General features: G+C 35.5%; 1 long non-coding RNA gene and 1 pseudogene across 1 annotated transcript; one reads left to right on the top strand and one right to left on the bottom strand.

Moving 5' to 3' along the window:
• Positions 1-40096: 40096 nt before the first annotated feature.
• Positions 40097-64730, bottom strand: LOC139031101 (uncharacterized). Its single transcript, XR_011483528.1, has 3 exons — positions 64622-64730; positions 59594-59706; positions 40097-40275 (listed from the first exon to the last, which is right to left on the bottom strand). It is a non-coding gene; the product is annotated as an uncharacterized lncRNA (long non-coding RNA).
• Positions 62103-62186, top strand: LOC139031134 (U4 spliceosomal RNA; annotated as a pseudogene).
• Positions 64731-72089: the final 7359 nt, after the last annotated feature.

Here is a 72089-nt window from a genome sequence, read left to right as displayed (position 1 = left end):
AAATGTTGAACTATTCTGCATGTGAAAAGCTAAGCACTGGAAACTGGATAGGGGGTCACACAAAAATAATGCCATAAGATGAGATCCTGTCTCCATGTTTAAATTGTACCTTTAGGTATTATGGATAATTCATATTATCTTTTAGTGTAACAATGGAAGACTTTACATTTTATTAATGCCTTGAGGATAACTTTAATTGCTATGTGCATATTTCAGAAAACATTAGATTTTAGGTCCAGAAATTTAAAATGAGTTTTTCTCTATTAGATACTATTTAGTAATCTTAAACATATCTTCTTAGTTTTTTTAAATCTCTATGCCAATAATATCATCTGTTTTTAACTGTATCAAGATAGTGTCCAGAATTTTCAATTAAGAAAATAAATGTGAAAAGTTTTGGAAAGTGCTATGTAACATTTAAAAAACTAATATTGAGATACCCATTAATAATGTCATCAGTCTGGATAAAATTTTATTTTCCTATTTTTTAAAATGAGCTTCAATGATCTCCTGTTGAACTGCTTTATTAATGATTCCTTAAATTAATAGAGCATACAAATTTTTTCAGGTCATTTAACTTTTCTCTTTTCTTTTTCAGTAGAGCATGAAAAACAGTTGCCAGACTACTACTAAGGACTGAATGGCTTTCACTGATTATAGGATCAAAATAAATAATTGATATTTGGCTATCCATTAATATTATCCCAATAAATAAGAAAAGCTTGTAAGACATGGATAAATTATTACTGGTGATCACAAGGCAACTGTGGTAGACATAGGAAAATATATCCAGGCTTGCCTTTATAGTCAGATTTGAACAGTCATCAAAATGTAAAAGTAGTAAATAAATGAGCTTGGTAAGACCTATAGTAGTTCTACAAATAGATATGAAAGTGAAAGTGAAGTTGCTCAGTCGTGTCCGACTCTTTGTGACCCCATGGATTGTAGCCTACCAGGCTCCTCTATCCATGGAATTTTCTAGGCAAGGTATAGTGCATTGATATTTCTCCCTCTGATCTAATTACTATTGTGAAAAGGAACTGGAGACATAATGGAACCAAAAGGAATTTTAAAACTTTCAGGGAGTCTTTGAGTGTACTTGGTCATTTGCAGATAAATTTGTATTAAATCATTTTAATCTAAGAGAGAAACAAAAAAACTAAACACACACACACACAAAATAGAAGTAGCTATAACGTATATGGGAATATAGGTTATAATATATGTAATTAACCTGTATGGGAAAATAATCTGAAAAAGAACGAATATATGTATATGTATTACTTAATCACTTCTAATGACCTGAAATTTACACAATACTGTAAATCAACAATATTCCAATATTCTTTTAAAAGAACTAAGTTGATATGTTTCTAATTAAAGATCAGTTAAAAAAAATTAAGTAATGTTTACTTTTATGGAGAACAATTTCCCCTAGGCTATTTACTAAATTGAAGGAAGAAATCTAACATTTTTTTCCCTTTTATTTCACTGTGGCAATAGGAACCTAAAATTTAAAGCTGTTGTGGGTTGCTATTGAAATTCAAAATAATTCACATGTATTGCTTTGCTTATTAAGAATGTTAAGAGGCAAATGCTTTTGTATTAGATAATATTTTTATATTGCTGGAACTATAATAATTAACTCTCTCTCTTTACATATATTCTTTAGAGAACAGTTTCTCAGAGACATTCATGTTTGGGCAAACTACTATAATAACACTGAAATTAAGAACAAAAGCAACAGAGATATTTTCCTGACATCTTTCTCCTCCATATATATTCATTTAATTCAGTTAAGATTTTTCAAATGCAAAAGTCCTAACTTAATCAAATTTGATTTTATTATTGAAACCAAATTTTAATCAATGATGATTTATCAAGACTGAAACTTACACATTTTGATTAAAAAGAGTAAAATGTATTTGAAAAAATTTTACTGGGGACCCGTGAAAGTAATGTCTATCAAGGAGAACACCTGAGAAAATATTCTAACTTTGTTTAACACACACACACATACACACATACTCCTACCCCAAAAGTGAGATTTCCCCTTTTAGTTAAGATTCATAAGGATGTACTCTTGAAGGATTTTTTTTTTCATTTATTTTTATTAGTTGGAGGCTAATTACTTTACAATATTGTAGTGGTTTTTGCCATACATTGATATGAATCAGCCATGGATTTACATGTGTTCCCCATCCTGAATCCCCCTCCCACCTCCCTCCCCATCCCATCCCTCTGGGTCATTAAGGATATTTTAAAATAAATATAAATTGAATATGGAGCTCAACACTTTTAAGTCTGTCATCAGATTCAGTAAGCAGCCCACTCATTTTTCAATTAGTTGAGGTTACACAGTTTCATTTATTATTCAAATTATTGTTTAATTAAAGTAAGAAATTCAGACTTAAATGTGCTCAAAGGGGTAGAAAAATTAATTGCAATTTAGAATGTAGCATTAAAAAATATGCCTTCTAACAGCCTGGAACTTAAAAATATTTGGGCTAAAATTTGAAAAGTTATCCATTTGAAGTTCAAGAAGTAAGTCAACTTTACAAATATTAAGTAAACAGTATTTTGTTCATGCAAAGTTAATATATTAATTAATAATTTCATAATTTATTTGTTTTCAAAGTGAATGGCATGGTAATAATAACTAAAAATTTAAGCAATTAAGTATTATAGAACTGTAAAACACTTTTCAAAAAGAAATAATAATTTGCTTTTATCTAGAAGTTTCAATAACTTGATAAAGTATGTATTATTGTTTCTTTTTTTAATGGTATAATGATATGATAAAACATTATTTGGATAATATTTTTACATTGTAAAGTATGTTTGCCTTTCTTATTTAACATTAACAGCAGCCTCAGAGAGGTCACACAGTGCAATAGGCCACATTGCACTAGTTTTGGAGATCTGCAGTCTAGTATTGAGAAAATTAAAGTGACTTCCTCGTGTATCAAACTGTCTAAAGTTCAAAGTCTAGGTTTATAATTCTCATTATCCTGATTTTATTAACAACTCAGCCACATTTAGAGTAGTCACATTTACTAGTTATTATTAGTGGTGATTATTAGTTAAAAAAAATGTCAGTGTCTGCTAAAGGGTAGTAAGTTTATTACTAATTATCATTTATTTATTATTTATTAACATACTTCATTGTGTTCTCACATTCAAACTAATATCTACTTCAGTCTATTTTTGAGTGATAGATGGATTATTTTTACAAATATTTTGCTAAGCCCTTATATTTGCTTTGGGGTAACAGATTGCCTCTTATATACATATTTCTTCACCTATTAATTTCTCAAGAATTGGAAGGTATTGTACAACCAATGTATTTATTTATAATTGGTTTACTGTCAGCATTATCTTCTTCACACTTCATGTTAATAGAGCTAGTGAAAACTATTATCAAGTCAATGATATTTCTTATAAACTGTAACTTCTTAAAATATGAAATAATTCTTATAAATAGTGTTTTGCCTTTTGTTAGTTTTCTATTGGCTGGATTCATGCCCTATATAAATTATTTAACAATCTGTCAATTAATGGCTATCCACTTCTTGTCTTCTGTAATAAAAATATTACATTAATCACATAGTGTAAGCTGAGGCAAATGTGGCAATTTTTTCCCAATGACCGTGAAAACAAAATATATATTTCACATATATATAGAGAGATTAAAGTCTCCTTTATAATACACCCATGTGATTATACTCAGAAAATACCCTTTGCATTGGTAAATGTCTCTATAATTTGCCTTGACTCTCATGCATAATTCTGAGAAAAAATTATATTGGGTTATTGGCATATTGTCATTTAAGTGAAATTTAGAGGGAGTAATCGGGTTGCAATATAACAGGAGGGTGTAAACCTGAGTTTGCCAAGCAGTTTATGAACTACTGAAAGTTATTTTCAATGGTTCTCATCAAGAATCTTTGTTATCATTTATAGGTGGACTCTAAAAAGTAAAACAAATGCCCCATATATAACAAAACAGACACGGACTCACAGATATAGAGAGCAAGCTAGTGGTTACTAGTGGGGAGAAAGGAGGGGAGAAAGGGGAGAGGAGGATATGGAATTAAGAAACACTAACTACTGGAAGTTAAGACTCTCTGCTTCTGGTGCAGGGAGGACAAATTCCTTCACTAGTCAGGGAAGTTCAACGTGCTGCATGGTGGGGCCCCCCAAAAAGAGAGGGAGAGCTACAAACTAATATGTATGAAATAAATAAGCAACAAGGAAATATTGCACAGCACAGGGAAATAAGGGCTTTCCTTGTGGCTCAGCTGGTAAAGAATCCGCCTGCAATGCAGGAGACCTGCGTTCGATCCCTGGGTTGGGAAGATCCCTTGGAGAAAGGAAAGGCTACCCACTCCAGTATTCTTGCCTGGAGAATTCCATGGACCGTATAGTCCATGGGGTTGCAAAGAGTTGGGCACAACTGAGCGACTTTCCCTTCACTTGGTAATAACTTTAAACGGAGTATAATCTATAAAAATAATCACTATGCTGTACTCCTGAGACTAATAAAATATTGTAAATCAACTTCTTGTGCTCGGTTGCTCAGTCATGTCTGACTCTTGACTCTTTGCAACCCCATGGATTGTAGCCTGCCAGGCTTCTCCGTCCATGGAATTTTCCAGGCAAGAATACTGGAATGGGTTGCCATTCCTGCTTCAGGGGATCTTCCGGACCCAGGAATCGAACTTGGTCTCTTCGGCCTCTTGCATTGGCAGGTAAGTTCTTTAAATTATAAAAAAAAATAGAATGGAAGTGGAGCTACTTAATTTGGGAAGAAGTTGACAAGACTCCTTTGCATCTCAAATACACTGTTGGGATTGTACTGTCACAGATTTTGGTATATGTGGGTTCGGTTCAGTTCAGTTCAGTCACTCAATCGTGTCCAGTTGTTTGCAACCCTATGGACTGCTGCACACCAGGCCTCCCTGTCCATCACCAACTCCCAGAATTTACTCAAGAATTCCGAAAAAAAAAGAGTGGTTTTGATAAAAATAAACCTGGCCTGTGCATTCAGAAAGAAACAGTAATGCTATTTTCAGTATGGATAGATAAAGAATATTCATATTTCAGAGTAAATAAGACCATATTTTCTCTCAGTATTTTGGGAGGAAACAAATGGGAAACTGCAAAACTGAACAAGAGATGAAGAAATCCAAAGAGATAAGGAGAAGAGATTTGTGAACATATGTTCTAGAATTGTACGGCAGGACATTCCCGGTCCAGATCTATCTTATTTATCTTATAAAAATAGCTGCTGTTTAATATTTTTTTCCTCTAAGCCAGTAGAAGAAGGAATATCTTATCAAAATCTGTAATTTTCTTCTCCATTTCAATGTCCCATTGTCTGAATACATGGAATTGAAGTTCTTGTGCTTTGGTTTTTTCATTTGCACGGTAAAAATGCACGAATTAATATATGTAAATTATTTGAACTATCAAATACCCATTTGATTGTTTTGAAACCAAAACAATGAATTATATTATTTGAATCAAATAATGAGTTGATTGATTCATTGAATTTCAAATCAATCAGTTGTATTATATGTTTTGCACTGTCCACTTATGACTTTTGTCCAGTTTTAATTTATTCAAGACAATCAAATTACACTTATTTCTATAGGTCAACATATCTCAATTTATCATTTAAGTTTTATTGCCTTTATTGACAACAGAATTTATTACTTTCATTATAGTAAAAGAGCAATATTTCCTTTAAGTATTTTACCTGTGTTATTTTTCTCAGAAAAATTTCACCCATCCTAAATTATGCATGCCGCTACTGCTGCTGTGCTAACTTGTGTCAGACTCTTTACGACCCCCTGGACTGTAGCCAACCAGGCTCTTCTGTCCATGGCATTTTCCAGGAAATATTAGAGCTAGAGTGGGTTGCTATTTCCTACTCCAGGGGATCTTCCTAGCCCAGAGATCAAACCTGCATCGCTTGTGTCTTCTTCATTGGCAGAAGGATTCTTTACCACTGTGCCACCTGGAAAACCCATATTATGCATATTCTCCTTTAATTTGATATTTTAAGGATTCTTTGATAATTATATATTCAATCCATTTGGAATATATTTTGATACTACGTTAAGGAAATTAACCAAGTCCATTTTACATTTTAATAAGTCATTTTTCTTAAATAATTTATTAATCCATCCTTTTGTTTGTTGATTTGAGGCACCACCTCCTTATAATTTCCACTAGTAATAATCTTATATGCTATATTAATTTTCTTTCTTAATTAAAAAGGAATCTTTGTGCCATTAGGTTTTTCCCTTACTGGACATGTAAGGTTATTCTTTAAATATACTGTTGAATTTAAATAATAAAAACATGATTTATAGGATATTCATAAAATAAAGTACTTGGACTTCTCTCTATATATTTAATTGAATGTTTTCTCCTTTTAAAATGGTCAAGACTTCATGTAAAATTAGAATATATTCTTTGAGTGAAATGTTAAAAGAAAATCTCCACACCAACAAATTGAATACTTATGTATGTTATTTTTTTCACCAGTTTTTCCATAGGTTCAATCCTATTTTGCAGAATGTTTCATAACATATTTTTATATACACTACCCATTTCACCCACCTTGCAAATGCATGTAAAATCTGCAATATAGGTAAGATTTTAAGTCAGAGGAACTCTGTTACCCACAGACTTTTCTTTTGGTGTGTTTGCATTGGCTGTCCAGATGCTTTTTCTGCACCAATAATGATGTTGATCACCAAGACAAAATGACTGCTCTTCACTGGGCTCCTTTCTTTCACATGGATCAACTTTATCTTCTAAATTGTATCCCTCCAAATTAAGGGTTTTTGTGACAATTTTGCCAGGATATATTCTCCCTGCCTTCTCTGGATGGCATTTCTGTATGGGATGCTTTTTTCAACCAAATTTCATCTACTTTCCCCCCCCCCCCCCCATGGGGAAGTTTTTCAAAACTGATGTCATGAATTTGGCTTCCTCCCATCATTTCAGGGCCGATGTGCATGTGATGTTGTCCCCTCATGTATATTCATCTTTATCGATTTTGCCAAATATTTGAGGGAGATGATGGAATTTTAAATTTATGATACAATACTTTTGGAAGATGTTTTAGTAATGTATAAAAATGATGTTGAATGCAAAGGTTATTCATGCATAGAGTAAGTTATAAACGGTCATTAATGAATAAAATTAAAGTTCAAGAGGCTGTCTTATTTTTCATAGCTTATATATTTAAGAATTTTTCCTTATTTAAATATAGGTGTTCACTTGATACATGTTTTTATTTTAGTTGTAGGTGGCACAGGGAAAAGAATCTGCCTGCCAATGCAGGAGACACAAGAGATACGGGGTTTGATTACTGGATTGGGAAGATCCCCTGGAGTAGGAAATGGCAATTTACTTCGGTATTCCGGTTGGAATATTCCATAGGCAGAGAGAAGAGCCTGGCAGGTCCATGGGGTCACAGGGTCAGACACGACTGAGCTCTGAGACGTTGAGATATGCAGTTTGAGCAAGCTCCAGGAGTTGGTGATGGACAGAGAATCCTGGCATGCTGCGGCCTGTGGGGTCACAAAGAGTCAGACACGACTGAGTGACTGAACTGAAAACGTTACACGTTATAAGGATCTGGAATATAAAATTGGGATTGAATAATCATTTTATTTACAAACTACTTTTTAGTGAAATGTAAAAGAATACATATTGATTGGATTTCATGGATCAAAATTATTTTCTGAATATGCTGTCTATGCATTTTAAATTATTAAATATTAGAATATTACCTTATAGAAGTTATTTTATATTATTCTAGTATGTATATCCAGTTTTGTTCATGATTTAAAATGTTCTTTCCATTCAATGATATTTGCAGAAAACAACTATCAAGTGCACTTACTCTAGTAATTAAATAATTACTGTTTAACACTGACCTGTCTTCTTTTCATTAAACACCTACTCATTTTCTTAGTGTAAATAGCATCATGGAAATTAAAAATGAAAGCTTCCTAAAGGATTAATGTACTGGAGAGATAAATTAAGACTAAATAAAACAGCATCACTAATATGTCTTGCTAAATTCTCAGCAAATGATTTTTTTCCTAAGTCATAAAATTTAGAATAAGCCATGTTTTCAAATTCCACCCTTCTTTTAATTAATATATTATTTTTTCCTTACATATTAATGAAGAAGTAATTAAATAATAAGTCAAATTTCATTTGAGAAGTAAATGAAATATATACTGAGTAAATAGAAATATATATGATATCCTTTATTTTCTATAACTGAACATATCCCATGAATCTTTAACACATTTGTTTGTCTAATACTAGTAGTTTTCTAGGGGGAACCAAAATAATTTGGATCAGAGAGTTTCTCCTGTTCTCTTTTAATGGATATATGCTTTGAGCATACTTTGATTAAAAGGAATGGTTTATATAATGGCAATGCAAGCTTTTGTAATACCTAAGAGCCTATTATAACCAAACTATTTCTGCATGTTACATAGCCATCTAATTTATAATTCTTGTGTTATGCATAATGAAAGCTAATGCATAGAGACTTGGAGCTCATGCTTAATTTTGAATATGACATTATGATATTCTATTAACAGTTTACTTTTTATTTTCCATATAAATGTATGTACATACAGACACACAAAACATACATATTAATACATGCTTTACAGTCATTCCAGAGACAGTATTTCATCTCTGAATTTTTTTTTTCTTTAAATCTGTATTCTAGTTGCTGTTAGTGACCTTGCAAGATCTGTACTTTACAAAGCCTCTGACCTTTTAGTCCAATCACACTGGGCAGGCTTCCACATTCATTAGGACAGCAAGAAGATGAATTTGATCATGCTTCTAAAGTGACCATTATATTTATCAGCCAATTTCCATCTTCCCCAACATTTCCAGCTTGCTTAGGAATATTATTAGAATGAATAATACAGGAAATCTTTTGTACTCAAACACTAGCAATGTTAAACAGTTGCAATATCCCCTTCAATATAAAAAGAACTGTGATCAAACATAAATTGTAAATAACTATTTGCACTGCAAATAGCTACACTGTGAGCAATTCATATTTCATATGTGCATGCACACTAGAAAAACACTTGTGGTTTTATATAAACAACAATGATTTGTCTAAGGTAAAAAAACATGTCTTATTTAGGACTAACATGAAATAGAATATAGACAACAGCAACAATAAAAAATTGAGGTTCAGATATTTGTTTCTGACTACATGTTAATTGGCACACACAGAAACTACATTTTTTATTTAAATATATATTTCCATATAAAGATTATAAAGCACTTCATAATGTTTCTGAAGTATAGCATATTTTTGAAAGTATTATCTTACTAATTATTATTACTGAGTGAAAATTCTGTGGGCCTATACAGGTGATACTGGGGAAAGAACAAATATTTGTGAGTACTATAGGAATATTCTGTGGATCACATGGACCAATGTTCCTGTCACATTTTAAATAATAAGCAACATATTTAAAAATTATAGGTGATTATTATTTTTCTTTCAAAAACATGTACAATTCATTAGAATAAATGTAACAATGGTTTGAACAGGGAAAATATTTCTGCACTCTGTAAATAAAATTATTCAAAATAAATGTTTATATGCATATATGTGACTTCTCTATGCAAGAGAATATATTCAAAAGGAGAATAAGAGATAATTTTTTTCTCTTTTAAATCTATAATAGTAGAAACAATGTTTCCTCATAAATTAATAAAGCTTGACTGCCTCAAAGTCTCTCTCCTAATTTCATAAATATTTCTGTTTTACTAACATTTCTCTTTTTTTAACTCATCAATTGAGAACTATTTACAAAATGTTGTATCAGAAAGCTCACTTTCCCCCAAATTTTCAGCAAATGGCAACAATTGCAAATCAACTTTTTTTATTGTTTTGGATTTTAAAAGATTATTGGAGTATATAGTTGATTTATAATGTTGTTAGTTTCAAGTGTACAACAAAATGAATCAGTTATACATAAATGCACTCTTTTTCTTATATATTTTCCCCATATAGGTCATTACAGAGTACTGAGTAGAGTTCCTTGTGCTATATAGTAGGTCCTTACTAGTTACATATTTTAACTAGATAAAATGGATAAAATAATAATGGATAAAGAAGTCATGCATATATTCAATGAAATATTACTCAGCCACAAAAAGGAATGAAATAATTCCATTTGTAGCATGGAATTGTGCTTCCAACATTGATGGACCAAGAGATTGTCATGCTGAGTGAAGTTAAGTCAGGTAGAGAAAGACAAATATCATATGATATTGCTTATATGTGAAACCTAAAAAAAAAAATAATAAAAATGAACTTATTTACAAAGCAAAAACAGTCACAGGTGTGGAAAACAATATCAATATGCTATTGAGTTAACTATTGTAAATATGGAAATTGACAAATGTTATAAAACTGATTCTGTGTATCAAGGCTATGGTTTTTCCAGTGGTCATGTATGGATGTGAGAGTTGGACTATAAAGAAAGCTGAGTGCCGAAAAATGGATGCTTTTGAACCGTGTTGTTAAAGAAGACTCTTGAGAGTCCCTTGGACTTCAAGGAGATCCAGCCAGTCCATCCTAAAGGAAATCAGTCCTGGGTGTTCATTGGAAGGACTGCCGCTGAAGCTGAAACTCCAATACTTTGGCCACCTGATGTGAAGAGTTGACTCAATGGAAAAGACCCTGATGCTGGGAGGGATTGGAGGTAGGAGGAGAAGGGGCTGACAGAGGATGAGATGGCTGGATGGCATCACCGACTCCATGGACATGAGTTTGACTAAACTCTGGGAGTCGGTGATGGACAGGGAGGTCTTGTGTGCTGCGGTTCATGGGGTTGCAAAGAATCGGACAAGACTGAGTGACTGAATTGAACTGAACTAAATATGGAAATTGACAAATGTCATAAAACTGATTCCATGTATCAAAGAGAGTAAACTGTTAGAACAAAAATTAAAAGGCAAGGTTTTTAAGAAAATTTATCACTATAAGAAAATATATGATGACCTAAAAGTGGACATAATATTGTTGTGTCAAAATGTGCAATCCCAGAGCTTCTGTCATTAGAAAATTTTTCTTATCCTCTTCTTAGATGTTTATATACCTATTTATAAAAACTGATTCTGCTTTTGCTTCTGGCAAAAGAAAATAGCAAAGTCTAGCCACTGGATATGCTAAATAGGGTTGATAGAGTGTTGAGTACTAAGAAAAGGCCCATAACTCCAGTGTTTCTCTGAACAAAATATATGTCCATAATTCAGGATTTCTCCTAATTGTGGTGGCACAAATAATGGAGATGTATGTTAATAGGTAGTATTTGGTGGAGTAGAGCAGAATTTAAAGTAATGTTTTGTTGATGTTCCTGTTTTTGAAGTAAACTGAAGAGAAATTGTAAGTCTGGTAGACAGAGTCTTCACAGTTATTTATTAAATAAAAGAAATTTGATTAAAAAAACAGTTGTTTAAATATTCATAGAATTAAAAGAGGAACACCACAGAGTCATTACAAGAATAATCCTTGGAAAGAAATATGTAAGTTTAAATCCAAGATCTTTCACTTACCAAGAACTTGGTCTGAAGTAATTTGATTAGTGCCTTGAGCCTGTTTTCTATTGTGTCTACTGGAAAAAAAACAGACAAAAAACAACCTTAAATCATAAGGTAGCTAGGATAATTAAATAAAATAATACATATGAAATAACATCTATACAATATTTAACTGAAGATTGTTATCTAACAGGTATTTACTAATGATTTTAATATAAAATACATAAATTTCAGTATTATGACAAAATAATTAAAATATTGATTTATGAAAACATATTCAATGAACACATAAGTATAATTTTATTAGTTGTTTTATTTTAGCTGACTAAATTTTGAAAGATCTTCATCATACAGAATTACCCATTACATGCAAAAATAATATAAGAAAGTTAAGGAAAATTAAATTTAGACCAAACTCACCCTGAAGTCTCTCTTGCCTTCTTACTGGCCCTTGAGAAACAAGTTGCTCTTTTGTGAACTGTTTATGGTGGATATTGCATGGTAGGAAATGGGGGATGAGCCCAGGAACTGAGGCCCTACCTGGGTCAACAGCCTGCAAAAAAACCCTAAATTTTTCAATTATTTGAATGTCTCTGGAGGTGGATTCTTCTCTTGCTAAGTCCACAGGTGAGAATGCAGCCCAGTTAACTGACAAGTTTCCTGCAGCCTGCTCTTGGAGCAAAGAACCACCCTAAGTCATAACTGATTTGTGATCCACAGAAACAGTGAGACCTGTGGTATATTAAGCCACTTGTTGTTCAGTCACAAAGTCATTTCCAACTCTTTGTGACCCATAGACTGCAGCACACCAGGCTCCCCTGTACTCCACTATCTTCTAGAGTTTGCTCAAATTCATGTCTATTGACTGGGTTATGCTATCTAACCATCTCATCCTCTGCCACGCCCTTCTCCTTTTGCCTTCAATTTTCCCAGCACCAGGGTCTTTTCCAATGAGTTGACCCTTCACATCAAGTGGTGAAGGTATCAGAGCTTCAACTTCAGCATCAGTTCTTCCAATGAATATGCAGATTTGCTTTCCTTTAAGATTGACGGGTTTAATCTCATTGCAGTCCAGGAGATTCTCAAGTGTCTTCTCCAGCATCATAATTCAAAAACATCAGTTCTTCAGCAATAGAAAACTAATAAACATCCCTTCATTGTCCACTTATTTTGACCAAATTCTTTTTTATATTCTTGGTGTCTCCTCACAGCAAGTGTTTTGGCATCTCTTCTTTGAATATTTGCTCTCTTTTCTGTTGAAGGGTACTCCTACACAATTCTGTGGTTAAGTTTCCTCTGATCTTTTGTTAAAGTCTAATTTAAAAGTATAGATCAAGAGCGTACTTTTTTCAACCACTCCTATTGGTATCTCAAGAGAGAGATGAAAAATCTGTTTGATCTATCATTTTAAGTGAGACACTCCTTAATACTTAACCAGCAATTTACATTTGGAATCCTTTTCAGTAAACTAACAAATCTACATTCTATGGGACACAAAGTGTTTTCTTTTATTAATGGTTCACTGTCTGACTAAATGCAATATTACCATAGATTTAATAATTATAAGTGACTGGCAAGAATTTAAATTAAATTTAATTTAAAGAACACTATTTAAAGGAGACTCAAAGTAGAATTTCTGAAAACAGTAAATATTTACTTAGTAGTTTTGAAAAACATATTAATCACAAAGTAGATAAAATCACATCATCTTAATATGACTTTAATGTTTGTAGAATATACCAATTTATTTTTATTTGACTTTCACAGCTGAAAGATGATTTTATCAGTACCTATTTTTACAAGAAGAAAGATTCAGAAGGATTAAGTACATACCCAAAATTAAACAGCTAATTAAAAATGGGCTGAAACTATAATTCAAATGTAGCTATGTCTATGCTTTCTTCACTAAGTCAGTGATTTTTAATCTCTGTTACCTAGATTCTCTAAATGCTAATCCTCATCATTCTATACCCATACCAACATTAGCAACATGAAATCTTCTGACAAATATATTCTTATCAGTTTTATATATTTTGATTATCAATATATATAACTCTTAAATGTTTTTTGCTTTTAAATATCTTACAATTATTTTTCATTTATCATTGATTTCATCATTTGATGATGATCTTGCAAAAATTTTCTATAACAAATTTTTAAAAATTTACCCACACTAAATTGCAAGGGGTAATGTTGGAGTTGAATAAATTTACAATAAAAGAAACAAAACATGAGAGAAATAGATTTCCTTTCTTTGTCCAGCTGTTATCTGAACCCATAAACTCATTGACCTTAAGCTTTATATCTTTGAACCAAAAGCTAGACTGTATATGAATGCTAGAGCGAACCATGACTGTTAAGTTTAATTAACCATTTTATTTGCATGTGAGCTTAAAGTCAATACTGAGAGAGATTCGTTAAGTCATACTTAATTGAAGAAATGACTAGGAGAAAAAATTTGATATTTTAGCTTCAGTATTCTTTCGATATTGCTGCTGCAATATTCAGTTGTGTCCGACTGTGCAACACCATAGGCAGCAGCCCACCAGGCTCCCCTGTCCCTGGGATTTTCCAGGTAAGAATACTGAAGTGGGTTGCCATTTCCTTCTCCAATGCATGAAAGTGAAAAGTGAAAATGAAGTCACTCAGTTGTGTCTGACTCCTAGAAACCCCATGGACTGCAGCCTACCAGGCTCCTCTGTCCATGGGATTTTCCAGGCAAGAGTACTGGAGTGGGTTGCCATTGCCTTCTCCGTTACAATATTGACTAACTACACAATCACATTTTTCAATGCAAAAGTCCCTAGAGACTCTTGGTCAATATAGGATAACTTGATTACAGAAAGACAAAGTGATTCAACATCAAACAGAAATAAATCTTGGTTTGAAAAAATAATTATAATTCAGAATATAATTAAAGAAAAAAGCTTGACTCTATCATCGGGAGACTGTATCTTAGGTACAAATGATGCCAGACAATGTCTGCAAGAGCTGAGGTTCAATAAAAGAAACAGAAATAAGTCTTGGTTGTTTTAGGCAGAAAAGTGCTTACTACAGATCATAAGCTTCTTATATCATTAACAGACTGGAAGGAATTAGTCTGTGGACTAATGTGTGACTATTAATTTCAAGATAAATCTAATGTAGCTGAATTCCAAAGGTCAAAAAGCATCTGTCATTATTTTTACAACCACTTATCTCACCCTCAGCTGCCTAATAACTAGGAAGCATATCCACTAATAGGGAGACTGGCAGCCACAACTAGACCATTCCAGCTTTCACAGCCATGGGAAGATGGCCTCTACATCGCTTTCACTTTTCATAATTCATATGCATGCTTTTTATTTTCAAAACTTAGCTTTTACTCATAGCTACATAGGGATATAACAAATGTGTGTATGTGTGTTTTTTAAATATACTTTTCCTGTTATAGAGAAGGAATATAAAAGGTAGTGTGAAGAGATGGTAAATATCCATAAACCACATTCATCTCTGTCTCAATATGGAGTATAAATACTGAAATCATAAAATATAGGGAATGCTTAAAACTTTAAAAAGACTAGATAAATAGAATTAACATTTTATTCTGTGTTTTTACTTATCTAATTTAACAAACTAAACAAAAATGTCTTTTTCATTCACATAAATGGGAAATTGTGAAAATATACAGAAAAAATTTACAATAACATAGCTACTAAACTTCATTATTATACTTTATAGTAGTAGAATGTTAATTTACATGAGGCATAATTAAGAATGACTACAGAAAAGCTTATATATGCAATTTAAAATAAAAATGAATATATAAATGTTTTCAACTCTATGATGACATGTAGGTAAAAAGATAATACAAATGCCTTAGCAAAATTAAAAATAATAAGGATAAAAATAGGGGGGAAAAGAGCAAATCAAAGCTAATGCAGGCATTCTAATGACTGAGGAAGACATTATTAGGCAGAGATACAATCTCACATATTCCTAATAATATTTTTATATATTTATTTATTTGGCTGTGCCAAGAGTTAGTTGTGGCATGCCAGATCTTCAATTTTCTGTGGCATGCAGGATCTTTTAAAAAATATTTTAGTTGTGGCATGCAGAATCTTTAGTTGCAGCATGTGAACTCTTAGTTGCAGTGGGTGGCATCTAGTTACCTGACCAGGGATCAAACCAGGGACCCCTGCATTGGGAGTGTGGCATCTTAGCCATTGGACCACCAGGGAAGTCCCAATCTTACAGTCTGAGTGATTTCTCCCCCCCATATTCTCTTGGATAAATGTTACTTTATCAATGAAATGCTATTCTTTGGTTTTAAAAAATTCCTGGCTTATTTTTGTTCTATTGTTGCATCTTATTTTGTTAGTCACTAAGCTGTATTTAACTGCAACTCCACAGACTGTAGCCCGCCAAGCTCCTCTGTCCACAGGGTTCTCCCAGCAAGAATACTGGAGTGGGTTGCCATTTCCTTCTTCACTATATCTTATACTATATGACTAAACATGTTTCCATGTTTGTCACAGCAATGCATTGCCTAACTTTACCTATATCAGTTTCACTTTAGAAATATATTTTTACAATACTTTAAAAAATATGTAATAAGTACATAATGAAAAATTTTCCTTACAAATGTGTTGAAATATTTTCTAGTCCCAGGATGGAGTCCCTGCTACCCAGGGGACATGTCAGCAAATTTAGATAACTTTCCTGTCCATATAAATGCTCTGCACTTTCACTTTCTTCACTTAAATGCTCTACTTGAGCAGAAATGCAGTATATCCATTCAGCTAATTCCCAAACCACAAGCCATCTCTGGACCCTATATTTATTTCCTTTTCCTTTTTCATGGCCAATAAGATTGACAATGTGGCCTCAGCCAATCAAATATTTCATATTTTTCTCTTCCTTGGTATTTATTCTTTATCCTAAAAAATACTTCCTGCTTTCTGCCCCATTTTGCAGTTCTCCCAAAGGACACTGTCACCTTTGTGACATATTAGTTTGCTTGTATAACCTAAATTGTTTTCTTTAATAATTAGTTTAGCAACAATAATTTCAAAAAATAAATTAATATTGTTATTTAAATAAGTTTTGTGAAATTGTGGTTTAACTTATCTCTCATTTTCAATAGAAAATCTGTGTCTAAAGTCATTCTGACGCTAAAAATATGACATCAGCAGTAATATAAATTTTTGTCTTACATCAAACATATTTTGTCCCACAGATTTTTTACAAAAACATTTTTTGTTAAGTATTTTAGTATTTAATATTATTAAATGACCCCCAAACTTGAAAGTTTATTATATAGTATATGTTATTGATGGAGAAGGCAATGGCACCCCACTCCAGTACTCTTGCCTGGAAAATCCCATGGACAGAGGAGCCTGGTAGGCTGCAGTCCATGGGGTTGCTACGAGTCAGACACGACTGAGTGACTTCATTTTCACTTTTCACTTTCATGCATTGGAGAAGGAAATGGCAACCCACTCCAGTGTACTTGCCTGGAGAATCCCAGGGACGGGGGAGCCTGGCGGGCTGCCATCTATGGGGTCGCACAGAGTCGGACACAACTGAAGCGACTTAGCAGCAGCAGCAGCAGCATATGTTTTTGAAATACTACTGCACTATATGCATTTTTTAAGAAACATTATTTTTAAACTTATATTAGTAAATTCTAGACTTACACTACCTCAGTAGTTATTCATTTTAGAAAAGTATACAGCATATAGGATAAAACCCAAATAAATGATCCAACAGATATTTACTAATCATCTATTATATCCCAAATAATGTCAGTTCCTAATAAATAGAAACTATAAATTTTCTCATAAATATCCTAAAATCTAGCTATGAAAATAAAATCTGAATAAATAAAAAGTTATATGAAGTGTGAACAAATTTAACTTTCATAGAAATATTACAAACAGATGCTTTAAAAAGGAGTTTACCTAATGGTAGTTAATGGACTTTAATGAAGTAGCGATAAACTAAAACATCAAAAATTGGGCATTTGTGTTTAATAAAAAATACAAACAAATGAAGCCAACTGCATAATTCTTGGGATCAATTGTTCATTATTATACATCATTCTGATTTTGATTTATGAAATGACAGAAATTCTGTTTAATATTTTGTACTATTATTGCTGGATTATTTTTTTTATTCTGATTCATTCCTACTGTGCAATATGCAAATGTTCAAGGCTCCCAGAGATTCAACACAGTATGGGAAACAAGTACTTAAGAGTTTTACCTGACACTTAACTAGAGGAAGTCTCTGGTGGGACTTTCCATCTCCACTGTCACCCAAGCCTAAAACTTCTTTCCATGGACAAGGGTGCACAAAACACCAAGTAGGTAGAACCTGACCCCATTTGAATGTAATTCCTGAATGGTGCTCCTCCTGATTACCTATCCAAGCAAGCTTTCCTCAATTTTTTCAATAAAATGGAAACAATGAGAACCCAAATTTAAACTAAACCAATACTTTCTTCTACACTTATCATGACATCTCCTCAGTACATAATTTGCAATTTTCCAGGGGACAACACTGCGCTTTCTTTTAAGTAAATGAAATACAACTTCTACTCTGGAGGTTGAGTGTAGCAATATGAAGAATTTCATCTGAAAATTACTTCATGAATAAAGCCCCTCCTACAGTTGAAGATAATTTAACATATATCTAATCAATAACATGCTCCTCAACATCAGGTATTAAATTTGTCATATATTTGATTAAACTGAATTTGAAATGTTCAGGATTCTGTTAGGTCTAATTTTAGAAAGGTGTTTTTATCTGTAAACTTTTTCCTCAATAAATCTGCAGAAGATTTTATGCAATTTATATTTTACATGTTGGAGGGTTGCATCCTCTTCTGCTATTATTATTTTAAATCATTTTTTAAAGTGACTATTACCATGGAGACAGTGATTTTTGGCAATATCAGCCAAAATATTTTTAAAGTTAGAAATGTGTCCTATACTATCTGTAAAGTTATTAAATATAAACAGTTTTACTAGTAACTTCCTACTCCTTGGATTTTCCTTTGATGATGAAATACAGGGTGTGATTTCATTGAAATACGGTAGTTCCAATATGCTCTTACCTGATAAACATGACATGCTATAAATTTCTGTAGAGTTGGAAAATTTCTGCACTTTATCTCATTATTTTTTTTCTTGTAGCCACTCTACTGAGATAAAACCTTCACTTTTCATAAGTACATCACATATTTCTATCAGTCAAAATCAATTTAAAACTGTAAATCTTTTGTGCTTTTTTGTGTTTAATGAAAATTCAGAAGCAGCTTACAATTAGACAGGCTTGAATAAAATATTTTTAAGCATTTAATTATTAAATGTAGTGCTTAAAAATGTTTAACTCAATCCTGTCTAGTATATTTCACACACACATATAAGAACTTAAAGTTATTTTAGACTAACATCTTATAAAATGAATTATGCTAAGTATACAGGTAAACTAAACAAAAGTTAATCATCTATGTCTTAGAGTAATCACATAATTACATTGGGTGTGATTTTCCTATGAAATGCTTTGGAATTTAATATTACAAATATTATTGAGAATAAAAGTTTTAAAAATTCTTCCTCATACTAATATAACATTTATGCTTCTCTCTGTAAGAATTAAAATGTATTTATTTTACAGAAACTCATGATTCATATTTTAAGAATATCTTCTTTAAAATGTTTATTTATTTGTTTGTTTTACTTCTTTTTTTCTTTTCAAGAATATCTTCTTAAGTAAGGAGGAAAATATTTGGTAAGGGAGGAAAAGTGGTGGTGATCGGCTAGTCCCAATGTTTCCTCCATTTTATTACAGCCTTCAAAGGAGATTTTTTAAAAGCTTTTTTTCAATTTCAGAACTTGAGTATATAGCATAGAAACCTCCGACATTGGAGTAAAAGGACAATAAAGACTACAACATATACACATACACAAAAAGATAGTCAAATGAGACCTCGAAGGGCACATCAAATGGTAAACTGCTAGTTATTATGAAATACTTTGTTTGCTTGTTGTGGCTTCTTATTATGCACATGTTAACTTTTAAAAAATAAATGTCATTTTAACAACCTTAAATAAAAGGATATTCAAGAACTGTACTACAGCTATGAAGCATATAATGCAAATTATAATACATCCAGACAATGGAATATTATTCAGCTCTAAAAAGAAATGAACTTAAACTATGAAAAACCACTCAAGCTCATATTACTAAGTAAAATAAACCAATCTAAAAAGATTACATACTGTATGATTTCAACTATATCTCATTCAGTAAAAAGCAAAATTATGGACACACTAAACTTATGGTTGCCAGAGGTGGGGAAGGAAAGGATGAATTAATGGAGAACAAGGAATTTTAAGGAAATGGAAATGCTCTGTATGATACAATAATAAGGGATATATACCATTACAAATTTGTCCAAACCCACTGAATGTACAACATTAAGAGCAGAACCTAATTTAATCTGTGATCTTTGGATGATATTGGTGTTTCAATATAGGTTCATTAATTGTAACAAAAATCACTCTAGTGGGGAACATTAACAGTTAAGGAAGGTTATGCATATTTGGAAACAAGGTAGGTATATGGAATATTTCTGTAACTACCAAACAAAAAATTACTTTTAAAACAAAATAAAAATATTTTCTGAACTAATTCAGGTTCAGACATCAGTTCTGGGGAAGTTGAAGGCTCATCACTCTTCCAACTATGATTCTGAGAGTCATGTTTCTATATGAGTACAAAAGGAAATAGTTCATTGGCTGCAAAGTGAGAAACTGTCTTAGGTAGGAAACATTTTAAAATGGAGATTTGTATGCAGGAAGTTACTAGGGGGAGCACTCTCTGTTGGGGCGGGTGGGTAGTGTAGGGGATTGATGGAACAGGAATTAGGAAGAGACAATGACTAAATTGCTATAGTTGCAACTGAGGGTTCATAAAACTCTCTTGGGGGTCACTGCAGAATTGCACCAATTGGAGTAAGAGAGTCAGAGCTGTGTCTCTGAATTCTGATATCACCACACTTTGAATACTGGCTGCCTGAGGTGAGGAGTGTAAGAGTGGGTGAGGCAGCTGTTTTCCTCCATGTGCAATGTCACATTCTTTTGGTCTCTGATGTTTCTGTATAGTTGATGAGGCTGTCCAAGTGGCTCAGTGGTAAAGAACCCACCTGCCAATGTAGGAGACACAGGAGTCATGGGTTTGATCCCTGGATAGGGAAGATTCCCTGGAGGAGGAAATGGCAACCTACTCCAGTATTCTTGCTGGGAAATCCTACGGACAAAGGAGCCTGGTGGGCTACAGTCCATGGAGTGGCAAAGAGTTGGACATGATTGAGTGACTGAATGTGACTGATACATTGGAGAATAACACACTAATTCTTCTTTGTTCCTGACTATCTTTGCAGGTGTTTCTGAAAGTGAACCCTTGGAAGATTGAAATAGTATGTCCCTCTGGAGTAAAATAATGCTTACTGTCCAGTAGAAGATAATGTCTCTATCTAGAACCAAGGCCAGGCATGTTACAGTGTATTAGAAAAGATAAACTTCACTTTGTTAAGGACCCCTTTGTATTATGCTGCTTAACACGTACACATCATCATTTTCTCTTTATGCTCTGTTTTGGGAAATGGTGCTGATATGCTGATTACTACAATTGCATTGAGTAACAAAGTATCCTCTGTATCTGAATCAGGAGTTTTTTTTATCTTCTAATAGTATGCACGATACTTCAATAGGCTAACTTAGTAGCTTGCAAGTAGAGTAAAATCTTAGATCCATCATAGTTCTTGATAGTCATTAGCAGCAAGGACACTTTCAGTAGCTGGAAGGAGTACCTTGATCCTGAAAGGAGAACCTAGGTAGTGCATCTTAACACCCATCCAAGAAGCATATGGGAATCTGCAAGTAAATGTTTAGGGAAGAGTAAATATTTGGGATTCAGTCTGATGTTACCAAAAAAAAAAAAAAAAAAAAAAACACAAATAGAGAGAGAGAGGAAGAGAGACTGAGAGAGAGTGCAATAATGTAAAAAAAAAAAAAAAAAAACAACGGTACAGGGGAAGCGGTCCTAAGATGGTGGAGGAATAGGATGGGAAGACCATTTTCTCCCCCACAAATTCATCAAAAGATCCTTTGAAAGTTGAGAAAATTCCACAAAACAACTGAACGCTGGTAGAGGACACCAGGCACCCAGAAAGGCAGCCCATTCTCGTTGAAAGGAGGTAGGACAAAATATAAAAGACAAAAAGAGAGACAAAAGAGTTACCGACAGAGATCCATTCTAGGGAGGGGGTCAAGAAGAAATTTCCAAACAGCAGGAAACCCTCTCACCAGAGGGTCTGTGGGGAGTCTTGGACTCTCAGAGGGCAACATAACCAGGAGGAAAACAAATAAAAACCCCCACAGAATATGCACCTAACTGCAACTCTCAGTGGAAAAGTAGCCCAGACCCTTGCATCACCCCCAGTGAGCAGGACTGGACAGTGAGGCACAGGCTGCATTGCTTAGGGTAAGGACTGGGCCCGAATGCCCTGAAGACAATCTGAGGGAGCTAACGTGAGATAGCAACCCAAACTGTGGGATAGCCAGAGAGAGGAAAAAAAGAGAGAGACAGAGAGAACTTTCCCAGGAAATGTTCTAACCTAAGGCACAGCCTGCCTGCTCACAGAGCAAAAGATTGAGTGATTACCAAAGAAGAGCTAGCTGGCTGCAGACCTGCCCCTCCCACCACTGGAGGCAGAGAGGCAGGCAGGAGACAGCCAAAGCCAGAAGCAAGGGGCAATCTCAGCCCGAGTCGGGATCCTCCACCAAACTGTGAGCAGGCACCCAGCTGGTAACCACGTCTTCCTGGGATCCTGGACAATTGACATCTTCCAGGAGGGTCGCAGCCTGAGATCAGCTCCCCAGAGGAGACACATGTCACACCTGAGATGGCACACACCCAGGAAACCGAACAACTAGGACCAGGGAGGAGATGAAGACACATAGTCCACATGGAACAGTGCCCTTGCCAAGCACCTGGTCACCTGAGCTTCTTGGACCTGGGAAGGGCACAAAACGCAGGCCCAACCAAGTTTGTACCTTTGTGGAGAACCTGAGAAACTGAAGCTGACAGCTGAGACCTGGGAAGTGCATGAAACCCAGGACCCACTTTGCACAGTACCCCTACAGAGCAACTTGGAACCTGAGCAGTGTAGACCAGGAAAGCACACGCCCCTGTGAGCTGGGACGACCCAGTGTGGTCCATACACTGCGAGCACTCCCCACACATGTCAGTAGTATTTGTTTGAAGTGTCCCTCCTTCCCCACAACACAAGTGAACCTAAACAAGTGACCACCTTCACCCTCTTGTGTCAGGGTGGAAATTAGACACTGAAGAGCCTTGCAAACAGAGGAAACCAAAATAAACAAAGAAGAGGGAACCGCTCTGGAAGTGACAGGTGCAACAGATTAAAGCCCTGTCATTAACACTGACTAAGCATTGGAAGGGGCCTTTAGACCTTGAGAAGAAGTATAAGCTGGAACAAGGAACTATCTGGAACTGAACTGACCCCACACTGCCCTCAACAGCTCCAGAGAAATTCCTAGACATATTTTTACTATTATCATTTTTTATGAACATTTTTAATGTTCAAATGTTCAAGTTTTTTATTAGCCCTTTAATTTTTATTTTGATAACCTACTATTGCCTTGCAAAAAAAAGGACACTATTTTTAAAGCAAATTCATATATATATATTTTATAATTTTTATGACTAATTTTTTTTTTGGTATTTTAAATGTTGTATTTTTGAGAGTCTAATACCTACTCTAGATTTGTAATCTTTGATTTTTGGGACTTATCAATTTTTTACCTTTAAGAATCTAATCTTCAGTACCCATTTTTGCTTAGGGGTGTGATTACTGGCTTGACTGCTCTCTATCCTTTTGACTCTCGCTTTTCTATCCTCTCCCTCCCCCTTCTTTTCTCTAGTTCTGTGAATCTCTCTGGGTGTTCTGGGCTGTGGAGAACACTTAGGGAACTGATTACTGGCTACATCGGTCTGTCCCCTTTTGGCTCCCCCTCTTCTCCTCCTCATCCCCTCGTTCCCCCTTCTCCCTCTTCCCTTCTCTATGTAACTTGATGAACCTCTCTGGGTGTTCCAGACTGTGTAGAGCACACAGTGAATTGATTACTGGCTAGAAAGTGCTCTCCCCTTTTGACTCCCCTTCTTGTGCTCATGGTCACCTCTATCTCCCTCCTCCCTCTTCTCATCTCCATGTAACTTTGTCAACCTCTTTGGATGTCCCTCACTGTAGATAATCTTTTTACCATTAATCTAGAGATTTTATCATTGGTGCTGAATGGGTGGAGAACTCTTGAGGCTACTGTAAGTATCAGACTGAAAGCCAGAGGCAGGAGGCTTAAATCCAAAACTTGAGAACACCAGGAAACTCCTGACTCTGGAGAACATTAATCATAAAGAGCTCATCCAAGAGCCTCCTTACCTACACTGAAATCAAGCTCCACCCAAGAGCCAACAAGTTCCAGAGCAAGACATACCATGCTAATTCTCCAGCAATGCAGGAACACAGCCCTGATCATTAAAATACAGTGTGCCCAAAGTCACACCAAATACCTGGACACCCCAAAACTCACTACTGGACACTTCATTGCACTCCAGAGAGAAGTCCAGTTCCACCCACCAGAACACAGACACAAGCTTCCCCAACCAGGAAACCTTGACAAGCCACTAATCCAACCACAAACACGGGGAGCAAGCTCCACATTAAAAAGGAGCCACAAACTGCCAAAATAGAGAAAGGCCACCCCAAACACAGCAATCTAAGCTAAATGAAATGGCAGAGAAATATTCAGCAGGGAAAGGAACATGATAAATGCCCAGCACATCAAACAAAAGAGGAATTAGGGAACCTACCTGAAAAATAATTCAAAATAATAATAGTAAAGACGATCCAAAATCTTGAAAACAAAATGGAGTTATAGATAAATAGACTAGAAATGAGGATAGAGAAGATGCAACAAATGTTTAATAAGGATCTAGAATAAATAAAAAAGAGTCAATCAATAATGAATAATGCAATAACTGAGATCAAAAACACTCTGAAGGGGACCAACAGTAGAATAAGTAGCAGAAAATAGGATAAGTGCAGTGGAAGATAGAATGGTGGAAAGAAATGAGGCAGAAAGGAAAAAAGAATTAAAAGAAATGAGGACAACCTCAGACCTTTGGGAAAATGTTAAACACACCAACATTCAAATCATAGGCGTCCAAGAAGACAAAAAGAAAGACCATGAGAAAATACTTGAGGAGATAATAGTTGAAAATTTCCCTAAAACAGGGAAGGAAATAGACACCCAAGTCCAAGAAACCCAGAGAGTCCCTAACAGGATAAGCCCAAGGCAAAAACACCCCAAGACACATATTAATCAATTAATGAAGATCAAACACAAACAGTGAATATTAAAAGCAACAAGTGAAAAACAACAAATAATACACAAGGGAATTCCCATAAGGATAACAGCTGATCTTTCAATAGAAACTCTTCAGGCCAGAAGGGAATGGCAGGACATAAAGTGATGAAAGAGAAAAACATACAACCCAGATTACTATACCCAGCAAGGATCTCTTTCAAATATGAAGGAGAAATCAAAAGCTTTACAGACAGGCAAAAGCTGGGAGAATTCAGCACCCCCAAAGTTTAGCATTCAACAAATGCTAAAGGATCTTGTCTAGACAGGAAACACAGAAAAGGTGTATAAAGTTAAACCCAAAACAACAAAGTAAATGGCAACAGGATCATACTTATTAATAATTACCTTAAATGTAAATGGGCTAAATGTCCCAACCAAAAGACAAAGACTCACTGAATGGATACAAAAACAAGACCCTTATATATGCTGTCTATAAGAAACCCACCTCAAAACAAGGGACACATGCAGACTGAAAGTGAAGGGCTGGAAAAAGAAATTTCATGCAAAAGTAGACCAAAAGAAAGCAGAAGTAGCAATATTCATATCAGATAAAATAGACTTTGAAATAAAGGCCATGACAAGAGACAAAGAAGGAAACTACATAATGATCAAAGGATCAATCCAAGAAGAAGATATAACAATTATAAATATATCTGCACCCAACATAGGAGCACCACAATATGTAAGGCAAATGCTAACAAGTATGAAAGGGGAAAATAACAATAACACAATAATAGTGGGAGACTTTAATACCCCAGTCACATCTATGGATAGTTCAAACAGAAAATTAGAACAGAAACCCAAACTTCAAGTGATACAATGGACCAGTTAGACCTAATTGATATCTATAGAACATTTCACCCCAAAACAATGAATTTCACCTTTTTCTCAAGTTCACAGGAAACATTCTCCAGAATAGATCACATCCTGTGCCATAAATCTAGCCTTGGTAAATTAAAAAAAAAAAAAACCTGAAATCATTTCAAGCATCTTTTCTGATCACAATGCGGTAAGGTTAGATGTCAAATATAAGAAAAAAAAAGCTATCAAAAATACAAACATATGGAGGCTAAACAACATGCTTCTGAATAACCAATGAATCGCAGGAGAAATATAAAAAAAAGAAATCAAAATATTCATAGAAACAAATGAAATTGAAAATGCAACAACCCAAAACCTATGGGATTCAGTAAAAGCAGTGTTAAGGGCAAGGTTTATAGCAATACAAGCTTACCTCCAGAACAAGAGAAAAATCAAATAAATAACCTAACCCTACATCTAAAGCAACTAGAGAAAGGAGAAATGGAGAACTCCAGGGTTAGTGGAAGGAAAGAGATCATAAAAATTAGTGCAGGAAATAAATGAAAAATAAACAAAGGAGACTATAGCAAAAATCAACAAAGCTAAAAGCTGGTTCTTTGAGAAGATTAATAAAGCCAGACTCATTGGCCAGACTCAGGAAGAAACAAAAGGAGAAGAATCAATTCAACAAAATTAGAAATGAAAATGGAGAAATCACGACAGCCAACACAGAAATATAAAGGATCATAAGAGACTACTATCAGCATCTATATGACAATAAAATGGACAACTTGGAAGAAATGGATGAATTCTTAGAAAAGTATAACCTTCCAAAACTGAAACAGGAAGAAATAGAAAATCTTAACAGACCCATCACAAGCATGGAGATTGAAACTGTAATAAAAAATCTTCCAACAAACAAAAGCCCAGGAGCAGATGGCTTCACAGGTGAATTATACCAAAAATTTAGAGAAGAGCTAACACCTATCCTACTCAAACTCTTCCAAAAAAATTGCAGAGGAATGTAAACTGCCAAACTCATTCTATGAAGCCACCATCACCCTAATACCAAAACCAAAGATGCCACACAAAAAGAAATCATCAGGCCAATATCACTGATGAACATAGATGCAAAAATGCTCAACAATATTCTAGTAAAGAATCCAACAACATATTAAAAAGATCAACCATCATGACCAAGTGGGCTTTATCCCAGGGATGAAAGGATTCTTCAATATTTGCAGATCAATCAATGTGATACACCATATTAACAAATTGAAAGATAAAAACCATATGATTATCTCAATTGATGCAGAGAAAGTCTTTGACAAAATTCAACATCCATTTATGATAAAAATCTTCAAGAAAGCAGGCATAGGACGAACATACCTCAAAAATAAAATCCATATTTGTTAAACCCACAGCAAACATTATCCTCAACGGTGAAAAATTGAAAGCATTTTCCCTAAAGTCAGAAACAAGACAAGGGTGCCTACTCTCACCACTGTTATTCAACATAGTTTTGAAAGGAGAGAAGAAAAAGAAATAAAAGGAATTCAGATTGGAAAAGAAGTAAACTCTCACTGCTTGCAGAAAACATGATCCTCTATATAGAAAACCCTAAAGACAACACCAGAAAATTACTAGAGCTAATCAATGACTATAGTAAAGTTGCAGGATATAAAATTAATACACAGAAATCCTTTGCACTCCTATACACTAACAATGAGAAAACAGAAAGAGAAATTTAGGAAACAATTCCATTCACCATTGCAGTGAAAAGAACAAAATACTTAGGAATAAATCTACCTAAAGAAACAAAAAAATCTATATGTAGAAAACTATAAAACACTGATGAAAGATATCAAAGATAACACAAAAGATGACAAAATATACCATGTTCATGGATCGGAAGAAACAATATAGTGAAAATGAGTATACTGCCCAAAGCAATCTATAGAGTTAATGTAATCCCTATCAAGCTACCAATGGTATTCTTCACAGAACTAGAACAAATAATTTCACAATTTGTATGAAAATATAAAAAAAACTTCGAATAGCCAAAGCAATCATGAGAAAGAAGGATGGAACTGGAGGAATCAACCTACCTGACTTCAGATATACTACAAAGCTACAGTAATCAAGACAGTATGGTACTGGCCCAAAGACAGAAATATAGATCAATGGAACAAAAGAGAAAGCCCAGAAATAAATCCACACACCTATGGACACCTTATCTTTGACAAAGGAGACAAGAATATACAATGAAGAAAGACAATCTCTTTAATGAGTGGTGCTGGGAAAACTGGTCACCCACTTGTAAAAGAATGTAACTAGAACACTTTCTAACACCATACACAAAAATAAACTCAAGATGGATTAAAGATCTAAATGTAAGAACAGAAACTATAAAACTCCTAGAGGAAAACATGGGCAAAACACTCTCTGACATAAATCACAGCAGGATCCTCTATGACCCACCTCCCAGAGTAATGAAAATAAAAGCAAAAAACAAACAAAGAAACAAAAAACAGACCTAATTAAACTTAAAAGCTTTTGCACAACAAAGGAAACTAAAAGCTAGGTGAAAAGACAGCCTTCAAAATGTATAAAACAATAGCAAATGAAGCAACTGACAAAGAATTAATCTCAAAAATATACAAGCAACTCCTGAAGCTCAATTTCAGAAAAATAAATGACCCAATCAAAAAATGGGCCAAAGAACTAAACAGACAGGTCTCCAAAGAAGACATACAGATGGCTAACAAACACATGAAAAGATGCTCAACATCACTCAGTATCAGAGAAATGCAAATTAAAACCACAATGAGGTACCATCTCAGGCTGGTCAGAATGGCTGCTTTTAAAAAGTCTGCAAACAATAAATGCTGGAGAGGGTGCAGAGAAACGGGAACCCTATTACACTGCTGGTGGGAATGCAAACTAGTACAGCCACTGTGGAGAAGAGTGTGGAGATTCCTTAAAAAAACTGAAAATAGAACTGCCATATGACCCAGCACTCTCACTGCTGGGCATACACACTGAAGAAACCAGAACTGAAAGAGGATGTGTACCACAATGTTCAGTGCAGCACTGTTTACAATAGCCAGAACATGGAAGCAACCTAGATGTCCATCAGCAGATAAATGGATAAGAAAGCTGTGGTACATATACAGAATGGAATACTACTCAGCTGTTAAAAAGAATGCATTTAAATTCATTCTAATTAGGTGGATGAAATGGGAGCCTATTATACAGAGTGAAGTAAGTCAGAAAGTAAAACGCCAATACTGTATATTAATGCATATATGGAATTTAGTAAGATGATAATGATGACCCTATATGCTGCTGCTAAGTTGCTTCAGTCATGTCCAACTCTGTGCAACCCCGTAGATGGCAGCCCACCAGGCTCCGTCATCCCTGGGATTCTCCAGGCAAGAGCACTGGAGTGGGTTGTCATTTCCTTCTCCAACGCATGAAAGTGAAAAGTGAAAGTGAAGTCACTCAGTCTTGTCCCACCCACTCTTTGTGGCCCCATGGACTGCAGCCTACCAGGCTCCTCCATCCATGGGATTTTCCAGGCAAGAGTACTGGAAGAGGTTGCCATTGCCTTCTCCAATGACCCTATGTGCTAGACAGCAAATGAGACACAGATATACAGAACAGACTTTTGGACTCTGTGGGAGAAGGTGAGGGTAGGGTGATTTGAGAGACTAGCATTGAAGCATGTATATTACCATATGTGAAACAGATCACCAATCTAGGTTCAATGCATGAGACAGAGCATTCAGAGCCGGTGCACTGGGATGACCCTGAGGGATGGGATGGGGAGGGAGGTTCAGGACAGGGGACACATGTACACCCCTGGCTGATTCATGTCAATGTATGGCAAAAACGACTACAATATTATAAGGTAATTAGCCTCCAATTAAAATAATAATAATAATAATAACATTGGTACATAGCATTGAAAGGCAAATGTTATATTCCAATTGGAAGGTACACAGCATTGGGCCTATTTGGTTCCAACCCCTTTTTTTCATGTCCTGTTTCTCTCAAAGCCTGTGTCATTTTTTAGGTTTGTGCCCTGACCCCTTCCCTCCTGTCTCAGAAATATGCTACTTATTAATTGATAAAGGATAGTGCTATTTTGAAAAGAATATGAACACTACTGAATTAACTTAATTTTTTTTTTCAGATTTAAAAACTCATTCATTTTGCTTCTTTCTTCAAATGTCAAGTAAGAGCTTTCTAGTTCTCAGTATTCTACTTGATATAAGATATATATTGGAAAATATGGCATGAAGTTCACTTGGAAACAATGACTTTAAATGAAAAAGCAATCAATTGTTTTTCAACATGAAAATTTTACTAAGAAGACCTATAAGAACATAGTAGAAGCTGAGATTAGTTGTGCTTATGCAGCTGATATCCAGACAGATATAATAACTAGTATATAATGAAAGTTTAGAAAATTATAACATTTTAAATCATTTTCAACAGTCATGTGGATTAAAAAAAGGTATCAGAAAAGAGGTTAGCTATACAATAATACATTACCAATTTCATGAAACTATTTTTAATCCCACTTTTCCTCTATTTGCAATAAATTATTTTGATTTGTTGGGTTTTTTCCATTGAATCTTTAAAGAGGTTGTGATATTAAAGTTTATTCTTAAAAGAAGAAAGACCATGTGCACTAATATATACCAATAAATAAAAACACATAGTATTTTAACTGAGTTTGGGTTTAAGCTAAATCATGGGGAAAGAACATATAGATCTCTAAGAAAAAGGAATGTGACCCAATGGACAACCATTCTTTACTTCATAGTGAAAATCAGTTTATAATTACTAAATCAGATTTGTGAGGGAAGCATTTTTATAAATCCTCTTGATACTTAATTTGTTGTGTCAATTTGATGGAGCTATTGGATGCTCAGACACTGTGTTAAACATAATTCTGGGTGTGTCTATGGGGTTGTTTCTAGATGAGATTCACATCTGAACAGGCAGACTGAGTAAATCAGATTGCGCTCTTTAGTATGGATGGGTCTCAGTCAACCAACTGAGTGCCTGAATAGAACAAATGGATAGTAAGAGGGGACTCTTCCTGCCTCATTGCTTGAGCTAAGATACTGATCTTCTCCTACTTTCAACCTAGAACTTATATCATCACCTCTACTGGTTCTCTGGCCTCTCGACTTGGACGGAGCTGAAAGTTGAAGCTGAAGTGTCATTTGTTCAGTTGTGTCTGACTCACTGTGACCCCACGGACTGTAATCCAGCAGCTCCTCTGTCCAGGGAATTCTCCAGGCAAGAAGACTGGAGTGGGTGGGTAACCATTCCCTTCCCCAGGAGATCTTCCTGACCCATGGATGAAATCCAGGTCTCCTCAATTGCAGGCAGATTCTTTACCATGTGAGCCACCAGGAAAACCCATACTTGTAGCCCACGCACCACAATGAAAGATCCTGCATGTGACAAATAAGACCCAATACAACCAAATAAATAAATACTAAAATAAATAAATAAGAAAGTAGAGGAGTTGAATTAAAGTTTAGTTTTTTTTACAATCTCCATGTTGTTAAATCTTCTACCAAGGTTGTTTCATGTAGCAATGCAACAACATAGAATTCACATCTTTCAGCAAGTGTAAACCAGGTCCTCTGGCTCACTATGAAACACACATGAAAACATTTTGTACACAACTGCAAAAAGAGTGAGCAGTTCAAAGGATGATGTTGGTTGCTTTTAATAGACAGATGTAGAACTGATTATAAGAGATTTCTAACTTGGGATGATTTTCTTCAAATAACCTTCAGCTTACCTGAGCGGCTTCTTCAGTGAACATGTTCTTTCAACTTGAAATACACTTTTCAATATTATTAACTTATTAACCTATGGCAACAGTTTCTTACAACACTGCCTATTAAAAACATTTTCTACTTTTTTTATTTCCCTCTTAACCAAGTTCTTGGGTTTCAGTTAAATATTTTATGGATAAGTACAATATTTCTTCCTCAAAAAGAAAGGTAGGTAAAATGTATAGTTCTACCTCCCTGCCTATGTCTTGCACTTTGATGAAAAGGTAGCTTTAAATGAGAAAGTAAAAGACAAAAATATTTTGCTTAATCTCATGAAGGTGATTCCAAGCTCTGTGAAAACGTTATTTTTAAAAATTTTTCACACAAATATATGTCATAAAAATTTACACCAATTATTCAATAGTTGAATGTATTTATTTAATTTGTAGCCAACATTCAACATTACTATGATAGTGTTAATATAGTCATAAGAAAAAAAGTATGATTAATACTTGTGTTTAAATACAGCACATGACATCACCATTTTAACCTACCTTTCAACATCACACCAGGTTTCTTTGTTATCATTCTCATGTAAAGAGAGGACTGACCTATTTTCAAGGCTCCACTACAGATTGCATATGCAAATGTCATCTTTGCTGTATTATGTTCAGGATCTGCAAATGCTAATACATAAATTCTCTCACACAGAGCTGAAGAGGTTGCACTATGCATTGTACTCTAATATAATTATTTTTCATCTCTATCAGGGCATGTGCAAAGCCTAGATGAAATTGAGAAAACCCAGACACCACCAAAGAAATCAATTATAGACAACGCTTCTCTCACAGGAAAACTTTTACATATTTGTTGGCAGATGTCCAGTTCCTGTGAGAAATACACCTCTTCTCTTCACCTTGGATAAAGGATAGCACTCTAAAAGTGGTACACTTGAAAAATACTGGTCTTTGATATGATGGTTTCCTTTTTAAAGTACATAGAGACCTTAGTTTTAATTACCATTCTCATATTTTTTAGTGAGACTAAAGAAATTAGCAAGGGATCAGAGATGAAGACTCTGAAAAGCAGAGTTAATAATAAATAATGCAGGATTACAAAGCAACCCTAATTTTAAATTTCAAAGCTATGTGCCACAGAGATGAGTGATGTTTCAAGTTAATTTAGTCTTCAGATTTTTTGTTATAGTTGTTTTGTGTCTTACTCTAGAACATTCTGCACAGGCAATATCGGTAACTCCATAAATCTCTTTTCACTTACATTGAAAGTCTGAATTTAAGCCATGTTCTCTGAGGTAAAGGGTCAGGGGTTTTATCCACTAAGCCACCAAACCCCTCGTTTCAAGTACTTTTGAGTCCTGGTATTTCTTTGTGACAGAAGACACTCATGAGGAATTATGCGCTGTGCCTGCAGGTGAAAGAAGCAAAAGAAAGCCTTATTAAGAGTACACGGGCTGCAGCCTGACAGATTTTGACCTTCACAATGACACAAAGGCAAAGATGAATGCAAAAAAGCTCCACTGCTGTTAAACATTGTAACAAGACCATCTGTAGGACCTCAAAAAAGAAAGAAAGAAAAACAGAAAAGAGGGAAAATGTTAATCAGCTCAGGGAGGATCAAAGCAAATATAGTTTTGGTCTGAAAAAAATAAAGAAAAACCAAAAGATTAAAAGAAAAAAAAAAAAGAAACACTTTCAAATTGAAGGTCAAAGAAGATACTAAGAATATGGATATAAAGTGATTGGTAATCCTTCACAATATTGTCTGATACTGTCTCTCATATATGGTTATATTGTCATTTAAACTGCTTTCCTTATTTTGAAAGCCAGAATAATTATCATCCCCTAAATAAAAACCCATGGACAAGATACTTTTTAGTTTAGTTTTTAAAAGTATACTCTGATTGGAAATAGATCAAGATTTAACCAATAAAAAGATATAGCAAGGATAAGAATATTACTAATTTAATTATATTTTGATCCTAAATTAAGTATTCATGTGGGGTGGGGGGTATTATTTTTAAAAAGCTAGAAAAAACCCACCTGGTTCCTTAAGCTTCATGTTGAGCAAATAACATTTGTGTAGTAAGATTGCAACAAAAATAACTCTTCAGTTTAGTTTTAAGTAAAAGATATTGTCACCTCTCTTTTAATTTTTATTAAGGAATTACACTAGAGCTAGATCTTCATTAGCAGAAAGTTGTCTCATCTTCCTTATCACCTCACTGCTTTGCCCTAAGCATCTGTGTCTCCTGTATAGTCTAATCTAAAGTGGCTTAATTCTCTTTTCAAATGTCAGGGAGGAGACAGCACCTGGAAGCTCACTGCAACCACTGCTGCTTAAGCTGTCAGAGTTCTCGTCAACAGCATCCAAATACAACTGCACATGGTAACATTACAAAGATCTATTTTCATCTCTAAATAGAGAAAAATGAATAAATCAAGCCACCAATGTAAGTTAAATTATTCCAGAAAATTCCATCATTTAATAAGATTGACTTAATTCAGATTAATATTTTTAAAATATCCATATGTTTTTATTGCAAAATTTCTAAAGGAAAAAAATGCTTCTTAATTTTAAATTTTTGAGTTGCAACTCCAATAATACTTCAATTTAGAAGAAATTTAACCAATACTTTATCGTAATTTGTTAATGAAAATTTTTAATTATTGAAATCATACTCATTAGAAGAAAGAATTAACTTTGTATAAAGCTCCTAGATCAGAATTCACAGCCAATAGGTCTTGGCTTCAGTTCAGTTCAGTTCAGCTCAGTTGCTCACTCGTGTTCAACTCTTTGCGACCCCATGAATCGCAGCACACCAGGCCTCCCTGTCCATCACCAGCTTACGGAGTTCACTCAAACTCATGTCCATCGAGTCAGTGATACCATCCAGCCATCTCATCCTCTCTTGTCCCCTTCTCCTCCTGCCCCCAATCCCTCCCAGCATCAGGGTGTTTTCCAATGAGTCAACTCTTCGCATGAGGTCGCCAAAGTATTGGAGTTTCAACTTCAGCATCAGTCCTTCCAATGAACACCCAGGATTGATCTCCCTTAGGATGGACTGGTTGGATCTCCCCGCAGTCCAAGGGACTCTCAGGAGTCTTCTCCAACACCACAGTTCAAAAGCATTGATTTTTTGGTGCTCAGCTTTCTTCACAGTCCAACTCTCACATCCATACATGACCACTGGAAAAACCATAGCCTTGGCTTAATATGTACCAATTATCCTGTCATAAATACAACAGCTGTATATCTGTAGATTTAAAAGGTATATAGTAATGCCAATATAGACTTCCCAAAACTTTTGCAGAAATTTGCACAGAGTTTTTTTCTATTCACAGACCTAAGATGATATAAGAATTGGACAGATTCTTTTTCACACTTACTGCATAATGGCTCACTGTGAAAGTGAAAGTTGCTCAGTCATGTCTGACTCTTTGTGACTCCATGTACTATATATGGAATTCTCCAGACCAGAATACTGGAGTGGGTAGCCTATCCCTTCTCCAGCAGATCTTTCTGACCCAGGTGTTGAACCAGGGTCTCCTGCATTCGCAGGAGGAATCTTTACCAACTGAGCTATCAGGGAAGGCTAATGGTTCATAGGTAGTTTAAAAAACAAGATATAGACATTGCTGCTGACTAGAGAAATCTATATCAAGTATCAACTTATAGGCACTATATGTAGATGTATTCTCTTGTTCTTTGATTACTACTCTTTCACATTTCTTCACCAAAGTAAATTTATTGTGTTCTAGGATCTAACCAGTAGGATGATGTATCCATATATCTCTTCACACCATTTGCATCTTTACATGGGCAATATTTGCCACACACTTTATCAGATTTGTCCTAAATAAATACTAGATAAAATAAAGCTCTGCCTCAGATAACTAAAACAAATCTTCTGGGAAATGGTTCTAGCCTGAAATCAAAACTACCAGAGAAGGCTTCCTAGACAGACTTCTAAGTTCCTTCTCCAGAGTTTGTGACCTGGGATAGGGCTCAAGAATTTGAATTTCTAAAAAATTCCCAGTGATGCTCTACTATGAATTGGACCTCACTTTGAGAAACACTGTCCTAGGAAATCTGTTTTTAACAAATTCTCAGGTGATTTGCTGATTAACCAAGATTAGGAAGCATTATTCTATGACTGAGCTCTAGCTAACCTTTTAATATTCTGCTTTTAAAAATCTGCTATCAACTCAGCCTATCCTGCCCTAGTCACACATTACTTCCTGACACATTCTCATTTGTATCTAAGAATGATATTTCAGTGAAGCATATTTCAGCACAATCAAGAAACTGGAATTTGAAGGAGTTAATTGCTTCTTTCTTCACAAGACATAAAACACTTTTACAGTTTTTATGAGACTATATTCCATCTTTGGTTTAACATAGTATTTCTCCACCTTGATTATAGTTATAAATGTAAATGCCTGAAGAATAGAAAGACAAACTAAATGAGATAGATGGGTTGAACGGAAACTTTGGTGAACCGTCTGGTCCATGTCATGTTTACTGGAAAAACACAGTCCTTTCTAATTAACTATGACTGTAAAACAATATGGGCCCAATACTTGCAAGTGATGAGCTTTGTTTTATTTGTTTGTTTGTTTTAAGAATCAAATCTAAATGTGTGTGCTGGTATACATGCAAGCATTTAATGTTTTTCAGTGAATAAAAATAAAATAACTACACATCTTATCTAATAATCTATGTTTTTCATAAACTTTAGCTTTAAATTGCAAACAGTACAGATTTCTCATATTCCCTTCATCACTTTTATCTTTAACATCTTATATTTTTATGATATATTTGATACAACCCTGGAGCCAAAGTTGGCATATTACTATTAACTAAATTCCACACTTAATTCAGACTTCACAAGTTTGCCCCTAATGTTCTTATTCTGTTCCAGGAGCCCATCCAGGACAGATTATATTTAATCGTTATGTCTCCTTAGGCTTTTTTAGCTGTGACATTTCTCAGAATTTTTTTGTTTTTTATAACAACATATTTAAGAAGTTCTGGTAAGGTATTTGGTACAATGTAATTTAATTGGAGTTTATATGATGTTTCCCATTGGCATTAAAACTAGGGTTATATGATTGGGAGGAAGACCACAGAGGTAAAGTACCATGTTCCAAATATCCTGGAAGTACAAGCCACTAACAGGGCTCATTGTTGATAATGTTAAAAGTTATTCACTGGAAACAATGTTTGCCCATTTTCTGCAATGGAAAGTTACTCTTGCCCCCCTTTTTAATACTCTGCAGTTTCAAAGCAAGTCACAAAACAGAACCAACACTCAAGAGAGGGAAGACTAGCTCCACCTTCTTGAGGAAGGGGTGTCTTCATGAATCTGGGATTCATTTGTAAGAGATTTGTCTATTCTCCCTCATAATAATAAATTTTTAATCAAAATGATTTTAATAGAAAATAATTAGAAAGTATTTTAAACATAATATGATATTTTAAAAGAAAGTATATTATTTTCTGTTTTATTCTAATGGGAGCAAAGTGTTATCTTCTAAATTCTATTACCCTGTAACACCTTTTATAAATGCAGATTTTAAAATGTGGTGTGTATTAATGAATATCACAGCCAGGAATGATCTAGAGCATGAATGAGTTAGTAAAGCAAATCTTCTCTGGGATAAAGAAAGAGAATGTAAGACTTTGAAGAGCATGTAATATACAAGCACCAAAGATAAACAATGTACTTTACATTTGATTGTCTCAGGCCTCTAATACATTGATGACTCCAGCAGTTAGCCATATTTTTAGATTTCCTTTGCTATGGTCAACAAAGAGACGAAGAACAATAACAAAGAGAATAATACAATTTTAGGCCAGGAAAGAACCTCAGTCATCATTAATTTAATAACCTCATTTCATATAAGAAAATGTTTATTCTGAAAACGTTGAAAGACTTGCATTGTGGTACACAGCTATTCAAACAGTAAAGAGCATTATCCTCCATTTTTCTGACTCCCAAGTCAGTGCTTTATGATTGCACTCTATTTTACTGTGAAGAATCACAGAAGAAAATTAACCTGTACCTGTAAGAATACCAAATCCCAGTTTTCTTTGTTTGTTCCTGCACTGTTTTGTGTTTTGTCTATGTAGCTAAGGTTGTGTGTTGTTTCCATGAATCCCCTTTTCAGGGTTTTGGATTATAGATGATCAAGAGTAAAACTTACATGAGATTTGGAAGGTTAAAAATGAATAAATAAAAACTTCCCAAGAGCTGGCAGTTTCCACAGGTTTTACTTAGACATTCTTACTCCTCCCACATCAATTTTTCTTCAGTTGCTAGATATGCTTAAATTCTTGCATTTTCCTGTAGCCCTGAGTTGTGCACCAGTACAGACTTTTGTTTTGAGTCATTAACTTCTCCATTCCAGACATTTTTTTTTCCCTTAATACTATCTTCAACTCCTGTTCATTTATGAGATCTAATTCATTAAAAAAAAAATAATCTCTGATTCTCCTACTGCTTAATAAATTTATTTTATTTTCCAATTTTACTGAGATATAAGTGACATACAGGGATTGACATACAGGGATCCCAACCCAGGGATTGAACCTGGGTTTCCTGCACTGCAGGGGGATTCTTTACCATCTGAGCCACCAGGACTTCCCTGATAGCTCAGTTGGTAAAGAATTTTCATGCAATGCAGGAGACTCTAGTTTGATTCCTGGGTTGGAAAGATCTGCTGTAGAAAGGATAGGCTACCCACACCAGTATTCTTGGGCTTCCTTGTGACTCAGCTGGTAAAGAATTTGCCTGCAATACAGCAGTCTTGGTTCAACCCCTGGGTTGGGAAGATCCCCTGCAGAAGAGGTAGGCTACCCACTCCAGTATTCTGGCCTGGAGAATTCCATGGACTCTGTAATCCATGGGATGGCAAAGAGTCAGACATGACTGAGCATCTTTCACTTTCACTTTTGACATACAACCCTGAATAAGTTAAAGGTATATGGCTTAATGACTTGACATTATATTGTGAAATAACTATCAGAGTAGGTTTAGCAAACATTTATCACCTGTATATCATCTACATAGCTACACTTTTTCCCTTTTGATGAAAATTATTAGAATCCACCCTTATTAATTTTAAATATACCATAACACTCTTAATTATAGCCATCATGCCATATATTACATTGCTGTTGTTCATTCACTGAGTCATGTCTAATTCTTTGCAATCCCATAGACTGCAGCATGCCAGGCTTCCCTGTCCTTCACCATCTTCCAGAGTTTGCTCAAACTCATGTCCACTGAATTGGTGAAGCCATCCAACCATCTCATCCTCTATCACCCTCTTCTCCTCCTCCCCTCAACCTTTCCCAGCATCAAGATCTTTTCTTGAAGTCAGCTATTTGTATCATGGGGCCAAAGTATTGGAGCTTCAGCATCAGTCCTTCCAATGAATATTCAGGACTAATTTCCTTTAGGATGGACTTGTTGGATCTCCTTGCTTTCCAAGGGATTCTCAAAAGTTTTTTCCAACAACATATTTCAAAAACATCAATTCTTTGGCTCTCAGCCTTGTTTATGGTCCAACTCTCTTACGCATATATGACTACTGGAAAAATCATACCTTTGACTATACAGACCTTTGTTTGCAAAGTGAGATTGCTATCTAGGTTTGCCACTGCTTTTCTTCCAAAGAGCAAGTGTCATTTAATTGCATGGATGAAGTCACCATCCACAGTGATTTTGAAGCCCAAGAATATAAAATCTGTCACTGTTTTCACTTTTTCCCCATCTATTTGCCAAGAAATGATGGGACTGGATGCCATGATCTTAGTTTTATAATGTTGAGTTTTAAGCCAGCTTTTTCACTCTCTTCCTTCACTCACATCAGGAGAGTCTTTAGTTCCTCTTCACTTTCTGCCATTACAGTGCTATCATCTGCATATCTGAGCTTGTTATTTCTCCCAGAAATCTTGATTCCAGCTTGTGATTCACTCAGTCTGGCATTTTGCATGATGTACTCTGCATATAAGTTAAATCAGCAGGGTGACAATATAAAATCTTGATGTACTCCTTTCCCAATTTTGAACCAGTCAGCTGTTCCATGTCAGGTTCTGTTTGAAATTTGTACCTTTTGGCTCCTTTTGTTCAATAACTATTTGTTTGGCTAACGTCTGACAAATATTGCTGTCTTGTTTTTCATTTTTTTGTTATGCTTCACCCCTTTGAATTTTTAAATGAAGGTCATGGGGAAGCCTTCCTGGAAATGAGAAAAAGCCTTACTACAAATATGATGATTAAAAAGCAAAGATTAAAAGAAATTACTGTCATTTATTGCATGTATTCATTAGCCTGCCATAATAAAATACTATATACCATGTGGCTTAAATAACAGATATTCATTTCCTCACAGCTTTGGAGACTGGAAGTCTGTGATCAAGGTGCCTGCATGATCTGTTTCTGGTGAGGCTCTCTTCCTGGTTGCAGACGACGGTCTTACTGTCATGTCCTCATGTGCCCTGCTCTAGGTGCAGACACCCTGAGAAAAAGAGTAAACATTCAGGTACTCTTCCTAGAAGAATACTACTCTTATCATATCAAATCCCAGTCTTAACTATTTCCTTAGACTCCCCATCTCCAGATAAATTACACTGAAGATTAGGGCTTCAACATGTAGATTCTGTGGATAGACATCCAGTCCATAGTATTACTTAAGTAAATAAGCACAAATAATAAAGCAATGTATGGATATATAAGTAAAAAGTAAAAACACAAAGAGAAGATCATTAAATTGAGTGTCTCAAAGCCATATATTCCTAAATGTCAACCTTAAATATATGTTAACCTGACACTTCAAAGATTAATTGGGGATTTTAATCAAAATGCAGATCTCAGATCCACTGAATCAAAATCTCCAGGGAGCAGACCTAGAAGTGTATATTATGACAAACTCTCTGAATGATTGTTAAGAAAACAAATTTACAACCAATAAACAACTGGTTTTATGTTTTTATTTTATTTTATTTTATTTTAATTATTTTAATGTTTTTATTTTTTTTCCATTTATTTTTATTAGTTGGAGGCTAATTACTTTACATCATTACAGTAGTTTTTGTCATACATTGAAATGAATTAGCCATGGATTTACATGTATTCCCCATCCCGGGCCCCCCTCCCACCTCCCTCTCCACCCGATCCCTCTGGGTCTTCCCAGTGTACCAGGCCTGAGCACTTGTCTCATGCACCCAACCTGGGCTGGTGATCTGTTTCACCCTAGATAATATACATGTTTCAATGCTGTTCTCTTGAAACATCCCACCCTCGCTTTCTCCCAGAGTCCACAAGTCTGTTCTATACATCTGAGTCTCTTTTTCTGTTTTGCATATAGGGTTATCGTTACCATCTTTCTAAATTCCATATATATGTGTTAGTATACTGTAATGGTCTTTATCTTTCTGGCTTACTTCGCTCTGTATAATGGGCTCCAGTTTCATCCATCTCATTAGAACTGATTCAAATGAGTTCTTTTTAATGGCTGAGTAATATTCCATGGTGTATATGTACCACAGCTTCCTCATCCATTCGTCTGCTGATGGGCATCTGGGTTGCTTCCATGACCTGGCTATTATAAACAGTGCTGCGATGAACATTGGGGTGCACGTGTCTCTTTCAGATCTGGTTTCCTTGGTGTGTATGCCCAGAAGTGGGATTGCTGGGTCATATGGCAGTTCTATTTCCAGCTTTTTAAGAAATCTCCACACTGTTTTCCATAGTGGCTGTACTAATTTGCATTCCCACCAACAGTGTAAGAGGGTCCCCTTTTCTCCACACCCTCTCCAGCATTTATTGCTTGTAGACTTTTGGATAGCAGCCATCCTGACTGGTGTATAATGGTACCTCATTGTGGTTTTGATTTGCATTTCTCTGATAATGAGTGATGTTGAGCATCTTTTCAAATGGTAGCCATTTTAGTCGTATTATAGGAAAGATTTTAAGACCAAACTTGATTCTAACTTGAAAGTACTGTATACTATCAGAAGGCCCTAGTATGGACATAAAAACTTACAGCAATGGCAAATGTGGCATTTGTGTCTTCCCTGTTAAAAGTTAAAACAGGAGATGTATAATATTCATATCTGTAATATGCTCCTTTAACTGAATATTTGTCCTTTAAGTTTTTTAAAGTTTACTTAAAAGTAAATTTTATAGTTTAAAATCTATTGTGAACATTTATAGCAAAAGCTAAACCAAATATTCTATAAATGTCAAATGTATCTAAAGTTTTATTATACATAAGCAGAAAAAGATCAAGAATATAATAAAGTTTAAATAATGGGAGATATCTTTTGAATAATACAAGAAACCATGAAAATTAAATTCCTTCCTTGTTTAGGGATTCTTTTTAATAGAAAAAAAGAAATGTTACTTTAGGGAAGGTATTAACTTGGAGAATTAATAAATTTTGACAAAATGCAGCTATACCTGTCTTTAAATGAGTTTTTAAAAACATAAATAATTGGGGCAGGTTTATTAGTCATAAAAAAAGATTCTACAGAGTCAATTAAATACTTAAAAGTGCATAAAAAGTTATTACAAAAGGAAAATCGAACCACTGTTTCGGTCTTAAGTTATGATGTAACCAGGTGATTAATTAAAGGAGAAATCTGAATACTCATTGTGAGCATACAAAAACTAGCTGCTTTTAGGGATCATACAAAGGAAGAGACAACATGACTCCTAACAAAAATGGAGGAGCAAAATGTTGGATAAACCAGTGGAAATAAACTAGATACAGATAGCATGAGTGAGGGCTGAGATAAAGTGATTTAAAGAAATAGGTTAACATGAACAATATTAGAAGCAATTAAAAATAGGCAGAACATTATTAAAGCAAACAACTCTTCAGCCAAACTAATCTTTTTGTTTTTTTCCAGAAGATTATAATCCCCCTTTATTACTCATGTTAATATTTTGGAGGAGACAATGTAAATAAATGTGATAAAGATACTTCGGTATTATCAGAATGGAGACCAGGTGTGGAAGTTAATATTCTGTCGTTAAAACAGCAGCCAGGTCCAATGGTTTAGAATTTTTAAATTCATCACTTTGTTCATTATTTACACATGTCCATTGGCAGCTTGCCAATCATAATGTATGCACAAAGACAAAAGCCATATAATTAGCTGTGGATGACCTGTTTTGGCTGGTAACCTTCCTTCTGTTATTTTGAGGGAAATATTTCGATAAAATTTTTGTTAGGATAGATATAACTCACTAATAAACTTATGCCCATATGAAAATATGTTCTTGTATTCTTTCCAAAATTATTTGTTTGTTGTTATATGACATTGGCTGACTTGGAGGATGTAAATTACTCTCTCTGTAATGTTTGCTAATATAGTACTACAGGAAAAGATATTTGCTATCTGCCTCAAGATGGAGAATAATGGTGCTGACTTTTCAGTAACTTAACAGTTGACTATATTTTCCCATTTTATTTTATGTGCGGTTTGAATTGCATATGCACTATATTTCACTGTTGATTTTAGCACAGGATCCAGATGTTCCTGACACATCTGTTTTCGTATCTTTATATAAATGAACTTCAAAATGGTACTAGCAACTCTGGGGACTGCATTAGCCACAATAAAAAGTACATATTTTTGTCTTGTCTACATGGGAACCATCTATGTATAAAGTAGATGTGGAGTAGCTAGGCATTTTTTATGTGTCCTTACAATGCAGTTATTTACATACTACTGATTTGCTATGCCTGGCCATCTGGTTACGGATGAAATGCTGCAGTTACTGTTTTTTTGCCTTTGTTTAAAAGGACTTTCTAAATGTTATCAATACCAAATGTTCTATGTCATTTATGCTAATAATCTACAAAAGCATTATATATTTTTCCAGATTGTTGCATGTTACCTTTCTAAATTTACATATCCTTTACTTTTTAGCTGACTTTGTAAAACGGTGGAATTAAAAATGCTTTGAGCATTTTCATAGATGTTATATGATGCACATTATTTCTTAATAACTATATGAAACAGTAGATCTACACCACCTGTTCTTTTACCAGTAAAGATGTAGCCTGGTAGTTAAAAGCTCAGGCAGAGCAGTCAGTTTTTATGGCAAGAATGGCTGTGAAATTTGTGACTATGTGAACTGGGAAAGATACACACATCTCTAAATCCTAATTTCTTTATCTGTAAAGTGAGAATAGTTGCAGTATTAATTTAGACAGTTGTTGGGTGAATTGAAATAGGTAACCTATTTTAAGAACTTAGCACTGCACTGAGTATATAATAAATATTTTTTTAAATAGCCATTTGGTTTAATATGGCTATAATGATCTATAGTGGTAAGCGATAAGTGTTAGTCACTCAGTTGTGTCTGACTCTTTGCAACCCCATGAACTATAGCCTACCAGGCTCCTCTGTCCATGGAATTTTCAAGGCAAGGATACTGGGATGGGTTGCCATTCCCTTCTCTAGGGATATTCCTGACCCAGGGATCAAACCAGGGTCTTCCGCATTGCAGGCAAAGTCTTTACCATCTGTGCTACCAGAGAAGCCCCTATTAATATGATTAAAGATAGCAATTAAAATATTTAATATGTTTAAAGAAATTGAGTTTAACACTGCTTACTGTAACCAAGTATTTTTCTATTTTAATAATGAAGATGAACTCTTAAATAATATATATTCTTATTTTAATGTACTTACACAGTATTACAGGAAGTTGGTGCATGTTCCAAATTTTTTTAAAGTTTTTAAAAAATGAAAGAGAAGTCTAAAATACACACATTGATACACAGGTTTTTTTAAGTAAAAAATAAAACAGCTTTACTGAGGTATAAGTTTTAGACAAAAACTGTTTATTTAATGTATCCACATTGATAAAACCATTACTTCAATCAAAGTAAGAGACATATGCATCATCTCCAAAGTTTCCTTGTGTCTTTGTGAGCCTTTATGTGTATGTCTGTGTGTGTACGAAAGATAGAGAGCACGACTTAACATGAGATCTGCCCCTTTCAATAGATTGTCAAATGCACAATACAGTATTGTTGACTAGAGTTACTATGATGTACAGCAGATTTCTAGAACTAATTCATCGTTCAGAAGTACTGAATAATATATTCAATAACATTCTTATTTTTAAAGCAAAATCCCATTGTATAGTCAGTATCATTGAAAAGAAATCTGAAAATAGCAGATCATTACCAATACAATGTGTTTCCCTGTTGTTCACATAGGAAAAAAAAATGTATACCATATTTACATTCACAAAAATACAGTAAAGATTTGTTAACAAAATAACATGTGAGAAAATTTTCAAATTTTATTTCATACATAGTAGTAATCAGATATTTTGAAAAGTTTGCCAACTATTAAGAAAAGGATATATGTCCCTAGGCTAAAAGTCAATATGTGTATGTTACTAAGAAGAGTAATTTTGAAATTATAAAGATGAGATTTTCACAATCTTAAAATGATTCTTTATTACTAACATAGATATTTTAATAGCTTTTGATCATGTTTTAGAAAATGTTTAATACTTTATGTTAATGCATAGCACTATGTTATGCTTTTTCCATTTGCATTTTCAAAGGAACATTTGATTTTTAAGAAAAAATACTGAGTTTAAGTGGAAAAACAATTTAAAATTACTAAACTGATAAAATGTTACATGTTAAAATGAAATCTAAAACACACTTTTCTACAGCTATTATAGCAAAATACTTGATAGATAAAGCTTTTGGGATAAAGAGGAAATTCAACCTATTCCTCCATTTAATAAAAGAGAGGAAAAAGTTCTTGACTAGATACAATTGATTTTAGAAACAAAATATCTCATTAAAAATTTATGAACATTTAAGAACGGTATTCTATATCCCCAAATCATTGATACTGAAAAGATGGCAGCTTAATACTAATGAAAAAATAGTTGATTTTTTTTTACTTGTATTTGCCACATTTTTCTGTATTTTAAAAGAAGTGAATGATTTCAAATACAATAGAAAGTTTGCATTTAGCTTATTATCATTTTATGCCTATTGTTAACATCAACCTCATCATGATAAGGGAGCCCACATTTCCAGATATTATCATAATAAAGAATAAGATTGAAGGACATTTGATATATATGTTCGCCTATGGAAAATAATGTTGATAAAACTTTAACTTTATTTTTTCACCACAGTATACTTAATACTCTGATACAAATTTCCATGGGCATGTGTGCTTAACACAATACAAATTAATTAATGCTTTCAAGTTGCATCAGGGTGTTTTTGATGTTTGGTCACTAAGTTGAGTCTGACTCTGTGTTTACACCAATGATGAAGAGTTTGGATTTTTCCACATCCTTGCCAATATTGACATTTTAATGCTTGGCTAATCTGCTGTATATAAAATGTCATTTTCTTGATTCAATATGAATTTTTTTGAAAATTGATAAGGTGGAACAGCTTTCCACACCTTGCATATATTGTATTCTCAGAATTTTGTTTCTGTTGTTTGAGTGGTAGTTGCATGCTAGTGTTGTCTACTTCAATACACAACTTAAATTCTCTGTTGCTAAATTTCCTTCTATATTTAGAACAGAGTCTGACACTAGCACTCAAACTTTTATTCATGATTATGTTCCTGCTCATTTTGAGGAGTTTTTTCCTTATCAGAGAATGACATAAAAAATCATATATAAATCAATAAAGCACTTTTAGTTATAGAAACTGAAACTGTTCCTGTAATTTTTGTGTTTTATATAATACCAGTTTACATATAAACATGTAATATCAGTTTATATCTTGATATAAGTTAAAATATCATTTCACAGGCTTCCTTACATATTTGAAATTTAAAAAAAAACTTTGAAATTAAAATGAAAGATATGATAATACATATCTGTCTTTTCTTTGGCTCTGTAATTCAGTATTTCCTTTATGAAACAAGATGAATTCCTGTTCCACAAAAAGCTTTCCTGGTTTTTAGCCACTTGGTCATGTCTGACTCTTGCAGCGCCATGGACTGTAGCCCACCAGGCTTCTCTGTCCAAGGGATTTCCAAGGCAAGAATACTGCAGTGGGTTGCCACTTCCTTCTCCAGGGCATCTTCTTCACCCAGGAATTGAACCCGTGTCTCCTGAATTTTGGTGAGCAAATTCTTTACCACTGATCCACTAGGGAAGCCCTCCACAAAGCTTAGTGAATACTATTTTTAATCTATTATAAAATCTGGCTAGTATAGGGACAAAAGTTATGATTACATAAATGTGTATGATACTACATAAGTAGAGTTTAATATGCTAATTTACCATCAGAAATTTTCCCTTTCATTTCACTTGTATGTGACTGTGTGACAAATTTCAAAGTGTGCTAGATTAAAGGGAAAGATATTTATGTCCTTGTTTTTACCCTTCACTAACAAAGAGGGTTAATCAATATTACTCTCCATTTTCCCATCTGCAAAATGAACTACCACATCAAATATGATTTGTCTCTTTTTGTTCCATATGCTCTATATATCCCTAAAACAACCTAGAGCTTCTGGGGGAAAACAGAAAATTAAATAAATAAATAAATAAATAAAATCAATAGAAGGACATTTGATGAAACCAAAGTTTTTTTTTTTGTTTGTTTGTTTGTTTTTAAGGAAGCTCGATATAGAGAAGTATGAAATGATCAGATAAAGAAGAGATTTTGAAATAGTTCTTTTAATTAGCAATAAGACTCCAACTGAAATAGTCGTTTTAGGAACAAGAATATAATATTGCAGAATGAAGTTCTGACTGAAGTCACACTGCAGAAGTAGTTGTGGATAAAATTCCTATATAACCTCCTGCATTTCAGAAGAATAATGCAAATTATTGCTAGTTACCAAGATTGGTCTGTTCCAGGGAGAATCACAACCTAATTTAAATAAGTCCAATGAACCCTCCAACAGAAGAAAGAATCCTATTTCATCAAAGTGGATTCAGCCTGTGGCATGCTGTGTTTGGTTGTGGCCCAAGTCACAGCCCGCTGGGAGTGGCAGCCCCTGCCATCAGTGTCTGTCAGAGAGCAGACATTTCTCTCTTTGTTTTATCAATGAGCTCCAGGCTCTGGTGCTGGGCAGACAGCAGTGAAATGCTGACAGTGAGCTGCTGCGCAGACAGACCTGTGAGAGGCTCTGCTCTGTATTTAAAGGGCCCAAGAACTGCAGGAAGACAGTGTTCCTGACTCTCCTAAGTGGCATGTATGAAGAGATATCTGATTTAGCAGCTCTGACAGCCCACAGGAAACTTGATCCAGACAGAAACAGAATGTGAAATAAGAGGCGCTCTCATCCTTGAGTTTAAGAAAGAGGAGAAGAGACTAAGATTTCTGAGTGTGTCTGAAAAACTAGAGTTAAACACATACCTTTATTTAATTTCCAAAAACATCATGCCTACTTGTGGAGTGTAAATAGTGTACCTTCAGTTATCTAGTTAAGAAGTAGTTGTGGAGGAAAAAATCTAATAAGCTGAAGTGAGGCAGCCATTAAAACACAGTGATGAGGGGATATATGTATACAGATAGCTGATTCACTTCATTGTATTGCAGAAACTAATGCAATATTGTAAAGCAATTATACTGCAAAAAAAAAAAAGAAAAGCAAAAAAAAAATTTCCCCTATAAAAACAAATAAAAATCCCCATAATGATGAAAAATGTGGCCCTTGGGATCCTGTGACTTGGTTTCAAAATTTGTTCCAACCACTTCCCAGCCATGAAAGCTCAGACAAGATTCGAAGATATTTTTGTGTTTTTGTTTCTTCATCTGCAAAATGTAGCTGGTGTTCACATGACAGAGCTTTAATACTTAAATAAAGTATCTCTACTAATTGCTAAGGAAAATATTTAATGTTTCTTAATTCCCCAGTCAATGTTTGACATTATTTTCTACTGGTCATCAAAATCTATGCTCATTCTAAAATGACACTCAACTTTCTGTATTTGAGTGTAATAGTCTATTGAAATATGCTTCTCAGTGTTTCTATACTCTGTCTATAATATAAGGACATCACTCTTATTCATATAATTTATCTAGATTCATGGTGATTATCTTACATTATTTGTGTATTTGTCTAAAGTCAACTTATTGTTTGAAAGATACTATTTGGTTAGTTATAAGTAATACCTTATTGGAAACAGAAAGCTTAATCTGTATCTCAGGAATTGTGATTAGAAAGAAATGAAGATAAGAACAACTTTCTAAAGAAACAAACAAACAAAAAAAAGATGAGTACATTAAGAAAAACAGATAAAACATCTTGTGTGTGCTCAGTCATGTTCAACTCTTTGTGACCCCTAAGCCTTCAGGCTCCTCTGTCCATGGGATTGTCCAGGCAAGAATACTGGAGTGGGTTTCTATTTCCTCCTCCAGGGTATCTCCTGACAAAGGAATCAAACTCACATCTTCTGAGTCTCCTGGATTGATTGACAGGCAGATTCTTTAACTCTGCAGCCACCTGGGAATCTCACCATCAACTGAATGACTAACAGTATCTTGAAAACTACTTATTTCCTCATCCCTATTGCAAACTGATTCTGAGGTCTGTTTTGTATGTCCTGTTAAATGAGGTGGATTAAAAATCTATTAATTTGTTTGCTCTTTTTAAATCAAACCTTTGTGAATTACATAGTATTAGACAAATACGTCCTAAAATGTACTTATGCATACATATGACCATGTATTCAACAAATATTTAATATCTACCATAGACCTATACTTTTTTTTTAACTTTATAAACAATGAGTGAAAAACAGGAGTTGTTCTTCCCATAAGGAGCTTATAGTCTTCACAGAAAGGGATGAATCCATGCAGAATACACTTAAAAATTTTGAGGGTACTGATGGGAGAAATTTTCACATGTTGAGGTATGGGCTTCTACATAGTTTGAACCTTATGATAAATAGAATAGCTGGTCTTATGGCCTATAAATATGCATTGCATACTGCTGTAACCATTAAAGAAATGAATGCATTTAATAATCAAACTGGAGTAATGTGGTTCAAGCATTCAAAATGGAACCAAGTGGCCATTGTGTATACACTTTCAGATCATAATTGCATCACTGAGTACTTGAATTTTCTGAATAGTATGAGACTCAAGGACAGCATCAGCCATTCTCAATATGGGCTAGCAGCTGAGAGCTGCAATTTTATAGTCTTAAAGTCTTGTAATTATGCAACAATTTTGGATCCTTGTCATTTTTTTTTTCCTAATCAATTCTTGCTTAGCAAGCACCTTATTCTTGCCAGCTCCAATCCTAATTCTTGACAAACAATCTATGTAACTTTGTGGGTTTTATCTAAATAAGCCTCCTCCATTTTGTAGTCTGGAAGAATGCCATTCAGGTGATTCTTGAAACTGTGTCTCTCAGGCTATAGTCTTCAGTTAACGCAAATAAAACTTATTTTATTCCTAATGGATTATTATATGTGTTGACAATACTTACTATAAATAATCACAATAAGAAAATAAAAACAGAACAAGAAGAGCAGTTGTCATCCTGTTGATTTTGAACTTCCACATGTCCAGAATTTTGAATATTGAGAAAATAAATTTCTATTGTTTTAAGCTACTCATTTTGCTGTTATTTCTTCCAGTAGCTCTAGGAAACTAATATCAATTGATTTTGGTCTTGTCATCCTTCTACTTCTTGTGTGTAAAAGTTTTCTTCCATTTTCCCTTGATGAAATGTGTACATTGGTGCTTTCCTAGTGGCTCAGTGATGAAGAATCTACTTGCCAATGCAGAGGATACAGCTTTGATCCCTGGCCTGGAAAGATCCCACATGCCATAGGGCAGCTAAGTCTGTGTACAGCTATTGAATCTGTGCCTTAGAGCCCAGGAGCCTTAACTATTGAGCCCAAGAACCACAGCTACTGAAGCCTGTGTGCCCTAGAGCCCAAGCTCTGAAACAAGAGAAGCCATAGCAATGAGAAGCCTGTACACACAACTGGAGAGTAGCCTCCATGCTCCACAACTACAGAAAAGCCCACACAATAGCAAAGACCCAGCACAGCCAAATAGATAAACAAATAATAATTTTTTAAAAATTAAAAAAAATGTATACTTTTTTGGGCTTGCCTGGTGGTTCAGAGGTTAAAGCGTCTGCCTACAGTGCAGGAGACCCGGTTTTGATCCCTGAGTTGGGAAGATCCCCTGGAGAAGGAAATAGCAACCCACTCCAGTAATCTTGCCTGGAGAATCCCATGGAGGGAGGAGCCTGGTAGGCTACAGTCCATGGGGTCACAGAGAGTCGGACACGACTGAGCAGATTTCATTTTGTATCTTAGATTGGCTTACTAGGTGTATGTCTATATTTTACAAAGCACACATTTTGTTTCATGTTATATTGCTCAACTTGGGTTTACTAGGATCTACTTTCATTTCAAATTGACTTCCATTTCTTCCTTCCAGTTCTTTGTATTTTTAATAAATTCTAATTCTATGTATTTCATAAACCTCATTGTACATTGGTATTATTACTTGTGCTTTCTAATTCTAGGTATTTCATTTGGTTCTTTTCTACAGTTTTTATTTTTGTCTTAATATACCCTATTTGAAGTATTATACTCTCAATTTCATTGTTTACTTAAACACAGTTTAATTTCTTGAATTTATTTACAACATCTGAGTCAGAGGTTTTGTTTAATAAATGTAACATATGGATCCACTCAGAGTTCTTACTCAATACGTTTCTTCTGAGTACATGCCATACCTTTTATTTCTTTGCATGTCTTATGTTGACGATTGGATAATTCATATATTATTTTGTTACAACTCCAAATGTTGCTACCCCTCCCCCTTGAGGGTAGTTGTTGCTTTTTAAATTTTTGTTTTATTAATTAAGTTATTTATTTTTAAATTCTATTTTAGCAACTTGCTTGGAATAAACCCATGAAATTTTCCTCCTTGAAATGTATGGCTGGTGATATCACTTCTTCTTCTTCTTTTTTTTTTTTTTTTTGTTATCCTGACTTCCTTGGTGCATCTGCTTTTTCTACACAGTTCAGTGGTTAATTCAGAATTGGAAAGAATGTACTTAAACAACTTGAATTTCTCTTCAATTTCTAACAATAAATCTGTGTGTGAGTTAAAAACCACTGAGGCCATCTTCAACACTTGCTAAGCATTTTATTTTCCTAGAACCATCCCTGATCTCCCATGCACATGTACATAGCTTCTCACTTAGATGGGTACATTTGAAAAGGTATATAACCTTTTATGTCTCTCTAATTTCAAAGATTCCCCACTAATTTTCCAGCTAGCTTATTCACTGACCCAATAGGGATGCTAATCCCAGAGTAACAGTCATAAGATTTCCCCAATGTTGCCTACAGAGTTTGCTACATTTACAGATGACACAGTCAGGCCCGAGTATTCATCTTCTGCCTCAAATCAAGTCTGCCCTTAGGCAGTGAAACTTTTATTTTTCCCTTTCCCAGCCCAAATATAGTAATATTACAAAATCAAGCTTGGCAGGGCAGAAGTTAGGTAAGGCTACAGACTCCCACAGTTCTTCAGTTCCGTTCAGTTCAGTCACTCAGTCGTGTCCGACTTTACAACTCATGGACTGCAGCATGCCAGGCTTCCCTGTCCATCACCAACTGCTGGAGCTCACTCAAACTCATGTCCAATGAGCCAGTGATGCCATCCAACCATCTCATCCTCTGTTGTCTCCTTCTCCTCCCGTCTTCAATCTTTCCCAGCATCAGGGTCTTTTCAAAGGGGTCAGTTCTTTGCATCAGGTGGCCAAAGTATTGGAGTTTCAGCTTCAGCATTAGTCCTTCCAATGAACACTCTGGACTGATCTCCCTTAGGGTAGACTGGTTGAATCTCCTTGTAGTCCAAGGGACTCTCAGGAGTCTTCTCCAACACCACGGTTCAAAAGCATCAATTCTTTGGTGCTCAGCTTTCTTTATAGTCCAATTCTCAAATCCATACATGACTACTGGAAAAACCATAGCTTTGAGCCTACTGTTCTTACCCATCATTTAATAGTTTCTCTTGAGTGAACACTTATTACAGTTTTACTTTATTTGATTTCCAGAGATGAGAAATTATGAAATTTGAAGGGGTATATTTTCCAGCTTTTACATTTATTCTTGTGTTTAGAAGACATAATTTGCCATAGTTCACTCCACTATAGCTGGAAGTCAAAAATCTATTTGAGGATTCCCTGGTGGCTCAGTGGTAAAGAATCTGCTTGCCAGTGTAGGAGATGCAGGTTCAATCCCTGATCTGGGAAGATCTCACATGCCATGGAATAACTAAGCCCATGTGCCTCAACTACTGAGCCTATGCCCTAGAGTCTGGGAGCCACAATCACTGAAGCCTGCATGCCTAGGGCTTATGCTCTTTGACAAGAGAAACCACCACAATGGGAAGCTCGTGTACCACAATGAAAGAGTAGCCCTAGCTCTCCCCAACTAGAAAAAAGCCCTTGTAGCAACAAAGACCAAGCAGAGCCAAAAATAAACAAGTATTAAAAAAAAAATTCTATTTGATGTGTCTGATGTTACTTTATATCATTTAAATATTTTAAAAATTACTTAATGTGGGTGCTATTTAGGAATGTCATTAATTTTAAATTATATTATATCAAAGAAGCTGTTTAATTCATTTTTAATTATATTTATTCCAGGTTTTTCTGGATTGTGTAAATTAAAAATCATTTGATCATAATAATGACAAATGTATATGTTTGTTCCAGTCTTACGAGTTTTTTAATTTCATTTTTCCCTTGCCTTTTGTATCCTTCAAGATCTCAAGTAAAATTTTGTACTGAAATAATGATAACACGTATCTTTGTCTCTTTCCTATTCTTAGGAGGAAAGGATTGAATAGATATTATCAGATTTAAAATGTATGTCAGTTTGCATATACATTATCCTGGTCTTCAGACTTTATGTTATGAAATTTATAACACATTATATTATGTATACATATATTACATGTGCATATATTGTATAACATATAACATACATAGTGTTATAATATGAACTTTATAAAACACTTTTGAAGCATCTATCGAGAATTTTTCATTTATTCCATGGATGTATAAATTCACTTGATTGATTTTACTGAAAACAATATTGCATTTCTCAGATAAGTCCCACTTGATTATGAAGTATTGAACATCTATAATGTCTGGATTTGAATCTTTATTACTATTTTAAGTTTTCATATGTTATGTTTGCAAGTGAAATGGTCCAGCAATTATCCTTCCTTGCTGTGCTCTTATTAGGGTTTGCTCTCAAGGTTATTTTGGTCCCAAAAAATAGCTAATAGATGTTAATATATGGAAAAATTATTACAAATTAAGTATACTCTCTCTTAAGTGAAGGGATAAATTTAACCAACAAAACCAATTGCTTTGGCAATTGCTTTGTGGGAAAATTTTCAACTCAAGTTTGGCTTTTTTTTTGTATTGGGTGTAGGATTATATGTGTGCATGCAGGCTAAGTCACTTCAGTTGTGTCTGACTCTTTGTGACCCCATGGCCCATAGCCCACAAGGGTCCTCTGTCCTTGGGATTCTCTAGGCAAGAACATTGGAATGGGTTGCCATGCCTTCCTCCAGGGGATCTTGCTGACCCATTAATAGAATCCATGTCTCTTAGTCTCCTGCATTGACAGGCAGGTTCTTTACCACTAGTGCCTCTTGGGAAGCCCATAGGATTATACTGGATTTCTATTTACTATTGTGTCACTTTTGGTAAAATGTGTTTTTACATGAATTTTTCTTTCAATTTAAGATTACTTGGTAAACTTGCTCACACCATCTCCGTTATCTGTTTAGAATTTAACACACAGTATATACTTCAATATATATTGAAATGTTGATTTTACTCAGAAAGGTATAGATACATATTAATATGAAGTTTTCTTAAAAAAAAAACACAAAAACTTGATTTGTTACAGATACAACAGTTTTCAAAAACAACTGTTTATCTAAAAAAAAAAAAAAAGGATAAAAGCCAAAAACATATGTTAAAAGGTGGTTGCTACTCTGAGATTGACTTATTTTATTCTATAAAATTATAAATGTGTTAATTTTTAAGATAACTGAGGCATTATTGTTACTGGCATCTTAAAGCAGGCTTATATGGAAAATATTTCTGAAGCATATATTATTACTTATATTTATAATAGAGTCTAGCTTTAATAAAATAGCATTTTATTATGCAGTTTTATCTAGTTTCAACTTCCCATCTTGGTATTGTATTGGTACTCTGTAAGGACATTTTAATTAATTGAAAATCTTTTTTTTCTATTACTTGGAATCAACATTTATTTATGAATAGTTTGCAAAAGAATTTAAAATGTAATTTGCAATTACATCACTGTGTGCTTATTACAATGTTTCTAAATCATAGTATGGTTATAGGGATTTGTAAAGAAATTAGAGATTATTGGTTGCTTTTTCATATGTAATATCTTTTTTCTCACCTGACATGAATTTTCTGAAATTAGGTCTAACTAATATTCAAATTGTCTCATAGCAGGAAACTGAGTCTCAGATTCTTACAGGACAAGATATGTTCTTAAAACCTTTGAGATTCTCCAAGCTCATTATCGAAAGTAATGTATACTTCATAATTAATAGAGGCCAAAAGAGCTGATGGAAATGGTGATATACCCTGTAGAATATATTCTCTCACTTCCTATGTGGTTTTCCCCTTTATATCAGCTTTGAAACACAAGCAATTAAAATTTTTGCCTCACCTTAGCAAAATCACAAACCACTATGAAAAGTTAGAAACTTTCTAGGTTATCCACAGATAACTGAAACTATAATTGAGCAAACTTGGAATGACAATCTTATATTCCAAATTCTATCTTCTTCTCAGTGTAATAAGCAAAGAAAAATCCAATTTTATTAGTCAATTACTTGGCATCTCAAAATATTAATGCTTAAGCAGACTATCCAATATAAAAATTAATATTAAGAATTTCATATTTCATATAAAAATTACAAGCATGTCAATATATTCACTGTTTTCTTCTATTATAATTTACCCTAAGATTTAGTTTTGTCAAGGTATTCAAATGAATCCACCCCCTTCCATCTTTTTGTTCTATCATTTGGACGCTTGACAGATTGGATGGTGGTGCCTGAATTAGGAAGGACCATCTGCTTCACCCAGTTCACCAATCTGAATGTTAATCTCTTCTGGAAACACTCTCACAGACACACACATATTGTTTTACCAACTATTTGGGTGTTCCTTAGCCCAGTCAATTGACACATGAAACTAAACATCACATGCTCCAAAAGTCTGTTGTACAGAGTATAGTCGTCCCAGGGTATGACTGGGGAGAAACCATCCATTCTAGGATGGCTCACACACACGCCTGGCAAGCTGGGCTGGTCACTGGTAGGAAGCCTCGGTTCCTTCCCGTGTGGATGTCTCCAGAGGCCTTTTGACGTGGTGGCCTGCTTCCTCCAGAGCAAGTGAAAGCCAGAATGTACTTTATGACCATTGCAGGTTGCACACTCTCTTTCCTATTAAATTCTTTTGGACATTATTCAGCGTGAGCCTCTTTCAGGGTGGGAGGAGATTTATACAAGGATGTAATGGAAATAAACAGGGATAAGAACTTTAATGGGCCATCTTAGGTGCTGAACAGCACAGACTCCAAACTTTTTTCATTGTTCTGGATGGACATTAGACCTAAACCAGAATAATCTGTGTGGTATGAAATTCCAGCCAACAGACATCACTTAAGCAGAAATGATTCTAAGCCACTAACCCTGAGGTATTCAAGTAGATGCAAAAAAATAAATACATAAATAAAGCAAAAGTAATCCAGTAAAATCAGTGGGTACAGCTTACTTTTATTTCCCATTAACCCTTCAAAATTTATCCTTTAGAGGGTTGAACTCATCGTCCTGTGGTTTAAAACCTAGTCAGTCCCCATGACTTTTCAAGTAGTGTCTAGATGATAAATAGTTTTATATTAACCTTAAATGGCAAACATGATCTTTTTCTCTTCCTTAGTGGCCAGGGTAGTTTTGCTTGCTGTGCAGTCTGGGGTAAGGATATGCATATGTGGTACAAAAAACCTTTCTTTCTGTTTTATCCTCTTCTCTGATTATTAGCTGTCGTTACCCATACATCTGCAGTTGGAGCCCAGTCACATTGAATGGTATGGAGATGGTCTTTCCTAAATGAGCCCTGTTGTGAGATGGGTATATGTATGTGTGGTGGGGTGGGGGGGAGCTGTGTGGGTAAGAGGGTGTCTGACTCTGTGTCTTATTAAAGCTGGAATGATCCATTCAATGGAATCCCATCAACCCTCCCATGAAAGCCTCTCGGCTTCCCTGGTGGTTCAGGTGGTAAAGAATCTGCCTGCAATTCAGGAGACCAGGGTTCAATCCCTGGGTCAGGAAGATCCCCTGGAGAACAGAACGGCAACCCACTGGTATTCTTGCCTGGAGAATTCCATGGATAGAGGAACCTGGTGGACTACAGTCCATGGGGTCTCAGAGCCAGACATGACTGAGAGACTAAAACTTTCATTACTACACCGCTATAGGACTTAAAATATCTCAGACCAGCTCCCTGTTTTTGTGGTCCAAATCTATCCCACACAAAAAGCTCACACATTCTTTTGCCTATTAACTTATAATATGAATGTAGTTATTTCTTTAATGGGAAAGCAGTTCATCTTTCTGATGCTGCCTTTCAAATATCCTGAATGGAACTCAGATTCCAGAGAATCCTTCTGAAGTCTCTGAGTAGGTCTCATGAAGCACCACTTGTTGGACTTGAGGGAAAGAGTAGAAAACCATTCCTACCCTTTGGGACAATAATCTTGCTTGGATTGACCCTACACTAAAGACACCCTCAAAAGTCTCCACAAAAATCTCCTCTCCCTTTTCCTAACCTGGACTCTTTTACAGACTTGATCCTTCGTAGTGTTCATGGACCAAAGATTATGAAACTGTGCACGGGTGACTGAAGAGCAACAACAGAAATAAACATTGAGTGTCCATCCACTAGAACAACTCAGCATCAGGAGTTCAATATGGTTATTGTCCTTAAGAACTTTGCTTGGCTAATTCACTATCTTCAAGTTTTTGGCTTAAATTTCACCTTCTAAATGAATATTGCTCCTCATGGTCAATTTAATAAAGCAAACTATCTGACGTCTTCCCCATTTTGCATTTCAAACTTCCATACATGATTCTAGATTTTCTCTGCGATATTTATACTTCGTATATACTATGCAGTTTGCTTACTTGTTATGTTATTTATGATGTGTATTGAGAGACTAAAAATACAAACAGGTGATGACAAGGCCATATATAAAAACAGAACTCTGACTTATAGCCTTCAGCAAATTGTCCAGAAAACCAGCCCCCATATTTACAGTAATCAGCCCAGAAGTCAGCCTGCTGTAAGTCAGACTGGTAGGAAATCAGACTGCTATCTCTAGTAACTGCTCTTTCCAGAAAACCAAACATTATTTATTACAGTTGGCCCCAAATGGTCAAGACTTGATTAGTTACTGACAGCTTTCTTAATTTTTGTCCCTATTCCAACTTAGGACCAACTAAAGAAAGCCAAATATGCAGCCCTAACCAACTACAAAAGATGCTCCACTGCTACAGCTTCCCCATTTCAACAGCTTCAAGTCAGGGTATATGTGAAGAGTTTCCTTTCTCCCACCACAATGCACTCCTATTCTTTTGCCTGCCATTGAACTTCTGTTAAAACACAAGGGAGGGGGACTTATCTGGTGGTACAGTGGAAAAGAATCTGCCTGTCAAGGCAGGGGATATGGGCTTGATCTCTGGTCTGGGATGATTCCACACGACACAGAGCAACTAAACCCATGTGCCACAACTACTGAAGACGGTACCCTAGAGCCCGCATGCTGTGACTACTGAAGCCTGTGTGCTGAGATCCTGTACCCCCACGTGTGGCCACTAGAGAAAAGCCCACAGAGCAATGAAAACCCAGTGCAACTAAAAATAAATAAATTAATTAATTATAACAATATGCAAGGGAAGGGATTTCTCTGGTGGTCTAGTTATTGATGACTGCCTTCCAGTGCAGGAGATGTGGATTTGATCACTGGTGGGGGGAACTAAGATCCCACATGAGGCAGAGCAACCAAGCCCATGTGTCTCAACTACTGACCTACATGCCACAGCTAGAAAGCCCATGTGTCACAACAAAGATTTCATGCGCCACATCTGAGACCTGAGGAGGCTAATAATAATAACAGTAATGTGTGTGTACTTAGTCACTCAGTCATGTCTGACTCTGCACATCCCCATGGACTGTAGCCCACCAGGCTCCTCTGTCCATGGGGATTCTCCAGGCATGTATACCAGAATGGGTTTGCCATGCCCTCCTCCAGGAGATCTTCCCAACCCAGGGACTGAACCCAGGCCTCCCACATTGCAGGCAGATTCTTTACCATTTGAGCAGCCACCAAGGAAGCCAACTAATAGTAATAAATTAAAACCGAAAGAAACACAAGGTACAATGACTACTTTTTTACCATGACCAAGCTCTGAAGAGTCTTTTATTGTTCTCATTTGATTCTTCCTTTATTACCATGGTATTCTCACCGCAAATTTCCCTGCTTTCTGAATATGATGGTTAATTTTATGTATCCACATGGCTGGTCCATAGTGCCTAGATATTTGGTCAAATTTTTATTTTGGATATTTCTGTGAGGGTGTTTTTTGGATGAGGTTAAAATGTAAATTGGTGGACCTCTAGTAAAGAGATTACCCTCTATAAAGTGGGTGGGCCTCATCTAATTTGCTGAAGGCTTTAAAAGAACAAAAACTGACCTACCTAAGCAAGATGAAATTCTGCCAGAAGACAACCTTCAGACTTGAACTTCCATGCTGACTCATCCCAGGGTCTTTGGAGTCAGCCTACTCTAATGATTCTGGACTTGCCAGCCTCTGTAAGCACATGAGTCAATTCCTTAAAACAACTCTCTGTATACGTACATGTATTATTGATTCTATTTCCCTGCAGAACCTTGATTAACACACTGAACCAACCACTCTGCAACTTCCCATTTTGGACTGTTAACTCCATGAAGGAAAGCTTCAGGTCAGTTATTGACATATCTCATGTGCCAAAAATATGCTTAGTACATAGCAGTTAGATAATATATTGATAGAATCATTGAATAAATAAGCAACAATCTCTAAAATGTATACTTTGGTGCCTGAGGTTTGCATCTCTCAGGAATGTTGAATGATGAGAGAGACAGACAGACAAACAGAGATAAAAAAACAGAGACAGGGAGACAAAAATGCACATAGAAAAAGAGAGGTAATACCAGATAAGCCAAGATCTTATGAGTCTAAGAAACAATCAAGTAGAAGCTGTTGAATTTTGCCTAGTGTTACCACTGCTCTGTTAAACTGAAACAAAATAGAAAGGAAACCAACATCATACCTCTTATTAATGGACTTTCATGAACACATTTCATCTCAATTTATATTTCATGGCATCCAGGTGCTAAGTGCAGTTTCAAACCTACTCTACCCTCCCATAAATTATACAGTAAATCATCACTTGGTAATGGGCACTTTATTTTTCATGCTGATTTCCTTAAGTGCTCTGCTCTGAGGTCTCTCAGTCATGGCCATATGCTTTTCTTTCCTTTCACATATTTGAATATAGAGCCATACTGATAGTTCCAAGATCTTTTTTTTTTTTTTTTCTACCTTTTCTTATGAACCTTGGGTTATTCAAAATTGTTCTTTCAGATCAAGAACAGAGTGAAAATCTTTCACAGAAAACCAACATGTAGCAAACTTTTTTTTTTCCTTTTATCACTCTTGCTAAGATTCATTTGAAAAAGATTTTCCTGAAAAGATAAAAGAAAGTATGACAACTTTTGAATCAAAAATGCCTTGAAAAGTAGAAACATAGCTCAAGAAAATGTGTTTCAATGTTTAAGAACTTTGACACATTAAAATATGTGTTATTTTGTTTGTTTGTTTTGCTTAGCTGTTTTTGCTCTTTTGCTCTTTTATTAGGATGTAGTATACTTGGTGTCTGATACCGGATGGGAGATAAATCATATTTCACAAATAGGTATCATTTAAAGTTGTACTGTTATGGACTGATAAACTATTTTTTCCCCTCATCTTTCTCAGAAATAGTCTTCATAATAGTTCATTAGCATTGTGACAACCGAACCTTCAGGCAATCTCAGGCTGCTGTCTGGGCAAACGTTTCTCCATGCTGCTAATTCCATGTACTGCTCTCTGGCCAGTTCCCAGCTGTCCAATTTCTCTTGCCTCAAACAGATTCCATTTTTCAAAGGTTCCTAACATTCTTCTGAACAGGGTTTTAAGAATAAGTGTTTTCCACTTTAAATTTTGGTACCTTATTGTCAGATATAACATCTGGCTCTAATTGCTGGTTATTATAGGTTATTATGACTTGAATTGTGGAAGACAGAAGAATTATTATACCTTATTCAGTATAGATTTATATAAGATGTGTTTTTTTAATATATTTTCCTTTTTAATGATTTATAACATTAAGTGCAAAATTAAAATCATTTTCATGAGTTATTTATATGAATGTAAAAAGAAATGTTCTCTTCAAAGAAGATGTACGAATGGCCAAGAGGAACATAAAATGATGTTGAACATCATTAATTATTGGAGAACTACAGATCAAAACTAAATAATGAGATATTACTTCACACTGGTCAGAATGGCCATCATCAAAAGATCTACAAATAATAAATGCTGGAGAGCGTGTAGAAAAAAGGGAACCCCCATTCATTGTTGGTAGGAATGAAACTGGTAGAGCCAATATAGAGAAGAGTATGGAGATTATTTAAAAAACTAAAAATGGAACTATCCTATGACACAGCAATCCCACTACTGGGCATATACCCTGAGAAAACCATAATTCAATAAGGTATATGCACCCCAGTATTCATTGAAGCACTATTTATGATAACCAGGACATGGAAGCAACCATGACTTCATGGACTGCAGCCCACTAGGCTCCTCTGTCCATGGGTTTCCCAGGCAAGAATGCTGGAGTGGATTGCCATTTCTTTTTCCAGGGGAGCTTCCCCACCTAGGATCAAACCCACCTTTCCTGGATTACTGGTTGTTTCCTGCATTGCAGGCAGATTCTTTACCACTGAGCCACCAGGGATTCCCACAATGGAATATTGCTCGGTCACAAAAAGGAATGGAATTGGGTATTTGTAGAGATGTGAATGGACCCATAGTCTGTCATACAGAATGAAGTAAGTCAGAAAGAAAAACAAATGTAATATATTAATGCATATATGTGGAAATTGGAAAAACAGTACAGCTTTGTGCAGTGGCAGTATCATGGCCAATGAGGTTTATCTGAGGCACAATTATTGCTAATAGAAAAATGGTACAGATGAACCTATTTGCAGGGCAGGAATAGAGACACAAACATAGAGAATGGACATGTGGCCATGGGAGGAGGAAGGACGGATGAGCTGGGATGTTGGACTGATCTATATGAACTACCATGTGTAAGCCAGATAGTGGGAACCTGCTGTTGAGCCCAGGGGGCTCAGCTCAGTGCTGTATGACGACCTAGATGGGCTGGATGAGTGGTGGGCGTGAGGGAAGTACAAAAGGAGGGTATATAAGTATGGCTATAGGCAATTCAAAATTGGGAAAGGAGTAAGTCAAAGCTGTATATTGTCACCCTGATTATTTAACTTATATGCATAGTGCATGATGCAAAATGCAGGGCTGGATGAAGCAAAAGAGGGAGTCAAGATTGCTGGGAGAAACATCAATAACCTCGGATATGCAGATGACACAACGCTTATGGCAGGAAGTGAAGAGGAACTAAAGAGCCTCTTGATGAAGGTGAAAGAGGAGAGTGAAAAGCTGGCTTCAAACTCAACACTCAAAAAACTAAGATCACGGCATCTGATCCCATCACTTCATGGCAAATAGGGAAACAGTGGAAACAGGGACAGACTTTATTTTCTTGGGCTCCAAAATCACTGCAGATGATGACTGCAGCCATGAATTAAAAGATGCTTGCTTCTTGGAAGAAAAGCTATGACCAACCTAGAATACATATTAAAAAGCAGAGATGTTACTTTGCTGACAAAGGTCCGCCTAGTCGAAGCTATGGTTTTTCCAGTAGTCATGTGTGGATATGGGAGTTGGACCAAAAAGAAGACTGTCTGAAGAATTGATGTTTTTGAAATGTGGTGTTGGAGAAGACTCTTGAGAGTCCCTTGGACTGCAAGGAGATCAAACCAGACAATCCTAAAGAAAATCAATCCTGAATATTCATTAGAAGGACTGATACTGAAGCTCCAATACTTTGGCCACCTGATGCAAAGAGCCGACTCTTTAGAAAAGACCCTGATCCTGGGAAAGATTGAAGGTAGGAGGTGAATGGGACAGCAGAGGAGGAGATGGTTTGATGGCATCACCAACTCAATGGACATGAGTTTGCATAAGCTCCATGAGATGGTGAAGGACAGAGAAGCCTGGCGTGCTGCAGTTCATGGGGTCACAAAGATTTAGACACAACTGAGCGACTAAACAACAGTAGCCAATTCATTTTGCTCTACAACACTGTAAAGCAACTAATTTAAAAATTAATGAAATAAATAAAATATTAATAAAATCCAATCTGTGGGAGGAAAATATTCTGTGGTCTTAGAAATCAAATTATAAGAATGATTCTTAAGCAACCAGGCTAGAATAGAAGAAATGAAGCTTTATTAAAAGAGTTCACAGTTCCACAAGGGACTTAATTTAATTTGCCCAAATGGCAGAGGCTTGAAGAAATATTTGTAATAGTTGCTAATCAACATGCTTTAGCTTTATGGCAAAATGTTTTAAAATGAAATAGAAATGTGTTTTCAATAACTTTTCATGAATATAATTGGCAAAAAATAAAGTCATCATTTTTAAGCACATAGATTTTGTTTTGCAGATAAATAATTATTGGACAAGATATTTAAAGAGTAGAATAACTTATTTGGAGTTTTCAAGAAAAAGAGCCTCTTACTGAAGCACATTTGTAATTAGCTCTTTACCTTTGAAATAACGCTTCCCCTAATTTTGCTCAAAAATTTCTAAAATATAATGTTTGTAAGATGTAGTGTTTTACCTTCTTAACTAAAATATGTGTATATTCCATGTCCCTTGTTTAGATGAATTCTTGTATCATTCTGAGCCTTCTTTTGACAAAACATGAAGAACTGATGTCATCAAAAAAACATGAATATATCTTGAACTGCTTGGCTGTAGTTTTAATTCGGCATTTTTTTTTTCTTATTCAGTGTTAGATTACTATTTACTATCATCCTCTATAACATCTTCTGCTCTCAATAATACCTTTGAAGTTTCAGATTTTCTTGATCCATCAAATCACCACAAATGTTTTTAAAACCACATATTTATATACCCCATAATCAAATTATGTCATTGGTAAAAATGGTGTGAGTTAGTTAACCTTTAATTCTCTTTCTAAAGCCATGCAGAGGATTGTTTCTTTTACCCAGCTTTGAGAACAATTATTCAAATTGCTACCTTCTTGTTGGATATGGGGTGGGAATTATTAACAAGATGATTTCATATCACATATATTTTTCACCACCAGCCTGAAATGAGACTGTCAATGTGATTTCAAAACAAATGTTTTCCTTCTGAAACATATATTGGAATTTTATCCCCCTATCCTTACTTATTCTGCTCTCCAGAAGTGTTAGTGTGAGTTGTATGAAGAGGATAGAGAAAGAAGAAAAGCATTTCTTTTTTTTTTTAGCTTTCTAATAGCTCAAAAGCTTATCTTAAAGCTGTGAGATGTTGTGTTACTTACCATATAGATCTTGTGATAATCATTTGTATTATTGTCCAACTATTTCTGTTGGCAGTATCACTTTGGGTTCCCGTCACAGAGAAACTGAATGGGGCCCTGTGAGGCTCTGAGGCACCAAGGTCTTTCTGCCCCCATTCCTTAGAGGCAAAACTCCAGCCATTATGACTTTCCATGAGTTCCAAAGGGTGGATCTCCTGACTGTTCCTCCCTTGACCTGAGGCAAGATTAAAAGGACCAGAGAAGCCATTAAGATTGCAGACTGATCACCTGGGATGAGATTAAGGAAGTGAAAACTCTGCTTATAACCTGATCTTGTCAGAGACCCCATTTTTGAACTCCCATCATAAAAACCCTCATCAAGTATTCTGGGTTTGATACACATAGTTTTTTGAGGCAGAAGTATGGTGGGTCTCTCTTAGCCTGGCAAAACAAGAAAGATACCCTTTCTGTTGTTCAGTTGCTAAGTTGTGTTGAACTCTTTGTGACCCCATGGACTTTAGCCCACCAGTCTCCTCTGTCCTCTATCATCTCCCAGAGTTTGTGCAAAGTCATGTCCATTGAGTCACTATCTAACCATCTGACTCTTTCTTCCAGTGTGCTCTGCTCAGCTGTGTCCAACTCTGCAATTCCATGGACCCACCATGGTTCTTTGTCCATGGGATTGCCCAGGTATGGATACTGGAGTGGGTTTCCATTCCCTTCTCCAAAGGATCTTTCAGATACAAGGAATCAAACCTGGGTTTCCTGCATTGCAGGCAGATTTTCTACCATCTGAGGCACCAGGGAAGTCCATGTGCCACTACTCCTTTGTTAAATGTTATCAGTCCTCATGGTCATTCTCATTATGACCTCCACTAGGGAGGCTACAGACATGTAGTCAGGACATACAGTGTCAGCTTCCAGCATTTAGTATGGCACCAGATGATTACATGTTCTTTTCAAGAGCTGCAAGCACTGTAGTCTGATTCTCTCCTTTAGCTCTGTGTGTTTCTATTTGAAGGATGTGCCTTCATGTTGTAAGGCATATTCCTGTTGGTAGTACATTTTTTTCTCTTGAGGAACTTGCCATCAATAAGTGGAAAGAAAAGTAATACATAATAAAAAAAATACACAATTTTGGAGAAAGATTAATTTTTTAAAGTGAAGGGATTAAGAATGCCCTGGGGGCAGGGAATGATGAGGTCTTCCTTCAACCTTGAGAAAAGAAGAAACTAAGTCATATGTAAACATCTGGGGAAAGAGCATTCCAGTAAAGAAAAAAGAAAAACTATTAAAGAAAAGGAAACGAATGAATAATAACAAACAAAGGCCAATATGACAGGAGCAGAAATGAGTACTGGGCAAAAGGGGAGGGTGGGGTTAGAGAGAGAATCATGAAAAATGATCATCTTTTCAACTTTGCAGGTCATGTAAAGTTTTGTTTTTTATTCTAGGTAAAAAGGTAAGTGTGGCTAGAGTGGGAAATGTAGATAAATGAAGTTTTCTTTTTAATTTTTTTTCATATATGACACCTACTAGATATATTCAGAAAAGAGCTGATACAAAAGGAGAACTTAAAGAAACTTGAAAGTTCAAAGTTGACAAAAAGGAAAGTAGCTGAGGAGAGGGAATCTATATAATGGTAAGAAGGAAAGAATGACGTGCATGTAAGTGTTATGGTGTGTTAATATGCCCATGAAAACATAGGCCTGTTTTCAAGGAAGCGTTGATTGACACAGCTATCCGGTTCCCCATCTGTCCCAGCTCCAGAGACCTATCTTCTCTTGCTTAAGGAAGTGGCCTTCCCAGGGTTTCCCACATCAGTGACTGACTGAGGCCAATACAGGACAATTTTAGTGGGGTATACGGTTTCCAGTTTCCCACAGGACTGTCTAAGATCACACTTTTAATTCTCTGTCTGCTCAGTCTTGCTTTCAACTTCCTCCTTCAACAGATGGTGATCTCTAATAAATACCCAGCAAGACAAGCTGACACAAAGAACCTAACAGGTGACAGAAAACTGAAATGATTTCTCTGAAGAAAAAAAAAATCCTGTGAGTTAGGAGACAAAATCTTCTTGAGAATGAGATATGAGATGTATATAAGTATTTAAATAGTAAGATCAAAGTGATAGTATTTAAATAGTAAGTTCAAAGTGGTTATAAATGTTTGAATTAGGTGTTGGGGAAAAAAATGGGCTAAGAATAGTCTAAGGAAACAATAATTCCTAGGCTGTCTTGGCAACCAAATTAGGGACATTGATCAAGACAACTGTGGACATTTTTTCTTTAAAAATATCTTCCCTAAGATATTTTGAAAATACGCATATATAGCTTTCCTTCCATCTGTCTTATACTCCTTCTCACTCTTTTCTAAGGATCTTTTTTCTTATCCTTATCCTGTTAAATTTAATGTTTATCAGAATCTATCTTGATGTACTTCATGCCTTTTCCTGAATAGGCTAATTCAGTCCTATACATCACTACCCTCCACCTACTGATGAATTCCCAAACTTTTTGCACCCCATAGCTCTTTCTTAAGCATATGGCCATATAACTGGTAGTCTACTGGTTATCTAAATCTATAGGTGCTTTAAACCCAGCATACACAAAACTTAACTTTTTGTTTTTGTCTTGTTTTGAAAAATGTGTTCTTCTCATCTTTAATATTGCATTCCATAGATTATTCTTTTTAATTTTGAAATGAAGCTAATTATCTGTAATTTCCTCTCCTCTTAATTATTAAATGTTGTCAACTCTGTAGCCTGAATAATACTTGAATCATCTAATATATCCTTTTTATATCCTCCAATGTGTCGGACATGTATTATTTCAATACCCTGAAAATTGGACTCCCTAGCTTGAGTCTTTTTCCTCCTGTTTTTTAAGTTAAAAATCTATCATTTTATGAGATCTTCATTAAATTGTTGGAATTGAGAGCTAAACATAAATTTAAAGAAAATAGAAACACCTCAAAAATAGATCCTGAAAGGCATCTTCTTCTGGCAAGTAGTCATGGAATAAGGATGTAAATAAATTGACTTCTCTGTTCCATACCAGTCATGGCCAACCACACAATCTCTGCCTTGATTTTAATTTATATATATATATATAACTCAAAGTTTACTGGCTTCCCTGGTGGCTCAGATGGTGAAGAATCTGCCTGTAATGTACGAGACCCAGGTTCAATTCCAGTATTCTTGCCTGGAGAATTCCATGGACACAGAAGCCTTGTAGGCTTTTATTATAAAGCTTGATCTCTGTACATCAATCAAATCCCTGGAGACAGAGCTTTGGGTGAAGCAGAACAAATAGCTTCACTGTTTTGCCAGAAAAAGGCTGACTCTAAAACCTATGTGTTTCCACCCCAGAGACACTGATGAAGGTTTTCATAACACTGAGTCAAAGGTGGGGTCTCTGACAAGATTAGGGTGTAAGCAGGGTTGTTAAAGTTGCTCAGTCATGTCCTTGCAACCCCATGGAGAGTCCATGAAATTCTCCAAGCCAGAATACTGGAGTGGGTGGCCTTTCCCTCCTCCAGGGGATTGCCCCAACCCAGGGATTGAACCCAGGTCTCCTGCATTGCAGGCAGATTCTTTACCGTTGAGCCACAAGGTAAACCCAAGAATACTGGAGTGGGTAAGCAGGGTTTGCACTCCCTTAATCTCATCTCAGGGGGTCAGTTGGCTAATTTTAATGGGCTTCTCTGGTCCTTTTAATCTTGCTTCAGGTGGTTTCTTGGCTGTTTCTCCCTTGATAAGCAACTGTTCAATGGTGCTTTAGTCACTTAGTTGTGTCAGACTGTTATGACACCATGGATTGTAGCATGCCAGACTCCTCTGTACATGGGATTCTCCAGGCAGGAATACCGGAGTTGGTTTCCATCTCCTTCTCCAGGGGATCTTCCTGGCCCAAGAATCAAACTCGGGTCTCCTGCACTGAATGAGCCATGAAGGAAGCCCTTATAACTCAGGGAAGTTTGGAATGGCTGGAGTCAGGCCTACAAGAAATGCGGGAGAGGAGGCCTCTGTGCCTGGCAGTCCCACAGGGCTCCACTTGGTTTTAGGATGCTTTGGCCTTCTCACGAGTTCCGGAAACATATTTTTCCTCATAATGCTGAGGGGTGAAAAAAATTAAAAAAAACTTTTAAAAGCTTTCATTTGAGATGCTGGCTTCCTTGTACTAAAGCCATACATCAGTATACAATAAATAAGTAATTAGAAAATGTTGAAGTATGAAAAGATTTCTTCTTCCCACCAAAAGCACTGCTTTCTGAAGGAAATTTGTTTCTCAGTTCAGCCACATTATGGCATTTAAAATTTATAATTATTACCAGGACAATGGAAAAGCATTGAGGCGTTTGATGCAGAAGAAACATTCAGAGGTCCTTTCAAAAACCAGACTGGATTCAACACTAGCCTAATCTCAGACACTCAAAACTCCAGAAAAACAAGAACTTGGTATCTTTTGGATGTTAAACAGAGAAGTCAGAGAGCACTACCTGAGGGATTGCAGTTTGCAGATTAAGAACTCCACACTGCACAGCTCATCACACCATTTTAACTTTTCCTTCTGAGCAGCTGGTAGAACCACTAAGATATCAACTCATCATGGTCTCCATTAAACATTTCTTTGTTCTTGAGTCTATGAGACTGTGATTGAGGCTGGTCCTAGTTGCATGTACTTACTGATCTATGCTGGTCCTTGGCTGCTGTTGTTCAGTTGCTTAGTCATGTCTCTTTGCAATCCTATGTACTGCAGCATGCCAGGCTTCCCTGTCCTTCACTATGTTTTGAAGTTTGCTCAAATTCAAGTCCACTGAGTCAGCCTCGGCTAAGATGACTGCACTTGGTGGACTGAAAAAGGACCTCCCAAGAAATATCAGGTCTTAATCCCTGACACTTTTTAAATCACCATATCAAGAAAGAATCTTTGCAGATATAATTATGTTAAGGATCTTGAACCAAGATCCTTGGTCTTGAACCAAGATCTTGAACCAAGAATCTTGAAATGGAAAGACTATCCTGGACTACCTGGGTGGTGGGCCTAAAATCCAGTCTTGTTGTTCAGTTATTCAGTCATGTCTGAATATTTGTGACCCTGTGGAATAAAGCATGCCAGGCTTCCCTGTCCTTCACCAACTCCCAGAGCTTGCTCAAACTCATGTCCATTGAGTCAGTGATGATGTCATCCAGCCATCTCATCTTCTGTTGTTTCCTTCTCCTCCTGCCTTCAGTCTTTCCCAGCATCAGGGTTTTCCAAAGAGTCAGTTCTTCACACAGCTGGCCAAGTATTGGTGTTTCAGCCTCAGCATCAGTACTTCCAATGAATAGTTAGGATTGATTTCATTTAGGATTGACTGCTTTGATCTTCTTGCAGTCCAAGGGACACTCAAGAGTCTTCCCCAACACCACAGTTCAAACACTTCAATTCTTCAGGCACTCAGACTTTATGGTCCAACTCCCACATCCACACATGACTACTGGAAAAATCATAGCTTTGACTAGATGGACCTTTGTTGGCAAAGTAATACTCTTACTTTTTAATACACTGTCTAAGTTGATCATAGCTTCTTTTCCAAGGAGCATGCATCTTTTAATTCATGGCTGCAGTCACCATCTGCAGTGATTTTGGAGCCCAAGAAAAAAAGTCTGTCACTGTTTCCCTAGCTATTTGCCATGAAGTGACGGGACCAAAAGCCATGATCTTAGTTTTCTGAACGTTGAATTTTAAGCCAGCTTTTTCACTCTCCTCTTTCACCTTTATCAAGAGGCTTTTTAGTTCCTCTTCAACTTCTGCCATTAAAGTGGTATCATCTGCATATCTGAGGTTATTGATATTTCTCCCTTCAACCTTAATTCCAGCTTGTGATTCATCCAGCCTGGCATTTCCCATGATGTACTCTGCATATAAGTTAAATAACTAGGGTAACAATATACAGCCTTGACATACTCCTTGCCTAATTTGGAACAAGTCCACTGTTCCACATCCAGTTCTAATTAGTACTTCTTGACCTGCATACAGGTTTCTCAGGAGGCAGGTAAGGTGGTCTGGTATTCCCATCTCTTTCAGAATTTTCAACAGTTTGTTGTGATCACAGTCAAAGGTTTTAGTGTAGTCAATGGAGAAGAAATAAATATCTTTTGGAATTCTCTTGCTTTTTCTATGATCCAACAGATGTTGGCAATTTGATCTCACATGTCCTTATAAAAGAGAAGGCAGAGCCGTTGACCTGGAGGGCAGAGCCTTGAGCCCAGAGGCTGCAACATCCAGCCTCACAAGTTTATTCTGAGGCCTTGAAATCTGGCAAATTTAAGTTGCTTTGGAATAGTGATCGCCTTCTTCCTTCCTTTTTCTCCCTTTTGGAATAGAACGTTTATAACTATTTTCCTGTTCCTACTCCTCTTACCTTGTATTTCAGAACATCTAATTTGTTTTCTAGTTTCATGTGTCCACAGATAGAGAGGGATTTTTTTCTCTTTGATGAATCATACATAGTCTCACACATATCTGATTTAAATGATATAAAATGTGAGATTTGAAACTTTTTAATCTAATGGTATGCTGGCAGATCTTGAAATTGACTTGATACTTTAATCAATTATGAGATTTGGGAGTGCTGGGAAGTGTTAAATATATTTTCCATGTGTCATGGATATACATCTTTTAGACCAGAGGAAAGACTGGTAGAATTAAAAAAAAAAAAATTGTGCTAAAGTATATCTGATATTAATCCCCAGGAGCTGTAAATACTTGGGAAGGATCTTTGCAGATATGATTAATTTAAGGATTTTGAGATGGATTATCATATCCTTGGATAATCAAATTATCAAATCCAAATAATCCTTGAATTATCTGGCAGGGCCCTAAATGAAACCACAAGTGTCTTTATAAGAGAGAGGCAGGGTAAGTTTATCAAAGAACACAGAGAAGATGATGTGACCATGGTGGTAGAGATCAGAGTGATGTGACCACAAACCAAGGAATGCTGGCAGCCACCAGAAGCTGGAAAAAGCTGGAATAAATTCTCTTTTACAACTCTTGGAGGATCTTCGGCTCTGCCAACACCTTGATTTTGGCCAAGTGACAGTGATTTCAGAGTAATAGCATTTTGAGGAATAAATCCCTGCTGCCCTAAGCCAACCAGGAAACTGATACACTGGAATGAAGAATCTCTTCTTCATGTTTCTCACATCCTCTTTTCATTCCAATAGTGTGCTTTTTGTATGTTTGTGTAAATTTCAGAAAGCAAAAGCAAAATGGGAAAAGGCTAGGGCCTTTTCAAATCTCTGCTTACAACTAGCTTGCTGATAGCCCACTGGTGAAAGTAAGTCACATGACTGGTAACTGAGTGGCTCAGAGTCAAAATGAGAGGGTTCTGCAAGTTTGTATAGCAAAAGATGTGAACATGGGGTAAAAGGAAGGGTCAGGGTCACTTTTTGTAGATAGCCATCCATATGTTTATTTTCTCTGAAGTTGATTTTTATCTT

This window comes from Odocoileus virginianus, chromosome 25 (assembly GCF_023699985.2).
Source record: "Odocoileus virginianus isolate 20LAN1187 ecotype Illinois chromosome 25, Ovbor_1.2, whole genome shotgun sequence".
Classification (NCBI taxonomy): Eukaryota; Metazoa; Chordata; class Mammalia; order Artiodactyla; family Cervidae; genus Odocoileus; species Odocoileus virginianus.
Note: the sequence above shows the minus strand (reverse complement) of the source record. Positions and strands in the feature narration are given on the sequence as shown.